A 72,089-nucleotide genomic window follows, 5' to 3' on the forward strand; every position below is an offset into this window, starting at 1 on the left:
ATATTCATTGGCGGAACTACTGACAGAACTTCAGGCAGCAGAAGGTTTGTTTCGTCACAATTCTCATATTCACTATGCTGAAAATGGTTCTACTTCTAAATCGAAAGGAAAGAAGAAGAAGAAACAAGTTGGTCCACCAAAGAAAGTGAATAAATCTCAGAGTACAGGATCTAAAGCTGGAATAAAGAAGCCGAAGGACAAGTGCTTCATCTGTAAGCAGTCAGGGCATTGGAAGGCGGACTGTCCTCGTAGGAATCAAAACAACAAAGGTATATCTCATGCTCTAGTTGTTGAAACATGTTTAGCGGTGTTATCTACCAGCACCTGGTGTGTAGATACGGGAGACGCTGATCATGTCTGCAATTCCTTGCAGGGGTTCCAGGAAACCCGATGACTATCTGAAGGAGAAATTACCGTCTACATGGGCAATGCTACTAAGGTGGCGGCTGTTGCAGTGGGAGACGTCTACTTATCTTTTAATAGAAATAGAAATTTGGTTTTAAGAAATTGTCTTTATGTACCCAGTTTTAGAAAGAATTTAATTTCAGTTTCTAAACTATTTTTGGATGGATATTCAATTTTCTTTAGTAACGATGTAGTTATTAAGAGAAATAAAGTGATTATCTGTTCTGGTGCATTAGTTGGCAATTTGTATACTTTAAATCTAATTTCTCCCACAAAGCAAAACATGGAAATTTATAACTCATCTTCTAACTCTAATAAGAGAAAAGAACCTTCGGAAATGAACCAAGCATATCTTTGGCATCTCAGGCTTGGTCATATTAACTTAAGTAGGATTCAGAGGCTTATAACCGATGGACTTTTGAGTTCATTAGAGTTGGAAAATTTTCCAACTTGTGAATCTTGCTTGGAAGGTAAAATGACCAAAAGGCCTTTCAAGGCCAAGGGGTATAGAGCCAAAGAAGTGTTAGAATTGGTTCATTCTGATTTGTGTGGTCCTATGTCTGCCCATGCAAGAGGTGGTTTTGAATATTTTGTCTCTTTCATAGATGATTATTCAAGATACGGATACATTTACCTAATGCACCGCAAGTCCGAGTGCTTTGATAAGTTCAAAGAATACAAGGCTGATGTAGAGAAACGACTAGGTAAAATTATCAAGACACTACAGTCTGATCGTGGTGGCGAATACCTCTTAGGAGAGTTTAGGAATTACTTATCAGAGGCCGGGATTCAATCCCAACTGTCTGCACCTGGTACACCCCAACAGAATGGTGTGGCAGAACGAAGGAATAGGACTCTTATGGAGATGGTTAGATCGATGATGAGTTACTCAGAATTACCAAATTCGTTTTGGGGATACGCTCTGGAAACAGCAGTGTACATTCTGAACTTAGTACCTTCTAAATCAGTTTCTTCTACTCCCATAGAATTGTGGAATGGGCGAAAGCCCAGTCTAAAACATATTCGGATTTGGGGTAGTCCAGCACATGTACTGAAACCAGATGCTGATAAGTTAGAATCTCATACAGAAGTTCGCGTGTTTGTGGGGTATCCCAAAGGAACGAAAGGTGGTTTATTTTATAGTCCTAAAGACCAGAAGGTCATTGTTAGCACCAATGCCCAGTTTTTAGAAGAAGACTATATAATGGATCACAAGCCCAGTAGCAAAGTTGTTTTAGAAGAACTTAGAGAGGATACGTCTACTTCAGTACCAACAGTACAAGATGAAGTACCACAAGAGACTGCAACACGTGTCACACATCCACAGACAGTGCCTCGTCGTAGTGGGAGGGTTGTAAGGCAGCTTGAAAGATTCATGTTTTTGGGAGAGTCTTCGGACTTAATCCCGGGTAAACATGAACCTGATCCCCGAACATATGACGAAGCACTCCAAGATATAGATGCAGCATCTTGGCAAAAGGCAATGAATTCTGAAATAGAGTCTATGTACTTGAATAAGGTCTGGGAGCTTGTAGAACCACCTGATGGTGTAAAAGCCGTTGGATGCAAGTGGATCTACAAAAGGAAAAGAGGGACAGACGGGAAGGTAGAAACCTTCAAAGCTAGGCTTGTTGCGAAAGGGTACACTCAGAAAGAGGGAATCGACTATGAGGAAACCTTTTCACCGGTAGCCATGCTTAAGTCTATCCGGATACTCTTATCCATTGCTGCTCATATGGATTCACTACAACAAAATCTCTCATAGACATCGGTTTTCCACCGGTGTCTATTTGATTTTCGACCGATGTCTATGAAGCCGATGTTAAAAGTCTGCCATTTTAGACATCGGGTTAAAACCGGTGTAGTATCACTTAACGACACCGGTCTTCGAATCGGTTATTAACCGGTGTAGTATCACTTAACGACACCGTTTCATCAACGGTGTAAAACCGATGTAATATTACTTTATAACACCGGTTTTACATCGGTGGAAAACCGATGTAATATGTATATATTTTAACAGCACAGATTTGATTTTAAAACCGACAATAACAAAAAAAAATACACAAATATTCACAAATTGTACAAATATTCTTCATTCAATAATATCCATAAAATACACAAATATTCACAAATTATATAAATAATCTTCTTACAACAATATCCATAAAATACCCAAACATTCTTTTTACATCAAAAGCGATACATGTGACAACACAAGGGACACCATTGACGCAATACCTGAAGAACAAGTGATACACTGCATGCAAAATAGCCGAATAGCATAAGAGCAGAGCCTTTAAGCCAGGCATCGCCTTTCTCAGGACTTTCGAAATGAAGTTGGATCATAGGTGAAGTAACAAAGGCCCCCAACAAAATGACCTTTCCAAAATGTGAAGATCAGGGAACCAGTGATGCAGAAGATGGCCCCTGCAAGCTTGGCCCTCCCTCTTACAGTCTTCAAGTTGAGCTTTTCCATCCTGAGCAAAAAAAGACCAAATATAGAATGATATTTGAATGAACTAAATTCACTGTAAAATTACTTGGAATTAATATCTGAATCAACCTCAGTACAATTGCCAATAAGAAAGTAAAAGCAGGAATGACATTGCCCAAGGCACTGGCAACAGTTGGAGAAATGAGATGGAGTCCAACGTAGTATACATTTTGCTGAATTGTTATACCCAACATAGCAAGAATGAATATTTTTAGCATGACACCAAATGAGAAGTTGGGTCTTCGATTCCTACAACCATGAGATGAGTTTAAAAACATTCAATTTGTAGTCATATATCTTATTCTCAACAATTCTAATGAGACATGCTCCTTGAACCTTTCGAGCACATAAGCAAGAGGAGCCAAGATGAGCATGGCAATAAGGTGCCTGTACACTACGAAGACAAGTGCACTTAGTCCTTGTCCTAATGCAAGCTTGCCGAGGATGCTGGACCCAGCATACGCGAACTGGGACACAATCATATAGAAGTATGGAGCACATGCTTTCACAGAGGCCATGATCTCCTCACCAAATTGTTTGTGACAATTTTTATTGTCCTTGGTTCTTTATAAAGGAAGAAAATCATATTGATTCTGTCAAACAAACAAGTCTAAGATAGACAAATGCTTTGAAAGCTAGGAATAGAAAAAAGATGAGAGAAAAGTAGGCAAACAAGTGCCAACAAGCTACATCAGACTCCTCTAACTGTTGTATCATTTTCTCCAGCAAACAGACAAATAAATCATCTTGTCGACAAGATGAAGACGACTAGGGAGAAAAGCAGGCAAACAAGTGCACTTTATTCTCGTCGACTAGGGTTTCTGGAATTGAACAAGAAGAAGAAATCAGGCATACCTTTGCTATCAATCTCGTCGACATGGCTCTCCTGACCTTTGATTTTGATGCTGAACCATTTTTTGATGAAGGCCTTAGACCATGATGAGATTATACTATGTATAGCCAGCCGTGGTTATATTTCTTCAAATTTATTAACATATAAAGCAATGGTATTCAAATTGTTCACACATGATATCTTCTATCCAGCCCTGCTAGACACGCAAGTCATATATAAAAAATTCAAAGAAGATAAAAATTCAATCTAGTTATATCTTCTATCTAGCTTCACTTTTAAGAATTTAGTAGCTGATAGTTTCTCATATAAAAAAATGGAGGATGAGCATATCAGCTCCCACATTCATGAACCTCGTTCAACCATGAAGCAGCATGATGTTTCCTTTTCGAGTCATATCCATGCAGTAAGTATGCATGTCGTTTCTGAAAAAGAGAATTTAACACTTCCTGTAACAAACATAGGGAAGCAATTAGATGCTACGCAAGTATCATCAGTGAACTCTATGAATGCTGGTCACAATTCTGACCTAAATGAAGATGACCACTACTGTCGTGGGGGTTTGGAACCTAGAAACATTGCTGATGAAGCTGATGCATTTGATGTAGGTTTCAATAATCCACCTTCACATCCTTTCCAAGGTTACCAATCTACAAGTCATCCCAGGGAGCAGTTAGAGTTCCTGAACTGATTATCTAAATCTGATGATTTCCCCTGGCTCTCAATATTTAATAAATCATGCGTGCTTGCTTGCAGCTCAAGAATCCATTGCTGAAAGAGTTGATAACATGATTGAGGGAGAGATGGTCTCACATTCTGAGAAGTCTTTATTATCTGCAAAACCACCATGCCAAAGTAATGAAACTATCAAAGATGATTTCATGCAGTTTGAAAAAAATAAACAATTGGTTAGTACACCTAGTCAAGCTAATAAATTGGAATCTGCCTCCATTCCACATGGATCAGAGACTATTAAATTTTCTCAGGATATCCATATTTCAACTAATCGGGCTATACATGACCAGCATGAATTTGTCTTCAATCCTGTCCTTCATGTAGGACCTGTTCAACATGATGGTATCGCTGATGAAAAATGCTATAAACAAGGGAGGATGGTTCAGAAGCCTGAGTTTCAAATTGCACCTTCAAAGTCTGTGTCTGATAACCCTGCTATTCATGAGGAAAGGATCTTACAGGAATCCAATATGAGCAAACACACAGACAAGCCCATAAGTATTGTTGATATAAAAGAGAGTTGTTCATTCCTCTAATTAAATATAATATCTGTTGAAGTATATTATAAATACGTAAAATTCATAAGCAAAACGATAGTTTGATCTCTATCTATAGCACAAGTTAGTGATTGATCCATCTAGAATTAAAAAAAACAAGCTACGAAAGTGAATTAGCCTTTCAAAATCTTTCTAACAGCATGACATAGGTCTCTGCAGGTGGTGAACTATCCCAATAATGAAACAATGCAAAAGCGAGCAGCACTAAAAGCTAAGTAAATTCCAGTCAAACTGGTATCTTGCAATCCCAACCGCTTTCAATCTACAAAAATCTATGAACCCTAACTTCGGATAGATCACAGAAGATCCACAGTAACTTATGGCGACAAATGCCCAATACAAAAGGAAGTAAACGTGCTAGGAGCTAAAAATGACCGGTTTCATTAAAATCACGTCTAAAATTGGAATTTGCAACTGGATCCTCACAATGCAATTCAACCACGAGAAAAAACCAAGTCACGAAGCAGCTGAAGAATAAAGAAATAAAGTAGTTACTTGATGTAAGCCCGACCATCTCCGATCCGTAGGGGACCAAGGGCATCGAGGCGGGACACGACGATGCCCTCGCTATCGCCGGAGAGGAGGAGCGCGTTCCCTACCTCCCTGAAGGGCTCGAGGTCGTAGGCGTGGATCGAGGCCTCCGTCCCCAAGGTCTCCGCCACGGCGACGAGGAGCACGGCGATTGGGGCCACCAGATCCATAGCTGGATATCGGAGAAGAGAAAGGAGGTTGGAGAGATCTCGCCAGGAGAGCGAGCGAGCGAGCGGAAACAGGGAGAGATATGAGATGCTTCTTCAGAAAGGGACCCACACGAGGAGACCACGGTGTAGTCGCGCGTGAGGCGGTCGAACGACAAGGCGAGCGCGTTGAACTGGGGGGAGGAGCCACCGGGGACTCGAGGAAGCAACTTCCAGTCTCTCTTGATGGGATTGCCGACCAATAAGCGATCTCCGTCATTGGTGTTCATCAAGCAAACCAGGACACCGGAGGAGGACGTGCGCCAGGTGCTCTTTTCTAAGTAGGGGAAGTCGAAGTTATACCACTGGACGAAGCAAGGGTCGTACAGGTGGCCCAAGAAGGCGCAGTCGTGAAAGCAGAACCTGAAGAACAAGGGCTTGTGTGGCGCCATCATCGCCCACGACAACAGGGGGCTAGAGTGAACCACCTCGTGTCTTGATCCTGATCGGGAGAGGATCTAGGAAGGGGGAAGAGGGAGATAAGGTTGAGAGAGATGGTCGGAGGTTTAGGTTTAGGCTGAGAGAGATGGTCGGATGGTCGGAGGTTTTAGGTTTAGGTTTACGCGAGAGAGATGGTCGCGCGGAGGAAGGGGTGGGATAAAGATTTAGGTTTAGAGGGAATTCACAGTGTGCAGATTTTGGCTTGTGGGGAAAATTAAAATATTTTATTTGAGTTTATTAACATCGGATTTTAAAAACCGATGTTAAAATCGGTGTCTATTAACGAAAAAAAGGGCGCTCATAGACATCGCCTAAAAAACCGATGTCTATGAGCTAAAATTTGCGCTCATAGACACCGGTTTTTAGAAAAACCGGTGTAAAATACTCAAAGACATCGGTTTTAGCCTAAAACCGTTGTTGTTCCACTGATGTCTATAAGAGATTTTGTTGTAGTGATTATGAGATTTGGCAAATGGATGTCAAGACAGCTTTCCATAATGGAAGTCTTGAAGAGAACATCCATATGAAGCAACCAGAAGGGTTTATTGAAAAAGGCAAAGAGCATCTAGTGTGCAAGATCAATCGGTCCATTTATGGACTAAAGTAAGCTTCAAGGTCTTGGAACATCCGGTTTAATGAAGTAATCCAGTCATATGGATTTATTCAGTGTCTGGATGAGTCTTGTGTATACAAGAAGTGTAACGGAAACGTGGTGGTATTTCTTGTACTATACGTAGATGATATTTTGTTAATTGGCAACAGTGTCAAGGTATTATCGGACGTAAGGGTATGGTTGTCAAAACAATTTGATATGAAGGACTTAGGAGATTGTGCACACATTCTTGGGATCAAAGTTATAAGGGATCGCAAGAAAAGAATGTTGTGTCTGTCCCAAGCTTCATACATAGATACAATCCTTGCTCGTTTTAGCATGCAAGATTCCAAGAAAGGTTTCTTGCCTTTTAGGCATGGAGTAGCTCTATCTAAAGATATGTCTCCGAAGACATCAAAGGAGATAGAGGACATGAAAGCAGTTCCTTATGCTTCAGCTGTAGGAAGCCTAATGTATGCAATGCTATGTACGAGACCTGATATCTGTTTTTCCGTGGGCATGGTTAGCAGATATCAGAGTAACCCTGAACAAGGACATTGGATTGCGGTAAAGCATATATTAAAGTACCTGAGAAGGACTAGAGATTATATGCTAGTTTACCAAGCAGACGATTTGCTCCCTGTGGGTTACACGGATTCAGATTTCCAATCAGATAGGGACAATAGTAAGTCTACATCAGGCTATGTGTTTACTTTGGGAGGTGGAGCCATTGCATGGAGGAGTGTTAAGCAGAAATACATTTCGGACTCAACCATGGAAGCTGAGTATGTAGCAGCCTCTGAGGCCGCTAAAGAAGCAGTATGGCTCAGGAACTTTTTAATGGACTTAGATGTGATTCCTGGTTTGCCCAAAATCATCACAATTTATTGTGATAATAGCGGTGCAGTTGCAAACTCGAAGGAACCACGAGCCCATAAGGCAAGTAAACATATAGAGCGCAAGTACCACCTGATACGAGATATCGTGAAGCGAGGAGAAGTTGTCATCGCCAAGATTGCATCAGCAGATAACCTGGCAGATCCTTTCACTAAGGCCCTTCCAGTAAAAGCTTTCGATCGGCATGTGGAGGGAATGGGAATCAGATGTATGGCAGAAAATATGGCAGCTTAGTCATTAGTATAAGTGGGAGATTGTTAGAGTGTATACTGAAAGCCTAAGCTTTTATAAACATTTATTTTGAATAAAGAATCACATTTGGTCAAATCATCTACATTTGTTGTAGTTGTTCAATTAATTTATATTGTAGATAACAAAGTATGTGGTGTCACATACAGAAGATGATGTTATCAGTACCTTATAAATTATAAACAGTAGCTCACGACCAAAATGGAAAAGAATAAGCCATTGGAAGGTCGTAGTGTAATTAGGTATTAGTTTATCTTAACTATATAATTACACTAGTACACTTAGAGTGTATTGAGTAGGACCAATAAAGGTCGGTTCTTTTATACTGACTTTATAAAGAAACAAAGACCTCAGTTATTATGGAAGTGTGAACTCTTAATCCTAATATAATAACAAGCACATATATTTGATATTTATTTATTTAATTTATCAATGGGTGAGATTTAGTTCGATAAATCAATAAGCTCGATAAGTTGGGAAATGATATTACTTATAGTGTGTGTTGTTGATTATAGAAGAAACTGTGTCCTAGTAATCTAGGTTGATAATGTCCCCAAGATGAGCTCATAAATATTGTCATGTTGATAATGTCCCCAAGAGAAGCATAAAGAGACTACCATATCGTGCTGCATCAGAACAGCGTTCAAATCCTGAATAGATGCGTTGGTGTAGAGGACATATCCGTCCTCTCCAGAAGGTAAAAACCAAAAATCAAAGCCGACACTAGTCTTCGCTTCAGCTACTAGAAGCTGGTCTTGCAATCCTCAGTCCAAGTAAACTTCACGTCTTTCATGGTCACGCGTGAAAGTAGCATAGCTATGCGGAGAAACCCTCGACGAAAGGTCTGTAATATCCTGCGAGTCACAAAAGACTGCGGATCTCCTACACTGATTTCGGCTGCTCCCAACGGTAACAATCTCTATCTCCTGTGGAACCACGGTACACTCCTACTGGTGACCGTGTGTCCCAAACATCATAACAAAAGACAATCCAAACCAGCACTACTGATAATCACATATAGATGTTCTCGTCGAATCATCTCTAGATCTATGCAAAGTAGTGTACGTGACTCACCTCGGATCCGTAATAGATCCCAACATCGTCCACAAAGATAATGGACACCTATCCAAACATCCTCGACATACCAGGACCATCGAGTCCCTGAAAACATCTAAGGCACTGTAAGCATATATGGCAAAAACCAATACACATAATGTCCGTATCACAGACATTCCTATTCATAAGATCTCCAATAATAAATCGAAAAATCTGATCATCAATAACATAAATCACCAAAGAATAAATCCTCCAGGGTGAGAGCAACGCTCCATCACAGGAAACACCACATATGTGGGAGCAACGCTCTACCACAAGAAATCCTCAATATGTGGGAGCAACACTCCACCACAAATAATCAAATATGTATCTGCAATAAATATAGGAGCAATGCTCCGCTACCAGCAATCCGTGATATGTGGGAGCAACGCTCCACCACAAAATAATATATAAGTACCCCAAGGCACCTAACTATCCAGCTAGAGGTTGTACAAGATCTCTCTACCACAAATCACTGTGGTTAACCTAGGCTATAACAACCTAGTAAACTAATCAAATCCATCATCAACTCTATCAGCATCCTAGTGGGTCATCCACTGATAGGAGAATTAGTTGATGGGTAAGTCCAACAATGACATAATGCAGACACTCCACATCCTGCATTCAGCATAAGTAAAATCATCATACTGCTACCAATGTATACACCTAGCACACATGCTCACACAACATATGTATGATCAACAAAATCCTCCAATTATTATACACCAAACATACTCACATCTCAGGTATATTCAGTATGATACATCCAACAATACATATCGAACACGTGTGCAAAATCAACATCGGTAAAATCAACAATACACCTCAAACAGCACTCACATAACATATCATATAACCAACATATGCTTCCAATAAAACATACTAAACCCAGGTGCACTCACATATCAAACATAATCAAAAAGATACCTCATATACCACACCAAACACATATGTACATATCACAACTCAGATTAAATCGACAAAATGCCTCCATCCAAAACACCACCGATGTACTTATACTACATCTCGGATTTAATCAACAAGATATCTTCAATAATACCTCCGGATACATACACCCAACTACATATCTATGATCCACAAGGAACCTTCAAACCATATCAAAACATGGATACATATACTACTTGCAAATGGACAGTCTACCACAGGACTCCTACAACCCAAAACAATCATGATATACATGCAACATAGACATGCAAAATCAGCATACCAGCTCAATCAAAGAGACCAACCTTATGTTACCAACACTCATGGGTTACGGTATATCTAAACAAAATTCATGCATATGTATCAAGCATGAATACATCAATCAAAAGCAACCCAAAATAAAGCAGCCTAATCATCCAGTAACAACCTTGCTATAGGTTCAAAGGAACTAGTATTGGACAAGAAAGATATACACACCATGGTATAACATTGCCAGTCAATGTTATACACTACCCAAGACTATATCAAATGGGAAAAATTTTATCATCATAAATCTAAATGTACTCTTCCAGTATACACTAGTAACAATTGTATCCCATAAGTGTTAAGCAATTAGCTCTACACTTCCTTACATCAGCGGGGTCACATCCCAAACACCCTCTAAGTTAACCCACCAGGTATATACAATCCACGGTCAAAATCTTCATAGAATAGGATACATCGATCCTTTATAACTTATCCAAGCCGATAATGATATATGGCTAAATCAGTCATTTCCACGTCAGTACAAAACAAGTACTCAAAGGTGCTCTAGATACATAACTAAGCACAAACAACCTAAAGGTTTAAACCTCTAAAAATAGAGTATGACAATCCTCTACTGATCAACCAACAAAACTAAATCATTCATCTACTAACTAATCAAGAATACCTTAATCCTCCACAAGCAACTAAGGTATATCAAACCACGATCAAATGGTATACTACATTATCAAATAACTAAATCAGTTCATGGGTCAATTCAACACTAATACATCATCTCAAACTAGAGAATGTCAATCCACATAATATCGTATGAATAAATGTGTACGACCCAAAAGAAAAAGCTAGAATTCAATATCATCAAGACACCCTCAATTTTTTTATTTTTTTTTTTATCCTCAAAAATATCAGCCCACTAATATCAGATGAATAAGTCTCTACTCTCCATGAGGGTAAGTTAGCATTCAAAACATCAAATCATTATTTATCCACATAGTTCAATATCAGATGAAACAAATATCAATTTTATCATCCTGTTAACTAACCACAATTAACCAGATTTATTAAAATCAAAAATCTCATAGGCACATAAACTCTCTAGCTTCCAATTTATAATCTGATCACCAACTATAAACATCAACCTGTGAACACTATACATGATACTCACTATATCACCATCAATGACAACCCAAATAAAAGATCATCAAAATAGTTATCCACTAAAAGATCATCAACAACCACATAACATTTACTCTCTTAAATCATTAGAAATCAACACATCAAAATATCTGATCTCACAATATCCCTCAACCTCAAACCATTCTCAACAATGATCAAACATGGTAACTCCCCTATAAACAATTTCCATCGTACCTGATACCCTAATATCCAAAAGATATCAGTATAAAAATTCTACTGGCTAAGTCAACAGGAATAAGTAGTATCATCCACTACTCAGCTAACAATAGCAGAGGCTGGTACGTGCCTCCATCTCCTACTAGTAGTAACAGAAGCTAAAACTACTGATGGTATGATGTGAAAAATCACCAGAGACTATAATCCTTGATCTCTATTAAGGTCAATCATGCTCAATGGCTAACCCATCACATGTAATATGGGCTATAGCAATCAGACAGGTACTAAATAAAGAATGTTAATACCTGTCATAAACTATAAAATTAAACATCATACCTATATGCCGTCTGGAGATGTTCCGTCGCTGTCCAGTCCCCAAATTGACCTAAAAATTTCCGATCGAGAACAACAACGGAAATCCATATAAATCCGAAACGGAAATCCAAACCCAATCGAAATGGAAAAATCCATGTCACTCAAACAACTACCCAGTTTGACTCGCAAACTTGGGCTAATCCAAAAATCCAGAATACCCAAAAACAGGTATCCGATAAATCACCAGAACACCGAAAGCAGGTATCATAACCCGCTCTGATACCAAATAAATTGGTATCAGATAAATCCCGAAAATCCAACACACGGAAATCAAATAAATATCGCCAAACTTTGGCGCGCTGATACCCAATAAACTGATATCAGATTATTCAAAGTATCCATAATACGAAAACAAAGATCGTATAAATCCAGAACACATAGCAAGTATCGTAAACTTGGCTCTGATACCACTAAATTGTCACGCCCCAGAGGAGTCTCTGTCCGAAGAAATTTCGGCAGCATCTCCCCTGTACGGCGGACAATATGAAACTTTCTACATATCACATATACTTCAGCCACAGGCGGCTGGAATGATAACAAAAATAAAAGACAAACACCACGCAGTTTATAAAGATATTCAGCCTCTGGCTGTCACAACCACGCAGTTAATAATAGTAATCAATCATAGTAGGACTCTGACTCGAAATCCACCCTACTCCACTACACTCGTAAAGCTCAAATCCAACGAACTCACCTCTTCTGCCGTCCATGCAGGAGAATAAAAACCAAACCATCCAAAGACCATCAAACGGTAACAATCCGTACAATATCCATAAATAAAATCCAAAACAAAACTAAAACATAGTCTGATGGAAGAAAAACCAAAATAAAGCAAATAACAACCTAGTAGAGAACTAGCTCTACGTGCAGATGGGGGGCCAGCGACTGGAACTGCTCCGGACAGCCTCAACCTGAAAATATCAACAATGGAGGCGGGGTGAGTCCAACACTCAGCAGGTACAACTGATATGCATAATAAAACAAATAACAGACAACACTAATCATGCGTACAGTCTCCTGAATATGAGGAGGATAAATGCAACTGAAATGAAATCAGAAGATAACTGTACTGACCGGATCAAAGTATAAAGGTAACAGGTCGTCAGACCGAGTGAGTCATAATCCTGTATGCACGTCAATCAATGCATCCAAACAAATGCAGCATATAAGTGCAGCAATCACAAGCAAATAAAAATGCAATAAATGCATATGTCAACCCCATACTCTGAAATCAATGCTCCTGTGCAATGACAGAGTAAACGGAATGCTGTCGGAGTACTCCTGTCCTGTGACCCCAAATCATAAATGGGGGAGCTCAATGCTCTCATCTCCCGGTACACGATGACGGGGAGGATATCTCTGCCGGCTACCACGCTGAGTCTCCTGACCAACGGAGCCAATCTGCCGGCTACCACGCTGCTACCCTAAATGCCAACGGAGCCAAACAGAGCGGAACTGACGGCTACCACGCTGAGTCACCTGACCAACGGAGCCAAACAGCAGAACCGCCACACACCAGCCAGATATACAAATCCATGGGTGATGTGTGCAGTACATGTAACTGGCGATGAGCTCAACCAAAGTAGAGCCGACAATCGCACAGCATGCAATCATGATGCATGATACTAAACATGGCAATCTCATGAATAACATGGCATGATCCATATAAATAGATACAAAGTGTGTACCACAAGAAGACGTATCAAATAGAAGGTACACAAATCGAAGAGGGTATCAAATAAACCCTAGATCCAGAATATAACCGAGCATGTGGTTAGGTCACTACCTAAGGCATATGTGATCAGGTAGATAATATGCAGTGCAGAATAAATAAACAAACAACATGTACTAATCATGTAGTGACCAACCGAAATAAACAGGTAACACAATTACTGTTATATGTTAAACATATTATCATGCATATCAAAAGACATAAGTCAAAGTACCCGCCTCCAATAGGAAAATAAGATCAGTCCGGTCCAACTCGGACGTCGAGATGCTCGTCTCGTGTCAAAACCCTGAGTCACGAATAGAAATATATTTTATTTAGCTACAATCATATAAATAACTAAATAAAATCTCTTACACTAAATTAGGGCAAAACCCTAATCCATAAACCTCGACCAACTAGGGTTAGTTTCCTTAACCCTAATCATTTCTTATCGCCCCAATAACCCTATCCTTTTCATAGCTAGAATTAAATCTAGTTCGTATTCAAAATTACCTCCTCCACTTACCTAATTCTGAAGCCTCAACCGGTAACGTTGCTGCCGGAACAGAGGTAGTTGCTGGAATCCAAGCAATAACCTGCGATTCACTGTCTATATCAAAATAGAGCTTAAGAAATCATCACACTAATGATAACATAATTCTATATCAATCTGTGCACCTCACCTTCAATCACAGCCAAGGCAATTTACTGCCGGAGAGGATTAGCACCTGGAAATCAGACACTCCACAGCACAAAATCCTGGTAGAACAAACCCTCAGTGCTGGAATCAAAGGAATCAAGAAGAAGATCAAGACTAGGGCTCGGCAGAACCTGGTGGCCGGTGAAGTGGTTCGGCTGTGGTGACGGTGCAAGGCGACTAGAGCAGACGGCACGAAGGGAAAAGAGAACTCGACAATGTGGCTCGGCCTCGAGGGCAGAGGAAGGGTGGCCGGCACTCTCCGTGCGACGGCGGCTCTCGGCTCTCGGCAATGGCAGAAGTGGAAACTCCTCAAATCAGGGAGCTAGGGCGCAGAGGAGGGCTCGCGATCCAAGCTAGGGCAGAGGCAATAGGTCGTCTGCCGGCGTTCAGGAGAAGCGAGGAAGAGAGGAATCGACACTAGGGCTTCGGCTGGCAACGCCGCCACCAGCGGTGGCGACTCGAGGAGATGGGTGTCGCGGGCTGAGGCTAGGGCACCGACGACTAGTACTGGTCCTGGTGGCCGGCGCTCGGCATCGCTGGCGGCAGTAGCGTCGGCAGTGCAGCTCGACGCTAGGGCACAGGAGCAAGAAAAGTGGATCGGCTCCGAGTGAGAAGAGAGGAAGAAAAGGGAAACCGCTCGGGGTCGGGGAAATAGGGCACGCACGGCTCGCGGGGGAAAGAATAAGAGAAGTAGAAAAGAAAAAGAAAAAAAGAAAAGGAAATAAAACTTTTCCTCATTAAAACAGGGTAGCCTAAACAGGCTTTCCCCGGGTCCCGTTTTATCCCCGTTAACTTGTCCATACGAGCTCTGAAAAATTCCCGGAAAATTTCCAAAAATCCCGGAAAATTCCTTTATTAATATTCGCCTATTTCCGGTATTTTACAGATTAAAAATTAAAATATCTCTTTTAAAAGGATTTACAAAAGATTAAAGAAAGAGATAAGATCTCTTTCCTTATTTATAGATTGGAAAGATATTTTATTTTTCTTCTTTATAAATTATTCACATGTAGAATAATTAAAATTATAGAAATTTCTTTTTATCAACCATGAAGGGATTTTAAAAAGAAATTTTATTTTTTAAAATTTCTGAAGGCAAATAAGGAATTTTTAATCGTCGATTAAAATTGACTTGTTTGCTCTCCATGAGGTGCCGTCCACATACAATTAATTAGGAAATTTTATTTAATTTTTCTTAATTAATTGTTGTCAAGGAAAGTTAAGGAAATTTTATTGAAATTAAATTTCCTTATTTACCAAAGCTAAGGAATATAAAAGAGGGGGTTGAGGTGCCTTCATGAGACACAACTTCTATTATTCTCTCCCTCTTTTCCTTGGTGTTGTGGCCGACCATCCTCTCTCCCTCTCTTCCTCTTTGTGGTGGCCGAAACCCTTCTTTGTTTGGAGCTCTTGTGGTGGCCGGATACTACTTGGAGAAGAAAAAGAAGAAGGAGGAGAGAAAGCTTGCATCCCTTGGAGCTTGGTTGGAGTTTTTTCTTCATCCTTGGTGAAGCTTTTGATTTGGCTGAACCTAGCAAGGAGGAGAAGAAGGTACTTTGGTGGTTTCTCATCTTGGAAGATCATTGCCCACACAACGTCCGAGGTTAGAAGAGGAATACGGTAGAAGATCAAGAGGTTTTTCTAAAAGGTATAACTAGTATTTTTCCTTTCCGCATCATACTAGTTATTTTTGGAAATAATACCAAATACAAGAGGCATGCAATTCTAGTATTTCAAATTTATTTTCGATGTTGTGCTCTTTGTTATTTTTTCTTTTCCTTGTGATTTGATTGTTCCTTTCGGTTAACCTAAAGTTATTTTAGGAAATTAAATATTAGCTTTCCTTAAAAGGTTTTGTCTAGTCGGTGGTGGTTGCTCCCATATCCAAGAAGGTCATGTGCCTCGCCACGTCAGTACTGGGAACCAATTATGGAAATTAATATTTAATGGAATTAATGACTTAGGTGATTTGGATCGAACGTGTTAAGTTCTGCAGGAGATCCAAGTCAAAACCTAAAAGAACAAATAGATTAAACTTTGGATCAAATGTGTTAAGTTCCGCAGGCGATCCAAGTTTAATTTAAAAGAACACATGGTAGCTAGGAAAAGGTTCAGACCTTTGTACAAAATTTTTGTATAGTGGAACCATTAGGTTTTCAGAGTAGCAACCAACATAGAACACTACTCTTAATCATTCCTACTCAAGTATTAACATTCAGGGACAATGTTAATGCAACGAGACTAGCATGTAGGTCAACTCGATGACTTGATCTTACAAGTCATGGATATAGAGATATCAAGTTGACAAATGGGTATGCATTGGAGAATGTATGCTGAATAACCTGCCATGAGAAAGTATCATGGATCGTTATATGAGTGTCATATACTTTCTCATGTGACTATTAGTATGACTATTAGTCCTTAGACCTGAAGTCACCATGGTTCCCTACATAAGGAGTTGCATACTTTGGCTTCGTCAAACGTCACCCGTAACTGGGTGGACTATAAAGACGATTACTGAGTATGTAACAAATTATACGGAGAGATGTGAGTGATGTAGATGGGATCTATCCCTCCTATATGACAGGAGTGACATCATTATTCTTGATAGAGTGAGATGACTAAGTGCATGACCATGCACAAATGAGTCAATATGAGATATTGAGCTCATTTGATTAGAGTGAGTCTACTTGGAGTTCAAGATATAGATTGATTAGAGGATGATGCGGTCTATGCCTCAAATTGATTAATCTAGATGTCAAGGATAGAAGGACATTGTCACATATTGTGAGAGTCACAATTAGTAGTCACAAAGGTGATGTTGGATCTCAATATTCTTGTAACTTGGGTAGTAATGATGTGTTGCTAGATACCGCTCATTACTTATGTTTCTAAATGAGTTTAGGAACATTGCCAACGTTACAAGAACCTATAGGGTCACACACAATGGGCAATTAGATGGAGATTAGGTTCATATGATGGACCAAGAGGATTAGGTTCATGTGATGAACCAAATTGGATTAAGAGTAATCCAAATTAGACTAATTAAGTTGGACTCAATTTGATTCATATTTCCAATAAGTCTAATTAGATTATGATTCATTGAATCAATTTAATTCAATGAATATAGATTCATTAAATTAAATTGGTTCGAATCAAATGGTTAGATTTAATCAACCATGGGAGATAAGAGGTCAAGTTTGACTTGATTTGAGAAGGGAAGATGAAGGGTCAAGTTTGACTTGACCAAATGGCACCTCATTGTGACATGGAATGGGGCTGACCAATGATGGTGTTCCACATCATCAAGGCTTCTTTACTTGGTCAAGATTGACTTGACTAAGTGCCACCTCATGAGGGAGACCAAGAGTCATGACTCTTGGTATCCCATGGAGGTTTAAAACCCTCTAAATGTGGCCGGCCACATAATGGTGCTTGAATAGCATTGTGTGCTCATTTAATCTATCTTCTTCCTTCCTCTCTTCTTCTCTTCTCTCCCTCTCTTCCTTGGCCGAGACTCATTGGGGTGCTAGCACACTCTAAGGTTTCCTCTCCATCTCTTGTTCGTGTGGATACTTCTAGAGGTGTGTACACTTGAACACACTTGAGATCCGACGGACCTTGGACAAGCGGGATTTGCGAAGGGCTTCGCTTCAAAGGCATACTTCCCTTTTTCATGTAGCTCTAGGATAAAACATGTACATGATTTATTTTATATGTCTTTGCACGGATCCGTGACAAGACTTCGGTGTTTCCGCAACGCAAAAAGCGATTTTTGCGGCCCGAAAGTCCTAACATGTTCATCTACTCATGCTGACACCGTGGACCCTTTTGATTGTCCACATGCCTTCACCCAAGATTTGGCTAACGAGCTATTTAGCTTTAGTATCCTGTAGGAGGATGAGGCAGTAGCCCCTAACCCTTGTTGAGAGGATAATCCGTAGGATTGTTTGAAGTACTAGTGGGGCCAGTCAAAGAGTTAGGCCTTGAAGGAGGAGTGCCAGAAGCCCTTGGTGACACTGAACGAATGGACTAAGGACGTTCAAGTAAATTGCCCCGACCAGCTCAAGTTCCTATGCGACTGCAGAGCGCGCGGGTGTAGGACCGGATGACCCCGTAACCAACTTTTTCTCAGGACTCTCTAAGGTGATAGAAAGAGCGCCTAAAGCCTACTACGATGCCGGCCAAGCAAGTAAAGTCTCTGGCACTCCCTATGGCCTTAGAAGACTTAAGTATAGGGTCGGTCGGCTCCTGCTTAGGGTCGCTTTAGTGGTTGGTGATATGGGCTGCTCGGCGCTCCGGGACAGCGGTTGGCTCAGGGATCACTTCCCTCCTCCATGTTGCCTAGGCTTCCTCGACGTTAATGTACTCCGTAGCCCGTTCGAGCAAATGATCGAAATCTCTCGGGGGCAGAAGAATTCACCCTCTAAAAGTCCTTGGGAGAATGAACTTACAAGGATTTCTGGAATGGCTGATGGGACTTCCATAGCCACTTGGTTAAACCTCTTAATATAGGCCCGCAATGATTCCTTATGCCCTTGCTTAACTGTGAACAAATTGACATTTATCTTCTGATGGCGGTGGCTGCTTGCGAAGTGTTGTAGGAATGTCGTTTGGAAGTCTTTGAAACTACAAATGGATCTGATCGGTAGTCGCCTGAACCACCTTTGTGCCGATCCGAAGAGCGTAGTGAGAAAGACTTAGCATTTGACTCCGTCGGTGTATTGATGGAGCGTGGCCACGCCAAATTTGATAAGATGGTCCTCAGGGTCGGTCGCCCCCGTGTATTCTCCGATCATCAATGGCGCATAATGTCACGACAACTAGTCGTCCAAGATCTCCTGAGAGAACTGCCTATTTATCCGCTCGGGAGAACCGACAAACCTAGGCGGTTTACCCTCTCACTCGTCTTGAATGAGAGCATCTTCCGATGAGGACCCTTGTGCCCTATGCGCTCGGCTTCATTCCTCTAATAGGGTGCGAAACAACACTCGATGATACGAGATCAGTGCATTTAGTGCATCTTCATATGTGTCGATCAACTTGTTGTTTGGCTTGCGAGCGACGGGGTTTTCCGCTGGGCATCTGTGATTAGTTGGCTCGCTCGTTCTCGACGCCGCAGAGTCGTTTGCTTGGCAATCGGCTACTGCCTACTGTTGCTCCAACAACTTTACGGTTTATGCTTGTATCAGCATCTCCAAGTCCTCTTGCGATAGCGTTACCATGGTGAGTCGTCCAGTGTCTTCCATCTTCGCGCTTCGGCTACATGTAGATTACCACAGACGACGTCAATTATGATCTTGTCCAATGAAAAGACAAGCCAAAAAGTGTCTCTGACACCTTTCTTAAAGCAAGCATGCATATCTCTGATGTGACAAGCTATAAGCTTTCAAAGTACCATTTGCCTACGGAACATGCTTCCTTGTTAGTGGCACAAACCCCTAAAAGAATATGACAAGATACGTAGCTAGGTTCCATTGCAGGCTAAGCGGCATTCGCTCGGCTAGGACGCTCCCGCTCGACCCTCTTCCTTGTCAGAGGGTTGCCTCTGCCTGAACGGGCATGTCTCCCGCTCGGCGTGACGGCGGCCGGGAAATACACTGCTTGCGTGTCTCTTAACTTGGTGTTGACCGCTCGGTCATACCTGGTTTGCTCGGTCATGTTATCCACCCAGCCACTCCTGATCCGCTCGACCATGGATAGTCTGTGCAGTCCTCCCGACCACTCCTGATCCGCTCGGCCATGACTGGTCCGTGTGGTCTGCTCGGCCATACTCGGTTCACCTGGCTGTCTTGGCACCTTACTTGACTTTGCTTGACTGTGACCTCCACGTTAATTAATCTTTCTTACTTTGACCTATCTTTAATGGGACCCCTCGTCATTACCGGATCAGTAGCATATGACTCATCTTATGGTGTTAAAGGTATCCAGGGTCTGGTTGAAGATTACTTGTGTTTTGAAACCTTTTGTCTAACACTTGCCATGATATCCATCCATTTCATTCCTAGATGGTTGACTCGTTGACTTTCTTGTGTGGGTAATAAACATAAACCTGTTGTGAACTCTTAACATCTGCAAAGCTCTTTCCGTAAAGCCACACAATAGTATTTATCAGGGGTAAGGATATTTGAAAAGTGAAATGCTATCGTTGGTAGCAAAACCCTTTGGATGCTGATGGCTGACCAATAGAGGTGCACCTCTCTATGCTATTATTTAGATCTTCGTGCATTATTGTATACGCCAGAGTGCATACTTGATTGATCATTTTCCTATTTCGTCATTATTTAATGTGAAAGAGTTTAATGTTATTGGCAACCATGAGGCTTATGTGTCAATACAACTATTATTTTCATGATTTACTCTGCTAAACTGTTCAATGAAATACTTTGGTTTTTTGATCAATAAGTAGGGAGACCTTGCAAGAAAATAGACAATAATGTTCTCTGATTTACTAAGGCCTGAATGGTGCTGTTTGCCATGAGAATGCACTAAACAAAAGCTTGTTTCTACAAAGGCAAGAACCTTGGAATTACCAATTTCAAAATACATTCTTGATTTTCAGTACTATGCTCAACCATTCCTCGTATATTTGAGATTCATTTAGAAGATGCATGTCAAATCTTGAAGGGAAGTGAGGTTTAAGATTTTAGTATGGTGCTTCTTGTAAGAAGAAGAATAGGGAGTGAGTAAGAAATAAAATTTATTGTTTATTGATATTTATCCTAAGGATAATACAATATATAATGTTCAAAAAGTACTTGGTCAATTAACCAATTAATAAATGACAGAATTATTCTAAGAATAATTTTGAGAATTATTCTAAAAATAATTCTAAGAATTATTCTAAGAATAATTCTGAGAATTATTCTAATAACTATAAAAGAATTATTAGAATAATCCAAATACTAATTTGATTTGATTTGATGATTTGATCTGGTCAATTCTGGTAATTTTCTTTTATCTCTTTTACCCCCCGACAAACTTAACGGGAGATCTTTGACGTTAAATTTGCTTGTTAATTTGTTGAAATATTGTCTGGATAATGGCTTAGTAAAGACATCAGCGATTTGATCTTCAGCATAAATATAAGAGACGGATAACTACTGAGTTGTCACACGTTCACGAACAAAATGAAAATCAATTTCCATATGTTTTATACGAGCATGAAAGATTGGATTTGCTGTGAGATATGTTGCTCCAATATTATCGCATCAAATTTTTGGTGCAATATTTGATGCAAGATGAAGTTCAGAGAGAAGTGATTGAAGCCAAATAATTTCTGACGTTGTATTTGCTATAGCTTTATATTCTGCCTCTATGCTTGAACGAGATATTGTAGGTTGCTTCTTCGAATTCCATGAGATAAGATTTCGTCCAAGAAATATTCCATATCCACTAGTAGAGCTTCTATCTTCAAGAGAACTTGCCCAATCCGCATCACTATATGCATGTATATCTCGAGACGATTGACGATATAAAAGAAGACCATGTAGAATAGTACCTTTGAGATAGCGAAGTATTCTTTTTTACATTATCCCAATTTTATTTAGTTGGAGCATGCATGAATTGGCAAGCACGATTTACCGCAAAAGTAATATTAGGGTGTGTGATAGTGACATATTGTAAGGCTCCAACAATACTTCGATAAATCTGTGGATCAGACAAAACAGGAGAGGATGAAGTTTGAGAGTTGTTTATAGCAATTGGTGTAGAGACCAGATGTGCTCCATCCATTTTGGCTCTTTGAAGAAGTCCAGTAATGTATTTTCTTTGAGAGAGAAGATAGTCATCCTCATGTGGAATAAGCTCAATACCAAGAAAAAAACGAGCAATACACAAATCTTGAGTAGGAAATTCTTGTTTGAGAAGACTTAATAAAGTTGTGATACCCTTATGATCATTGCCGGTTATCAGAATGTAGTCCACATAAATAAGAAAAAAATAGCATAGATCCATCATTATATTTGTGAAATAGAGACGAGTCAGTCTTTGATCCAGAAAATCCTTGAGTTTATAACCAATTAGATAGTCGATGAAACCATGCACGAGGAGTTTGTTGAAGACCATATAAGGATTTCTTAAATTGGCAAACATGAGATGGGAAATTGTGGATGAATGAACCTAGGTGGTTGCTCCATAAATACAGTTTCCTCAAGATGACCATGGAGAAACACATTTGAAATGTCCAATTATCGTATAGACCAATTACAACTAACAGTTATTGCTAATAATAGTCTGACAGATGTAGTTTTGATGACTGGGCTAAAAGTATCATTAAAGTCAATACCTGGTTGTTGACTAAATCCTTTAGCTACAAGTCAACTTTGTGTCGTTCAAGAGAACCATCAGCTCGATGCTTAAGATGGAATACCCATTTAGAGCCCACAACATTCATTGAGGGAGTGCGCGGAACTTAACTCCATATTCCATTTCGAAGAAGTGCATCAAATTCTGTAGCCATTGCACTACGCGAGTTTGGATCCTTGCTTGCTTGTGTAAAACAAGTTGGTTCAATAGATTTTGAAAACACCACTAGAGCTCGTGGAATGGGATATCGAGTTGCATTTGGTGGGCAACGCTCATAAATGTCACTTATGAGAAGCATGCGACGAGGAGCATTATCATCTGAATCACTTGTTGATGGAGACAAGGAAGTAGGCTGACATGGTGAAGTAGATGACAGACTTGCATTATCCGAGGATCCAGAACTAGAGAGCATATTATCTTTGACTGACGAGGCTTCCAAGATTGGCGCAGCAACTTGAGGTGATTTTGATGATATAGGAGAGTTATTAGAGAGTTCTAGAGCAGGACCTAGGATGTCATCACTTCTGACAATATTAGGTGACATCAATAAGGTGTCACTTGTATCTGGAGGAGAGATCGAAGAAGCTACTGAAAAAGGGAATAGAGACTCATCAAGAGTAACACGTCGTGAAATATAAATCCGTCCTGTTGGTATATGCAAGCAACAATAACCATGGTGCAAATTGCTATAATCAAGAAAAACACATTGTAGTGAACGAGATTCAAGTTTGTGTTTAGAATAGGGGCGTAACCATGGATACCATGTGCAACCAAAAATTTGAAGGAAAGTGTAATCAGGGATTTGATTATAAAGTTTTTCAAAAGGACACTTATGATTGAGCAATGGAGTAGGAAGTCGATTTATGAGATATACTACAGGGCTAACAGCTTCATCCCAAAATTTACGCGGAACCGATGCATGATGAAAAAGAGCTAAGGTAGTTTCAACTATATGTCTATATTTTCTCTTAGTAGAGCCATTTTGTTCCGGAGTGTAAGGACAAGAAACTCGATGAACAATTCCACAAGAGGCAAGATGACGATGGAGAGCTTGAAATTCATCTCCCCAATCAGGATGAAAAGAGAGTATTTTACGATTAAAATATCGTTCAACTTGAATTTGAAAATTACAGAATATATCAAATAAATCATATTTCCTTCTCATAGGATAGAGCCAAGTATATTTACTAAAATGATCAATGAAGGTAACATAATATTGGAAACCTTGATTAGACAAAATAGGTACAGGGTCCCAAACATCAGAATGAACTATTTTAAGTGGAAAATTGGAAACATGATCAGATGAAGAGAAAGTTAGTTTATGACTTTTAGATTCCATGCAGGCCTTACGTGAATGAGATGGAGAGGAGGTAATGGAAGTAGGTAAACCATACTTATTGATGATTGACTGAACAATACGAAGGGAAGGATGACCAAGTCGAGCATGCCAAGCTGGTTTATTTATGCGTTCACCAAGAAAGCTTTGATTGAAGAACTCTGAAGATAGTAAAGGTCATTTTTGATGCTCCCATAAAACACAATAGCATTTGTTCCTCTATCCTTTATAAGATAATGATTATGATGAAACTCAAAAATAACATTGTTATCAAGATAAAATTGACGTGTAGAAAGTAAATTTTTAGTGATAGATGGAACATGAAAGATATTGCGCATGTGAAAAGTTCGATTAGATAAATGAACATATGTGTTTCCAAGATTAGAAATTTACAAACCTAAACCATCGCCTACTTGAACCATATCTGAGTCATAATATGACATTATGCCTGTAAGGATATTATAATCTGAAGTGACATGATGAGTTGCTCCAGTGTCAATATACCAATCAGTAGATGAAAACTCTGGGGTTTTACCATAAGTAGGCACAGATGAGAGGACTTTAGGATATACTTGTGAAATAGATGGTTATCTTGAGGCTGTAAGACCACCAATGAAATTTGAGTCAAATGGGCTAGGACATTGAATATCAAAATATCCAATTCCGAGATAAATTTTACATTTTACCCGAGACCAATCAAGTCTTTTAGGGCATATATTTCCAGTATGACCAACGATGTGACAAATCTGACATCGGTTTGAACTTTACTTTTAGCCTCTTTGATGTCATTGAGTATTTGACATCTAAATTAAAAATAACTTGTCGGCTGCAGCTGTTGGACGACGTCACAAGAAAGAGCTTCTACTTTGTGGTCGACGACTGTGGAGAAAAACTATAGTGACAAAATCGTTAAGGATTTTTTTTTTGGAAGAGAAAGAAAATAGAGATTAAGGAAGAGGAAAGAGAAACAAAGGGGTTGGCAGCAGAAGAAAAGAGAGAAAAAAAAAAAATTAAAATATGTAGGAAAGAAAAAAATGCTTGAGAAGGAAAAAAAATTTTAAAAAGGTTCGCAGTCTATTGGATCTCCGCCTCAAGAAGCTGAGGGAAGATAAAAAGAGGTGACTCTGATACCATGTAAGAAGAAGAATAGGGAGAGAACAAGAAATAATATGAGAGAAATAAAATCTATTGTTCATTAATATTTGCCCTAAAGATAATACAATATATAATGTTCAAAATGTACTTGGTCAATTAATCAATTAATAAATAACAGAATTATTCTAATAACTATAACAGAATTATTAGAATAATCTAAATACTAATTTAATTTGATTTGATAATTTAATTCGGTCAATTCTAATAATTTTTTTTTATCTCTTTTATTTATTTATTTCTTTTCTTCATGGTGAAATTTATACAAGCACCTCCAACAGTCAGTCTTTGACATTTATCGAAGACATTTATCATAGAACGCAGGGAAACAATAGAATTTCTGTCAAGATTCTTGGTTAGATACAAGCACTTTCTCATCCTCGGTTAACTGAGCATGCCGTCTCCAACATCTCGACAGACAATACTGGTTTATTTTATAAAGCACGATATTTAGTCAACATATTCAATTTTTAAAATTGTGATAAACCAGACACTTAATGTTCCAACAACTAGTATTTTGTCTGTGCTATGCATTTATTCACCTTTTTCTACTTATTTGGTCCTCATCTTGTTTCTAGAGAATCTGCATCCGTGGTGAATACTCCAATTAACTATTAGTTTGGAGTTTCATCTCACTTATATGGGTTAACGAGTCTGAATACTCGAGAACAACGTGGCAGCGAATGACAGAAACAAAATTTGGGAGATATTGGTTTAATGGGGGAGTCCAGGCCTCCTACAATGGGGCAGGGAAAGAGGAATTATCAGAATTAATTTTTAAATAAAAAAATAATAATTTTAATATTAAATTTATAGATTTTATATGTTACTTATAAAAAATATAGATAAATATATTAAATTTATTTATTAAAATAAAATTATAAATTTTAATAAAAATATTATAATTTTTTTCTAAATATATAATTTAATTTTTAATAAATATTTAAATTTATAATTTATATTTATTAAATTCATTTAGACTCAATAAAAGTTTGAATAAGATCGTGAGCGATGAATATATTCGTTAAATAAAACTCGAGCTCAGCTCAATTATAAATGAATCAAATTCAAACATTCAAGATCTTGACTCGATTATGTTTAATTACATCCCTATATGTCACTTTTGTCTTCACATTGCAAGAACAAATTGTGCTTTATTAGAGCTTCGTAGCCAAGTAAATTTTTGTTTATTTATTATTATTATTATTATTGATATTTATTATTATTATTATTATTGATATTTATTATTATTATTATTATTATTATTATTATTATATCTTTAAGATTTATATAATAATTTTAATTAAAATTAATACATTATTTAAATTAATTAAAATTGAAAAACATAGTTAAATAATAAATCCAGAAGTCTTCGTGGTACCAACGGATATTTACATATAAAATTTAGTAAAGCTACACTTATCTAATAGTTTTTAAGCACAATTGAAATTGAGTGGGTATGTTATAGGTAAATATGATATTTCAAAATATTGAAATAAACAATAACTAAAAAAAGTCCTTTCATTATTATTATTATTATTATTATTATATTAATTAGGTAATCGCAATCAGAGACGACGATGCGCTTTAGTAAATATACTTATTTACAAGCAAAGCTATCCATTAATGCATATACACCGAGCACCACATCGCCGCACACTACTGGCTACTGCAATAATAGGCAGAGACAATAGTTTATTAGTCACATCATTTGTTGGCGAGGGGTACACCGGACATGGTCGCTGGGCAGGATATGGCACACCGGCTCTGCACTACCCGGCTTCACTTGCAGCACCTGGAGCATCACGTGCTGTGGATTCCACGACGTCGTGTCCAGGTGACAAACTACGATCGCCTCCACTCGGCTCCCGTATCCTTTCGAACCCCTCCACCACGTACCGCTGTATTTCCGCAGCTGCCGTGACGTTCGCAACTGTGGACGTATCAGTAAAAAAGATAAAAGGGAATCATCAAAATTGATCGAATAAAATCATCAAATTACATTAAAATAATATTATGTTTATTTTAATAATTTTATTATAATTATTAGAATAATTCTCAAAATAATTTTATAATTTATTAATTAGTTAATTGACAGAACACCTTTTTAATCATTATATATTATACTATGTTTAAAACAATCATTAATAGAAAATAATAAGTTTTATTATTATTCTCGTATTCTTTTTTTTTTTCTTATTTTTCTTCTTTCATGGTATGAAAGTCATCTTTCTTTTTTATTTCTTCCCTCAACTTTTTGAAACTGAGATCTAATAAAAGATAAGCTCTTCTGTGCACTTAAGCGTGCACTACAGCCGCTTCTTGCTATATAAGGCAGTTTTTTTTAATCTCTCGTTTCGTGCTTTTTCGAATTTGCTCTTTGCTCTTCGAATTTGCTCCATGCTTTTCAAAATTACTCTACTGTTTAATTAGCCTTTCTTCTTCTTTCATACTTTTCCTTTTCTTTTGTCTCTTGCACGTCTGCGCAATGAGAAGTCTGCCTTATATTTTGCCTTTTGTCTTTGATTATCTGCTATTATTTTTATAATGTCAAAATTTTCTTCTCCATCATCCACCACAGAAATAAATTTTACGACACAACTCTCTTCCTTACCCCTAAATGTCATGTCTTATTTACCCATCAAACTCAACAATGATAATTATATGCTTTGGAAGATGCAATTTATTTCGCTACTTCGTGTTCATGATTTACTCGGAATTGTTGATGATACCTCTCTTAAACCACAAGAAGATGATTCAAACTTCATTATATGGAGTAAGAAGAATCAACTAATTTTGACATGGCTGATTTCAACGATTAGTGAGCCTGTACTTTCTACAATTGTAGGGTTTGCTAGTTCTCATCAAATATGGGAAGCTCTTGCTCGAACCTTTGCTTCACACTCTCAAGCACGTGTTCTTCAACTTCGCATGCAATTACAATAGGTGCAATGAGGAGACAAATCTATCTATGAATAGATGCAATCAATCAAGACCATTGTCAATAATTTGGCTGCGATTGACCATCCAATTTCATATTCAAATTTATTAATACATGTTCTTGCAAGATTGAGACCTCAATATGACAGCTTTATTCCTAGCATAACTACTCGCTTGGATCAAGTGTCCCTTGATACCCTTCATTGGTTGCTCTCTTCGCATGAGATACTTCTACAATTACAATCTCAAAGGGTCCCAGATTCTCTTGCTCTTTCGGCACACAAGATTAATAATACTACCCATCAAGGAAATCAAGGTGGGCGAGGACGTGGACGAGGCCGAGGACAAGGTCGAGGACGAGGTCAAGGACAAGGCCGAGGACGAGGATGTTGTCAGATTTGTTTCAAGAATTGTCACTTTGCTCATCAATGTTATAAGAGATATGATTTAAATTTTACTAGAGGTTTTGCATCCACAACTCAAGCATCAACCTCAACTCCATCGTATCACTCAGGAGCATTTTCCCTTGCAAGCAATCCTTATATACCTATGACAAATTCTTCAATCTCAGGATGGTATCCAGATTCTAGAGCAACTCATCACGTTACATCAGATTATGACATTCTTGCAGAGGCCTCCTCCTCTCATGGTCTTAACACTGTACAAGTAGGCAACAGTTCAGGTTTGCTAATTGCTCACCTTGGAAACACATTTTTTCATTCATCAGGTCGACTCTTTTCTATGCGTAATACACTTCATGTTCCTTCCATCCACTACAACAAAAACATTAAAAGACAACGGTTAAAAACCATTGTCGTAGGCCCTTTAAAATCATTGTAATTGACAGTGTTGTTAAAAGTGGGGGTTACGACAACGGTTTTAAACCGTTGTCTTTGAATGAAAAGACAACAGTTTTACAACGGTTTTAAACTGTTGTCTTTGAATGAAAAGACAACGGTTTAAAACCGTTGTTGTTTAGAGCATTTTTTATTAACACTGCTAGTTTACAACCGTTTTTGGGGCTATGACAATGGTTTTTAACCGTTGTCTTTGAGGGTGATAGACAACAACAACGGTTTTAGATCATTGTCTTTTAAATTATTATCTTTTAATACCAATATATCATATTTCAATATAAATATATAATAAAGAATCATAATCACAAAAGAAAGAATATTTCTCATATCAATGTCATTCAAAATGTTACTTATACAAGAATTATATTACAATCACAAAAGAAAAAACATGTCTAATATTCAAATAAAATTTATCCCAATACAAATAAACAAATAAACTTTATTTACAACTTATGAACAATTGTCAAAAGATTAGAAACTTGTGATGGTGGTTCATGCCATGTAGGATTGTAAATAATTATTGTCAACTCAAGCCCCATCAAAATCTTCAACTTGTAGAATTTCATTGGACTCCTCTTTCTCACTTGCTGATTCTTCCATGTCAACCTTTTCCAATATTCTGGATTTTTGTGAAGCAAAGTATGTGAGCAAAGCACCAAAAAAAAAATAGAAGAGAACATATAACATGAAAAGAAGAGAGGTTTCAAGAAGAGAATAATTTGATTCATCATCTAATATGATATCGCCTTACAATATATATGATTAAAAAACATGGAATTGGTGGTGATTATGGCCATGGGTACATTCAACAAATTAACTCATTTTATCCCCTATTGCACTAAATGAAGTATATAAAATAAATAGATCATGAAAGATCCCAGATATTGGAAATTCCCTTGGGTAAGTGAGAAGGAACATTATCCTGTTAAGGTACTTGTTTTCTCGTCTTATAACTCTTATTCTCATAAATTATTGCTAATTTAATAAGCTGATTAGTAGAAAGAAAACCCCAGTATCTAGGTTAAATTAAGTTTAAATTCTGATTAAGACACTATAAACCACACAAACAAGCAAATATATAAACAAAATTGCAATTTCAGTTCATTATAGCCCATTTTACGGAATGCGAATGTGTCTATGCTAAGCAAATAAGATTACCTTTTTTGGTAAGTAGTCATTTTTTTAACGGCAACAAATTAAATAAAATAGTATGAATTGTTGTAAGCAGAAATTACCTGTTGGTGATAAGTTGTGGCTGATTCGAGAAATTTTCCATAAGCATGAATCACACAGTCACTATAGGGACTAAAAGCAACTCGCACCTTTTCAACATGTGGTTTGGTAATAGTAGCAAATTGTTTTACATATGGTTGAGAAAATCTCTTGGCAGCCTGATACAAGGTATGGAAATTTGCATAGCACGGTGTATCAACAAACAAAAAAAATAGAACATGTAATGACAAATTGGTACAGAGGCATGTCTATATATGCATCCTGGTTGAAATAATACCATGAGTACCAGGAAATAAGGATCTGAAATTTCTTGTACTTTGGCTATGTGGCTGGACATGGCACTCTTAGATGTGTGATAAACTTCCACTGCTTTACTTGACACAGTTTGCACATAAGGTTCAGTGCTTGACACAAGAAACATCCATTTCTTCAGAAATTCAAGGAAACGAAATAATTTAGAAACATAATAAATTCTGCCTAAAATATCAACTACCTTAAAAGAAAGTCGATAAAGTAGTAAACTGATATATAATCCAAACCAAACCCAAATGCAAATTAAACCAAATTTATATAACTTGCTTATGGATTGCCAATCAAGCAATACTGAAATATATGAATAATTAACATAATTCAGATACTGAAAATAGTCATTGGTTGGCCACTTACAGCTTTGGAAGATTCAAAATGTGGTTCCATAAATTGTTGTGCTTGAATCGATTTCTCTGATACCTTGAGAAACATTTTCACAAAATTGATAAGTACAATGCAAGATTAAACTAAAATTGTAAGATAATATGTGACATGCATTCATGGTGATAAAGCAAGAACTAACAAACAAATTCAATAGAAAAAAAAAATAGTACAGGTGAAGAATTAGCACCTTTTGAAGTAAGACATCTAGTACAGGTTGTCCATGCTCCTTCCAGTGAGTTGTTGCAAGTTCCTGAAAGGCACATATCAAAGACATATTGGAGTCTCTTAACATGTATATGGTATCTCTCTAACACTCCATCTAAATTTCTAAGACAATCACCTTATAGTAATTGGCGTGAGTAGCAAGCCAAGGAGGAAACCATGCTCCATGAGCCTAAAAACAAGAAACACAAAATTTTGACTCCAGCTCAATTATAACATTTTGTTATTATATAGAATAAATTGACTAAAAAGAAGTTACAAATGTTAAATAACTGAATGCCAAACCCATGCCTTATGTGAGACATGGCAGTGTACCACAGAATGCATACTTGCACAAGTAGTACATCAATGATATGCCACAAAACCAACAACAAAAAAAATATGTCCAGTTTTTGACACAAGAACCCAAATCAAATTTCATCTGAATAGACTCAAAGCTGACCATTTTTCCATTTAAGTGAATTATCATGCAAAGGTAAATTGGAGAGACAAAAAATAAACAATATAGGATAATATTAAGCCCCAGATGAAGTCTTGTCAAGAATTCACATTATTATGAAAGAGGTTTTGCACATATGTTCGCAGGATATCAATCAATCTTCAAACTCAATGAGCTTGTACAAGATCCACTCTTGACATCATATCTAGCAGCAGTTTAACAGATTTCAAGCATAAATCATATTATCCAGCCCCGACTGAACTTTTCAATTAGTCATGCAGGAAGACATCTCCCTCAAGCAAAATATTCTTAACAATATAAGTCATTGTGTCAAATATTCCAATAGAAAGAAAGATGAGATCATGTGCAAATTGCAGGTTAAGAAGCTTGTTGATTGAACTCATCATGTAGCCAGACAAGTAAGCAAAACAAATGTTGAGAATTAACTCAGCTACGATTTACTAAGACTTCTTACCTGTGATAATTCCTTTGACTTAGCTGTTGCTTCCAATTGTACTCTTAGAAGCTCCTCCTAAAGAAGGTTCCATGATTTATATAAATATAAGCCTGTGTAACAATGTATTTTCAAGAATAGTTGTTTATAGCACAAACCTCTACCACCTGAGGAGCATGCTCAGTTTTTTGAATTCTACGGTATTGCTCATCGTTTGTCTTTTGAAGCTACAAGGGCCAACGGTGAAAAGTTATAGCCGTGTGATTGGAAATAATACAGCATTACTATATCTGTTGATATGTACAGGAAGCATATAAAGAATCTTTCAGAATATGTAGCAGACAAGAAAAGGACCTTTCACAGTCAATTAAAAATAGAATATGAGAAAGTTGCATTATTTCTATGCCTATTTTCTAAAAACGATGCACAAGTTCATGGTTGTGCCAACCCCACTTAGTGGGAAAAGGGCTTGGTTGTTGTTGAATGTACAAGTTCATGGCTGTAAGAATATGAGCATAGGGTGCTGCAAAGCCAATAGTCGTTGTGAATTCATGGTGGGCACGGTGTATCTTCTCATACCCCCATTTGCAGTGCATTAGTCGGTGAATCCAGTAGTTGCCATAGTCCTCCACCACGAAGTAAACCAAGAGTTGCAAAGCCACTTCCCACAGTGAGGGAAGGGGAAGCCCAGTCCTTATCCCCACAAACTACAAATAACTCTTTTAGTAAAGATAGAACAAAAATCTTCAAGAAAGTGGGTTGAAAGAAAAACAATGATGCTTTTATCTGACTATGTAATTAAAAAGTAGATCAACATAAAATATTACAAATTGAATAATGCAAAAAAAAATGAGGTACTTGTTATTGAACTAATAAAGAGGTTTTTTCTCCCCAGAAAATAGATCAAACTGCAGTGCAACCCTAAGGAATCAAGAAGGGACCTTGATGGTGGGGGTAGGAGGAGAGTTGAAGCGGGCCGACGATGAGGAGGAACACCCGCATGACGTCCTTATAGCACTGGAAGAAGGAGGTTGGCGGGAGGCGGATCTTGGGCTGGATCTTGAAAGAGGAGACGGAGGCAGGGAAGCCGAGTTCGATGAGGGTGAGCGGGAGCGGCGCAAGGGAGAAAATGATGAAGAGGAAGATGATGTTGTGGTAAAATAGGAGGTAGTCAGGCATCCGTGCGGTGTAGCGGAACCAGATGTCCTCGGCGAAGGTCAGACTCCGCCCCAGCGTTGCCTCCACCTCCCTAGGGTCGCGTACGACAACATCGCGGCAGCGCAATAAGCGATCAGAACCAGAGCGACGATACCGTCAGCAATGGGGATATGGATCTGAATGGCCGGAAAAGGCTGACGTGTCTAGTGCTCCACCGCTGGTGGCACCGCGATGGCCGTAGTGGAGGAGCAGAGAAAGGCGAAGAGAGAGGGAGGGGACAAATGCGATCGCTCTTCTCGGCTGTTGCTGCTCCTACGCGGCTCCAGTGAGAGAGAGATTGTGAGAAAAGAGGAATGAAAATGCTTAGGGATAGAGAAGGTAAGGGGGGAATGCGGCGGCAAAAAAATTTCAGGGAGAGGGAAAGAAAAAAAGCGGTGGTAAAAAATGGTGAAAGGGAAAAACGGCGAAGGGGAAAAAATGGTGAAGGAAAAAAAACACCGGTATTCAACATCACTTAATAGACAACGATTTTCAAAAACTGTTGTCGTAACTCCAAAAAATCGCACATAGACAACAGTTTTCAAAAACTGTTGTCGTAGCCTTTAAAAATCGTTGTCGTAGCCCCAAAAAAACATAAATAGACAACAGTTTTTAAAAACCGTTGTCATAGGCCAAAAAAACTGTTAAAAGACAACGGTTTTTGTTAAAACCGTTGTTAAAAGTCAAAACAACAACGATTTGGCATAAAATCGTTGTCGTTTCAGTGTTGTTGAATGAGAATTTTGTTGTAGTGATCACTAAAAATTTACTCTCAGTCCGTCAATTTGCTCTTGATAATAATGTCCTGCTCCAGTTTTCCTTTAGAAATAATTCACTCTGATGTTTGGGGTCCTACTCCTATTTTATCAAATCAAGGTTTCCTTTATTATGTGGTTTTTATTGATGACTTTAGCAAGTTTACTTGGGTATTTCTCATGAAACGAAAGTTTGATCTTTTCGATATCTTTTGTCAATTTCAAAGACACGTAGAACGTTTCTTTGCCCGTAAAATACTCTCTCTCCACTCTGATTGGGGTGGAGAATATCAAGCACTTCATTGTCGTCTAGGCTCTTTGGGCATTCTCCATCGAGTCTCATGTCCTCATACTCCTGAACAAAATGGCTCTGTAGAAAGGAAACATCGTCATATAATCGAAATTGCCTTAGCTCTTCTCAATTATGCATCAGTTCCACTTAAATTTTGGGATGACGCAGTTCAAACTGCAGTTTATCTTATTCATCGTTTACCTACTCCATTACTTCACCATAAAAGTCCCATGGAAAAACTCCATAATCAATCTCCTAACTATACCTTCTTACGTATCTTCGGTTGTGCATGTTATCCATGGCTACGACCCTACTCTAAGCATAAACTAAATCCCCGCCCCAACAATGTGTTTTCCTTGGTTATAGTAATTTGCACCATGGGTACCGTTGTCTACATATATCGACAGGACGCATATATATTTCTCAACATATTATTTTTGATGAATCTCTATTTCCTTTTGTAGCCTCCAGAACAACTTTATCTTCAAACGGTGATACCTTCTTGACACCACCTAATATGCCATCTGAATTACCACAGGTTGCTTATCCAATTAAACCCATGGGAGGTGCAAGAGGAGATGACATCCAAGGTACTGCCCCAGAAGTTTCCACAAATTCTCCTAGGTCATCAGAATCAACCCAAATGGCTACTCCATTGAGAGCAATGCATAATGATAAAAGGAATGATGTTATGAAACCTATTCTATGTCCAACCTTAGAAGCATCGACGATCGAAGATAATATGCTCTCTAGTTCTGGATCCTCAAATAATACAAATCCATCATCTAAAACACTATATCAGCCTACTTCCTCGTCACCATCAACAAGTGATTCAGATGATAATGCTCCTCGTTGCATGCTTCCCTTAAGTGACATCTATGCATGTTGCCCACCAATGACAACTCGACATCCCCTTCCATGAGCTCTAGTCGTTTCTTCAAAATCTATTGAACCAACTTGTTTTACACAGGCGAACAAAGATCCAAATTGGCGTAGTGCAATGGCTACAGAATTTGATGCACTTCTCCGCAATGGAACATGGAGCCTAGTTCCGTTCCCTCCCTCCATGAATGTTGTAGGCTCTAAGTGGGTATTCCGTCTTAAGCATCGAGCTGATGGTTCTCTTGAACGATACAAAGCTCGACTTGTAGCTAAAGGATTTAGTCAACAACCAAGTATTGATTTCAATGACACCTTTAGCCCAGTCATCAAAATTACATCCGTCAGACTATTATTATCGATAGCTGTTAGTTCTAATTGGCCTGTACGACAATTAGACATTTCAAATGCATTTCTTCACGGTCATCTTGAGGAAACTGTATTTATGGAGCAACCATCTGGGTTCATTCATCCACAATTTTCATCTCATGTTTGTCAACTCAAGAAATCCTTATATGGTCTTCAACAAGCTCCTCGTGCATGGTTTCATCGATTATCTAGTTGGTTACAAGCTCAAGGATTTTCTGGATCAAAGACTGACTCATCTCTATTCCACAAATATAATGATGGATATATGATATTTTTTTCTTATTTATGTGGATGATATCCTAATAATCGGCAATGATTACAAGGGTATCACAACTTTATTAAGTCTTCTCAATCAAGAGTTTCCTACTCGAGATTTGGGTATTGCTCATTTTTTTCTCGGTATTGAACTTATTCCACATGAGGAAGGCTATCTTCTCTCTCAAAGCAAATATATTACTGGGCTTCTTCAAAGAGCTAAAATGGATGGAGCACGTCCGGTCTCTACATCAATTGCTATAAGCAACTCTACAACTACATCCTCTCTTACTCTGTCTGATCCGTAAATTTATCGAACAATTATTGGAGCCTTACAATATGTCACTATCACACGCCCTAATATTACCTTTGCAATAAATCGTGCTTGTCAATTCATGCATGCTCCAACTGAAAAAAATTGGGATAATGTAAAAAAGAATACTTCGTTATCTCAAAGGTACTATTTTACATGGTCTTCTTTTATATCGCTAATCGTTTCGGGATTTACATGCCTATAGTGATGCAGATTGGGTAAGTTCTCCTGAAGATAGACGCTCTATGAGTAGATATGCAATATTTCTTGGACAAAACCTTATCTCATGGAATTCGAAAAAGCAACCTACTGTCTCTCGTTCAAGCACTGAGGCAGAATATAAAGCTATAGCAAATACAACGTCTGAAATTATTTGGCTTCAATCACTTCTATCTGAACTTCATCTTGCATCAAATGTTACACCCAAAATTTGGTGTGATAATATTGGAGCAACATATTTCACAGCAAATCCGATCTTTCATGCTCGTACAAAACATGTGGAAATTGATTTTCATTTTGTTCGAGAGTGTGTGACAACTCAACAATTATCAATTTCTTATGTTTCTACGGAGGATCAAATTACTGATATCTTTACTAAGTCATTATCCAAACACTGTTTCAACAAGTTGGCAAGCAAACTCAACATTAGAGATCTCCCGTTGAATTTGTCGGGGGGTAAAAGAGATAAAAGAGAATCACTGAGATTGACCGGATCAGATCATCAAATTAAATCAAAATAATATTAGGATTATTCTAATAATTCTGTTATAATTATTAGAATAATTCTCAGAATAATTCTTAGAATTATTCTATAATTTATTAATTAGTTAATTGACCGAGCACCTTTTTAACCATTATATATTGTACTATGTTTAAGGCAATCATTAATAGAAAATAATAAGTTCTATTATTGTTCTCGTATTCTTTTCTTCTTCCTATTCTTCTTCTTTCAGCCAGAGCTGAGACGGGGAAGTCAACCATGGACTCGATGGAGGTGGCGCAGTGCTTCGTCTCCCTTGCATTCGCCGTGTGCTCGCACCGTTCCAGGGTCGCACTCATATCCCGGGCTTCCTTCGAGTTAGGGTCGACGGAGAGAAGCGTGAGGACGTCAGGGAGCTTGTTGGAGGAGAAGGGGAGGGTGTCGGCCACGCGGCGAGGGAGGAGGTCAGCGTGTTTGGGAATGGATCGCTTGAATTGCAAGTCGAAGGTGGCTCCTGGAAATAGGTCCTTCTCAAGGAAGAATAGAGACCGAGAGGACATTTTGCGGAGTTGCGCTGCATTGGCAGCGTTGTAGTAAATGGAGGCGATTCCCACTACAAAAAATAAGGCTTTTTGGGATGAATTTTGGGATGAATTTTAAAAAAAAAATCGTTGCAAAATTTTTTGGGATGAATTCAGGGACGAAAATTTTTTCGTCCCAAAATGTTTGATGGCAACTTTTGGAACGAATTATGGTTTGTTACAAATTTGGCAACGAATTTGGGGACGAAATTGGTGACGAATAAAATTTTCGTCCCCAAATTTGTCGTAAAAAAGCATACAAATTTGCAACGAATAATTTTTTTGTTACAAACTTAGCAACGAATTTGGGGACGAATTCACATAATTTTTTTGCCAAATTTGTCTCTATTTTTGCAACAAATTTGGGGATGAATTTGGTGATAAATTATTTTTTGTTGCTAAGTTTGTCCCTAATATTGCAACGAATTCGGTGACAAATTTTTTTTTGCTTCCAATTTTGTCCCTAATTTTGCAACGAATAATAAATTTCTTGCAAAATTGGCAACGAATTTGGCAACAAAATTTGCCAACGATTTAAATTTTCGTTGCCAAATCCGTTGATAATTTTCATAAGCATTTGCGACGAATTTGGTAACGAAAATACTAATTCAATTAATAAATAAATTTTTGTCCCGGAATCTGAGATGAATTTTGGGACGAATTTTGTGAATTCGTTCCAGATTTTGGGACAAATCCACAGATTCATCCCAGATTCTGGGACGAAATCTGGGGCGAAAATAAATTTGTCGTAAAATTATCGAGGTACAGTAATTACGATAGAATGGGGACAAATCATTTTCGTCGCCAAATTCGTCCCTATATTAAAATTTTTTTCCAAATTTAATTTATTTCTGCAATTCAATCCATAGATACATAAACACCAAATTCAAATAACAGATAATATACATTCAACACATCCTAATTTCACATACAGTATTAATAATTGAACTCAACTCATAATTCAACAAATATAAAGATCTCAACAAATTTTACAAGATCTATCTTGTTCAAGCTTCTAGAAAATATTATACAAGTTCAACAACCCAATGTTATATAAGTCCATCATCCATCCAAGAAGGTAAATAAACTAAGAATACATCAAATCATCTTCGTCTACCACAAAAGCTTTGCTCCCCTCAAATCTCCTTTGCCTACATAACAACAAACAAATAAACCAGATCATGTGTAACAAGAAAGATTGTAAATAGGATACGATATGCCCATGTAACAAGAAAGATTGGAAACAAGACATAACTGTGAAATTCCTTAAATATTCAAATAAATGTCCTATTTACCAACGATATGAACCATCCATGTCATAGCAACGGTAAATAAAATTATAAGAAGTATCTTGAAGCTAAGTACAAGTATTGTAAATATGATACAACCTAATATAATTGGCACATCAAATTGTTATGATAATACCTATTTCACCATATCAATCAATAGCTACAAATATTCTATGTCCATGTGACATGGAGAGCATGAAAGGTATTCTTAAAATTTCCTAACATATGAAAATAGCTCAAATGAAGAAAACACAAACTAGTTAAGCTTAATTCGATGATACTAGTCTTTTAGTACTCATGGTTACTTGGTTGCTAGGTAAACTGTAATCATAATTTGGAATTTGAACTAATAATGCAGTAATAACAAATTTCAATAAATTAAAAGCAATTAGAAAAAAAAATAAATAAATAAAATTAAAAGTTTAACATGTTACTTAATACTTACTTTTTTCTCCGACCTTTAGTTCGCCTCACTAACCTTGTTAAAAACAAATTGACAATATTAATTAAAATAAAAATTAGAAAAGTTAACAAGCCATTGATTAATGTGTAAAACAGTAAACATGAGACAAATAATCATCATACATAATTAAAACCATCAAAAACCATCACCACCATCATCGTTATCATCGTAAGCATCATCATCATCGTCATTGGGAGGATTCTGACTTTGAGCGGAGCTTAATTGAAGGTGATGCATGATTAATTCTTATTGTCGGCGCATATCTCTAATATCTTTCTCCAAATTAGCTCGTTCTAGGTCTCTTTGTGCCCTTTCTTGGTCTCTTTGCGATATTATTTCCTTCAAATTGCTAACCTCATCAGTCAAGGTATTTATTTGGGTCTTAAGTGCTAATGTGGAGGAAGATGTTCCAACTAATCTTTGGGTTCTGCTCAAGGAACCCATCCCCAATATCCTTCCCCCTTTTGGTCCTCCACTAGCCTCTAACCATAAACTCAAATTATTACCAATAGACTCCTCAGACCCCTGACTATCGATACTAGCTTGTGAGCATGTTTGGGCTAGCTCAAGTTGATCATATTTTTCCTGTTTTGTAAAACACATACGATATTGATTAGATATAATAGAAACACATATAATATTAAGACAGTGATGGTACGTAACTAATTAAATTTAAACCATATATTAAGATAAAATAAATATTAATTCCAACCTTGACTGCTTTTGCTCTCGCCCCACTCCATGTGTTATCTTTTTTTAAAAAAGTGCGGGTGAAAGTATCAATGAAAGAAGGCTCCTTCCCTATCTCCTTGGTCTAAAAAAACATTATTTCAAATAATGAAATAATTTGATATATATTAAAAATTTGTGAAAGAGTGAAAAAATTACCATTCTCTATCTATGCTCATCTATGTTAATGGAGCCTCCCGCATATATAGCACTTGAGTCACTAGAATTGTGAGATTGATTCATTCTATTCAGGTCACTCCTTTGCTTACTCTCCTCCGTTGCCCAAAATATAGTGATCCTCTCCCAATTTTCTTCGGTGATGAAGTTTGGCTTTTTTCCCCCGATTCTTTGCGTGACTTAATACATGTCTAATGTGATCGCCACATTTCTTTTTAAATATTCTTCGTACCTCCATTTCATCATTCGAGTCCCAAGTATTTAAGCGCTGAAATGGAAATTTGTTTTATTATATATTAACTGTAAAATTGAAGTAAACTCAAGAAAATATTCTTTGAACTCGCTCCACCAAAGTTGTTTTGTCGCCGGTGGAGTGCTTGAATATGTCATAGAATCCCCTCCCCAATGGTTGTTCACGATTCTATTTATTTCTCGAACAACTTGTACCAGATTTTCAAATCTGCATTAAATTACAAAATAACGATGTTAAATAATTAAGATAGGACTAAAAAATAAAATATTTTATAGTACTTACGAATCACCGATGGGGACTAAAGGAGCTCTATCATTCCTAAACTCAGCAAATGAGTTTCTTGCTGAGTCAGGAGGATCTTAGTGGACAGGTAACTGCTCTGGGTATGGTTCTTGCGGCAGCGAATATGAAACTAGTGCAGAAGGTACATGAGATGGGCCCGGCTGATGAAGGGGTGGCATAGGTACACTGGCAGGGGAATATGATATCGGTGGAGAAGACACATGGGATGGTCCTGCCTGATTAGGGGGTGGCATAGGTTCACTGGCAGGTGATGGATTTGTCTGGTCCTGTGGCCGCCGTCTACGTCCACCATGTTGAAATATATGCTGGAAATTCCAATAATTTGATAAAGTTAATTACAGATCTGATACATAACAAAGGATAATTAAAAATTTACCATTTTTATGTAAAGATTCTGGAAAAGGAAGGAGGGGAAATTTATGAAATGTCACCTCTGATGACCTATAGGAACAAATACAATGTGTTAACAGATAAAGTAAATCAAATTATAAAAGAGACAGTATATACAATAAATTATGAGAAATTTCTTTAAATAAGCTAACAAAACTTACCCATCATCAAAAATCAAAGTCATCATTGTAATTATCCTCCTCCTCCTCCTCCTCCTCCTCCTCCTCCTTCTCCTCCTCCTCCTCCTCCTCCTCCTTATCATCATCATCAATTTCACTTCTATCCACGTTTATTTCTACACCGTTGGGATCTCGTAAAGTTGGAATAATATATTTCTCAGTCTGAAAGGTGTTTGCAACTTCCTCTTGTTGATATGCAATGTTTTCCCAACGTGCCTCAATTTTTTTTCGTGCTTTGGTTTTACAAACAACCCACCAATCAATCTTATCGCGTTTCAAACTCGGATATGAAGAATAGAATACTTGAATAGCTTGTTGTGCCAACACAAATTGTTCATATCTCTTATAAAATCTCTTATGATTTATTTCAACTAAATTATAACGTGGATACACTTTCATCCCTCTAACAGGGTCAAACCAGCGACATATAAATAATATAACTTGCATTTGTGGCCCTAGGTATTCTACTTCTATAATTTCATCCAACAAACCATAAAAATCATTGCTTGCACCTCCTTCATTGGATGACAATATGCACACCCCACTATTCATGGTATTCTTTCCCATTCCATAGTCTTGAGTATGAAAATTATATCCATTTATGAAATATGCTGGCCAAGTGCGTACGCATGAATTTGGACCCCATAACAGATGGATTAGCCATTCTTGCTCAAGGTGAGCTTGATTAGCTTGAACCTAAGGTCAAAACACCAATTGTTAAAAGTATGCATATGTATCAACAAAATATAGATTGTTACTTACATATGATTTGAACCATGCAGCAAATTCTTCTTCACAAAATCGATCGAACTCTTGTGTCGATAATTCAGAATATAAGTTTTTAAATATCCTACTCAAAAAAATATATTGTTACACAAACAATTGACAAAATAAAAAAATAAAAATAAAAATATATACTTACTCGTAATATGACGATACTTCTGGACAATTTAGTAAAATATATATTTGGGTTGCCCGCCATTCTTTACCATTTAAGTATCTTTGCTTACATGGTCCACTTGGTCGACCAAGGTAGTTAAAAATTGAAAATGAGGTAACATTTGGTCAATAGGACCCTCATCATTTCTGCCCGCTCTTTGCCTCTTGCATTGAACATGAGGTTCAAAATAATATGATGAAAAAGTGGTGACTTCCTCCACAATGTATGCATTAACAATAGAGGCTTCAACTCGTGCTTTATTTTTCACTTTTTTCTTCAAATGATATAAGAATATGTTGGAGATATATAAAATTATATTAAATATAAATATATGATCCAAGAGTAGAAGTAATTTTATTTTATTTTATTGCATTCAAACAGTCAAATTATACAAAAAAGACACTCTACCTTTCAAATGGATATATCCACCGAAAATGGACGGGTCCTCCAACTTTGGCCTCATATGGCAAGTGAACCAAAAGATGCTCCATGGAGTTAAAAAAAGAGGGTGGAAATATCCTTTCCAAATTACACAAAAATGATTGGAATATCTCTCTCTAACTTCTCCATGTGTGAACGTCTCAAAACTGTTGAGCAAATATCATGTAGGAAAATACTTAACTCCGTAATCGCTCCCCATACAAATTGTGGTAAGAGTTCCTTAAAAGCAATAGGAATCAGTCTTTGCATTATGATATGACAATCATGACTTTTCATACAAATTAACTTCCATTCTTTCATATCGACACATCTTCCAAGATTAGAGACATACCCATCTGGAAATTTCAAAGATTTCAACCATTCACATAGGACACGTTGTTGATCCTTATTTAATGTATAAACTGCCTTTGGCTTTGGTCCCCTACTATTTTCATCGACATCAAGAGTGGGTCTTTTACATATGAGTCGCATATCTTTTCTTGCATTGAGATTGTCTTTTGTTTTTCCGGTGATATCCATCACAGTATTTATCAGATTATCAAAAACATTCTTCTCAATATGCATTACATCGAGATTATGATGTATCAAATGACTAAACCAATACGGCAAATCTCAAAATATACTTCGTTTAGTCCATTTATGTGTACTCCCATATTCATATGTTGTACCATATGGTTGTTCAATAACAGATGGAAAGTGAAGCACTCTGTACTAAATATCTAAACCTGTCAATCTCAATAGCGGAAGTGTTCTTTCAATCCTATTTTTAGTGAATTCATCTTTATTCTTTCTGAAATTATGATTTGTTGGTAAGAATTGCCTATGACAATCAAAATAACTTGGTTTCTTTCCGTGTTTCAATCTGAATGACTTTGATCTCTCCATACATATGGGGCATCCCAAGATCCCAGCAGTACTCCAACCTGATAGCATACCGTAAGATGGAAAGTCATTTATGGTCCAAAGAAGAGCAGCCTTCAATATAAACATATGGTTAGAATGAACATCGTATGTAGGAACACCTTCATCCCATAGTTGTTTAAGTTCTACTATTAGGGGTTGCATATAAATATCTATTAACTTCTTTGGATTTTGCGGACCTGGTACAACCAATGTTAAAAATATATAAGGTGTTTTCATGCACATCCCAGGTGGAAGATTATACGGTGTTAAGATAACTGGCCAACAAGAATAATTTCTTCCCAATTTACCAAACGGAGCAAATCCATCAGCACAGAGACATAATCTAATGTTTCTAGTCTCCTTTGCAAAATCTGGATATGTTCTATCAAAATTTTTCCACACATCTGCAACTGATGGATGACACATTAAACCCTCTTCTGTTCGATGAGTTGCATGCCACTTCATGTGTTCCGCAGTTGCCTTTGATGCATACAATCTTTGTAACCTAGGAGTTAAAGGTAAATAAAACAACTGGCTGTGTGATTTACGTCGTTGTTGACTCCTTCTGGTTGTCTTATACCTATCTTGATTACAGAATTTACAAACCTCTACATCTGCATCATCTCCCCAATATAACATACAGCCATCTCTGCAAACATCAATTCTTTCAACCGGAAGACCTAAATCTTTTACTAGTTTTTTCATACTATAAAAATCATGAGGCAAATTGTGATCACGTGGCAATGTATCATCAAACGCTTGAACAATATCATTAAAACAATCTTCTGACATATTATGATCTGTCTTTATATTTAATAGTCTGGAGGTGAGAGATAATTTAGTTTGACTGTCACAACCGGAATATAATGGTTCATTTGCGACACTCAATACTTCTTGAAATTTATAATATATTTCATCCAGACCTGGTACATCAGGCCCCTCCAACGGTAATGTATTAGTGGCAAACATTTGTTCACTTGTTGGAGGAAAACTAGAACTTGCACCAAGCGTCTCGAGAATATAATTCTAACAGCTTGCATCAATTACCATCCTCTGATATGGATTGAATTGTTTATAATAACTCTGATCCCCACTAATATAGGCTTGGAAATTTCGTCCATAATCCTCATCAGATATGAATGGTTCGCCATGACTTGTCCAATTACATACTTCAATGACGAACGGGTGTAGGGGAAAACGCAGACCAGCTACAAACTGGTCTCGGAAGAAACAAGTAGTGTCGGTCGGCGGATCATGAGGCCGATTGGACGGAGAAGCAAATATTAATTCATAGTCAGGGGGAAGTTCGAAGGTGCGGACAAAGCTCACCACATCACCTGCATCAAACTGGCTCTCCATAGCAGTATACCAGAGGTCGGGAACAGGGTCAGACGGTTGCGACGAACTCGTCGTCGCCGGAATATTGGAGAAAGCGAGAATATAGGGATGTCAACGAAAAAGACAACGGGAAACACTAAAAGCTCAAAAAGGCGAGAGAAACAGAGGCAAAGACAAGAAGGAGCAATGGCCTTACACGGAGGATGGAAGGAAAGTGTGTGTCAACGGAGCCCTGAACACAAATCGTCGATGGAGCGATGAACACTGAATAGCCGGAGCACCAAAATGCGAAGACTACAAAATGAAGCAGAAACGACACGACGACTTTATAAAAAAGAGGTTCGGACGAGCGGAGCCATCCGATCTAGGTCGCAGGCCCCGAGACGCAAATTGCACCATCGAATTCAAACCGCCAGAGGTCACATCAAGCCTGTCACCTCGAGCGTGTGATGACAGCGGCAGTGCCACGTGGCTGTCAATCATAGGAGGACATTTAATGAACGCCATTATGAGGGTGTGGCCGCGTGCTCGATCCTAATGGACGGGATTTGTGAGCATTCCGAGGAAATCTGTGGCAGGTCATCGTTGACCATCTTCAGATAGGCAGACCAATCAGTAAAAATTCTGCCAAGTGATAGCGGGCACACTTCCGGTCGGCGTTATGAGGTAGTGTTAGGGTCGTTCGGCATCCTTGACCGGTCGGCCCTGTGTCGGCAGACTAGTCCAGTCAGTCGGACTTACAGCCTCCTTCGACTAGACTTGAGGAGGAGGCACGTGATCCGGTGGTAAGAATGGGGGCCCGCCCGGATAATGGTCAACGGCCCTGTGGCGGTCGCAGTTAAAGTCAACCTACCTGATCGATCGGCTCGGGCAGCGCCCGAGCCGGCGCTTTGACAGCTTGGCCGTTATGCCGAGCTCCCGATGCTCACAAGCTAAGCAGGACTCCTTTTGTTCAGAGGACCGCGCCAGTCACCCCCGGTCGAGCGGATGACCCGCTCGGCTCAACCGTGATGCCCATCGAACAACCGGATGACTGACGGGCCGAGCGTCCCTTCCGCTCGGCCTGATACCGACAAAAATAACATCTGGCTATATCTTCCTCGAGACAAGCGCCACCGACAGACGACATGGTCGGTGGCTAGACCAGACAGAGAATCGTACGGTGGAAGCTTCCACTGTCACGTCAAGGATATGCTCGGACAATTGAGGTACGGTGTCAGACGTACTTTTCTAACACGACCATATCTAGGTATGCTTTGAGGAGCGTGCACACCTCGGAAAGCGTGCACGCGCTCCCTGGGAGCCCTATATAAGGACCCCCAACCTTCGACGGAGGTATGCATTCTCATCTACTGTAGCTACAGTCTTCATTCTCGTTACTCTGCCTCGATCTCTTCTCGCCGGAGCTGACTTGAGCGTCGGAGGGCCGTCGCCAGGAACCCCTTCCCTGCTCGATTTTGTACTTGCAGGTTCTCACCGGAGGCTCACGTCAGTCGGAGGTTCACACGCCGTCAGCGAGAGCGCCACGTCCCCGACGTCTATCGACTCAGCACCCGAACAAGATCAGCTATAATAATATTCATTATTTTGTCGACAGTGCTTGCTACTTACAATAATTACTACAGTATGTGAACACTAATTTTTGCATCAGTTTGTGCGTACAAATAGGAGTGAATCTGAAAGCCGAAGGCGGAGAAAAATTTTAGGTTGTCTGTCATCTACAGGTTGATTACACTACCCTTAATACCGACTTCATTGAGTAGGGAATTTTCCCTTTCATCCCTAATTAACTAGGGAACATAAATTCCGTCTTAAAAAATAGAGACGGAATATTATAACCATCGTTATATACATTAACAGTGTTAGTTGACATTAGTGACATAATATTAATATTCCGTCGCTAAATAGAGATGAATTTTTAATAGTTGGTTACAAAATATTACGATTATAGATATTATGGTGTCAAGATTAGCAACGACCTATTAAACATTCCGTTGCTAGTTAGCACGCAATGGCCTATTAAACATCCCGTCACTAGTTAGAGACAGAAATTAAATTTCTATCACTAGTTAGCGACGGAAATAAATATCCGTCGCTAGGTAGTGATGGAATATTTAATAGGCTATCGCAATATATCATGATCCTAGGCAATCTTGTGCAGCGTTTAGCGATAGATTCTAAAATTTAGTCGCTAATTAGCAACGAAATATTAAAATTCTATCGCAATATATCATAAACCTAGACAATTTCAATACCAAGAGTAGCAATGGAATTTAATATTCCGTCGCTAAACACTGCAAATTTTGACATCCAAAATATATTTACATTCATCCCTGTTTACATTGCATATCAATATAAATCATCACATATGATAATTTTCAAACAATATAATACATTCATAATTAAACAAACACAACACAAAATAACATCTAAAAGTAAATATCCAAACACAAGCACAAAATCCAAGCATAAAAATACAACTAAATAATCCTACATCTCCAACAACAATAATTCAAGCACAAAATTAAAACTAAATATCCAAGCAAAAACTAAAGACAAATATTCAAGCATCTCCAACGACATCTAAATGTATAGGACTACAATATCTGAATTTTAAAAACATAATACAATACCTCCTACCAAAGAAAATCTAATCCAAAACTAGCGAGTAATAATCAATCCTACAAAAATTTTAATATGATAGATTATTAATAAAACAAAGAACAAACTGTAAATATCTCAGGATAGTTTTGATGTGGTCAACCAAGTTCAATTAGCTCCTATTGTGTTAATCCTTGTGTTTAAGTGTACAAGAGCTTAGGAACACAAAAAGTCGAGCAGAAGACGTAGCTAGCGAGAAGGACGACACAGGAAGGGAGTCGATGGGCTCGGTGCATCTAAAGGAAAAGATGCTACGGAAGAGTACATCGACGGACGAGAAGGATGCGCGCGGCGGTCCGAGGGACGAGAAGCCGGGGAGGAAGACTGCTCGAGGAGAAGGTTAGAAAATGAGTTCGGGTGAGCCCTATTCTGGATGGCTGAAATTACCCATGCAGGCAGAACAACGGAAGAGCCAATGGAGAAGTGTGGAGCTCGATAGCAGCTGTTAAAGGCGCCTTTAATGGTATTGAAGGCACCCTCGCACCTTTCTGGTGGAAGGCGCCTTCAAGGTTTGAAGGCGCCTTCGCACCTTTATAGAAGGCACCTTCAACCCCTTGAAGTCACCTTAGACTAGACAAACAATAGTCGCTAGCCAACGATAAGACTTTATCTTCGGTGATAAGCTTTGACATGTTGGTGGTGCCTTCCAACATATTGAAGGCACCTTCTAGCCTCGGATAAGATTTTTCATAGGATATAAAAAAACCCCTGGACATAGGAAAGTAATAACAACAATAACTACAACTCTTGTACTCTTTCCTAGTCTATTTCTTGAGCTGTCAACGTCTATAAGAGACTTTTCTACCTGTAATGAAGGAGATCAACTAGTGTTTTTTAACGCCTTGGATTAATAACCATCTAGAATGTAACTAAGTTAATTTTTTAGCCTCTTCTATTTTTAGTTGTTCAATTTCTTTTGTTATAATTGTGCTACTAATCCAAGTTGGAAGATCGGGAAAGGTTAATTTTTATTTTGCAAGCAATTCAACCCCCTCTTGCCGACCCCACTACGACAACAATTGGTATCAGAGCCAGAATGCCTCAGAAGGACTAATCGCTGACTGAAGCATAGAGACGATGGCCAGACCGAGCATCTACCCACCGAAGTTCGAGAGAGAATTCGTGACATAGAAGAAACGCATAGAGGTATTTTTTAAAATAGATTTTGAGATTCTTTTAATTATAAAATATGATTTTATAGCTCCTAAAAATCCACAAGGAAATGAAAAAGAAGAATACCAATGGACTAAGAATGAGCAAGCAGACTTCGTAGCGAACAAATGAGCCAAATTCCACCTGCTCAACGTACTTCCATCCCAGGAAGTCAATCGAATCGGAGATTACGAATCAACAAAGGAACACTGGGAGAAGTTCCTGGAGCTACATGAAGGAACTTTCGAAGCAAAGCTCGCGAGATGGGACCTGCTCCGGAACCAACTGACGAACCTCCCAATGGAAAAAAGTGAAACAGTCACACATCTACACTTGAGGATCAAAGAACTCATCACTAGATGCATGAATCTTAGAGAAAAGGTAGCGAATTAAGATGTACTAAGGTGCGCTTTAAATTCATTTCCTACGACACTCGAGTGGACCTCTATAATCGACTCATTTTATATATCTAAAGACCTCAAAGTTCATTAGAAAATCTATTTTCCACCTTTAAACTTCACGAATCTAGATGTGCAGAGTTAAAAAAGAAGGCTAACCAGAACATTGTCTTGAAGGCAAGAATAGATGATCCAGACTCAAAAGCATCAATCAAAGAAGATAAAGTAGCATTATTGGTAAGAAAATTTAATAATTTTATTAAAACCAATAAATTTAAGTTGCATACGAAAAAGCACTGTTGAAGTAAAAGGAAGGTCCGATGCTATAACTGCAACAAAGAAGGACACATCAGGGATGACTGCCCTAAACTAAAGAAGAAGGAGAAAGACAAGGGCAACAGATCGAAGCCAAGAACTTGAAAGTCACATGGGATGAATCGTCGTCCTTCGAGTCCGAGGTCGAAGCCTAGCCGGACTAGCCTTAATGACAGACCATCGAAAAGAAGATGAAAGCAACTCAGAGATGAGCATCGATGAAGGGGGAGGATCATCAGATGAAAGCTGCGATCAAGGGGGAGCATCAGAACACAAGGTAAGTGAGGTACGTGCACTATCTCCCAAGTAATCTTTTGAATTTATCAAAATAATTTCTAAAAACATGTGCAAGTTAGAAAAAGAAAATATAGACTTGAAAAGACAATTAGTCAATGCATGTCCACTAGACTTGTTTGACAATTTGAAATTTGAAAACAAAAAATTAGAAACACAAATAGAGAAATTGAAAGATAACCATGCATGCTCTAATTACGATAAAAAATTAAGATTTAGAAATTATGGTAAAATCAACTAGTACATTAAAAATCACCAGGAACAAATTAGAAAATTTTCTAAAAATTATGCACCTCCCAAATATTTGGTAAATCCAATAGGACATAATTTATTTTGGGTTCCTATATTTTATTTAGATAATTAAATAAATTTTACATGTTAGAAATTTAATTTACCTAATTTATTCTTGTCAATAAAATCAATCATTTTTGTTAAGTATCCCTAGAGAAATATTTCAAATTTTCTAAAGAGTTTGTTTTATTTTTTTAAAGTTTTTTTTGATGTGATTAAAGGGGAGAGAAATAGGTACAAGTTTAGGGGAGTTAGGATTTAGAATTTTTATTTATTTGTTTGCGAGCAATTTATTTATTTTACTTATTTTACAAGCAATTTGTTATCACTTTTATTTTATTATAATTTTTACCCTAACTTGAACCTAGGTTGATGCATATCAAAAAAGGAGAGATTGTAAATACCCAGAGTAGTTTTGATATGGTTAACCAAATTCAGTTAGGTCCTGTTGTATTTAATCCTTGTGTCTAAGTGTGCAGGAGCTTAGGAACATAAGAAGTCGAGCTGAAGATGCAGCTACTGAGAAGGATAGCACAGGAAGGGAGTCGACGGGCTCGGTGCACCCGAAGGATGAGATTGTGCGGAAGAGTACACCGACGGACGAGAAGGATGCGTGCGGCGGTCCGAGGGATGAGAAGCCAGGGAGGAAGCCTGCTCAAGGAGAATGTCGAAAAATAGGTTCGGGTGAGCTCTATTCTGGATGACTGAAGTCACCCAAGCAACCGGAGTAGCGGAAGAGCCAATGGAGAAGTGTGGAGCTCGGTAGTAGCTGCTGAAAGCACCTTCAATGGTATTGATGGTGTTCTCATGCCTTTTTGGTGGAAGGTGCCTTCAACCCTTGAAGACGCCTCTGCGCCTTTATGGAAGGTACCTTCAACCCCTTGAAGGCGCCTTAGACTAGGCAAACAATATTCGTTAGTCGAAGATAAGACTTTATCTTCGGTGATAAGCTTTGCCACACTGGAGGCGCCTTCCACCCTATTGAAGGCACCTTCCAGACTTAGATAAGATTTTTTAGGGGCTATAAAAATACCCCTGGACCTAGGAAAGTAACAACAATAGTAACTACAACTCTTGTACTCTTTCCTAGTCTATTTCTTGAGTTATCAACGTCTGTAAGAGTCTTCTCCACCTGCAATGAAGGAGATCTATTAGTTCTTTTCAATGCCTTGAATTAACAACCATCTAAGTTGTAACCAAGTTAATTTCTTAGCCTCTTCTATTTTTTGTTGTTCAATTTTTTTAGTTATAATTGTGCTACTAATCCGAGTTGAAAGATCGAAAATGATTAATTTTTATTTTACAGGCAATTCACCCCCCTCTTGCCGGCCCCTCTGTGGCAACACAAACCTTGTAGTAGATTGTTAATGCAATAATGAATCTTCTCTACGGATAAATCTAAACCTGTCACCAATTTATTTTGTATTGTAGAAGCTATTAGGCATTATGTTATCAGCAGAAAGTAACTCAAATATCAATTGACATATGTCATCGTAACATCTTTCTAAAAAATGATGCTCTGCCTTGATGTTCAATAACCTTGTAGTAGCTGATAATTGAGAATGACCAAATGGAATCTCTTCCCATACTTCTCTTTCACTAGCATTTAACATGTTATACATTTGCTGAACTTCAAGTGTTGGTATTTCATCTATATTTGAATGATCAACAGCATTCATTGTATCATAAACTATCGATTGCATTGTATTCTCATTAGATGATGATTCCCCTAAAGGAGTTGTGCTAGATGAAGAAGCAACTGAAGTTCCAATACAGTGAGACAAATAAGGCTCTCTATGATAGTACTAATTGTAGTAATTTGGAACAAATCATTTTTTACATAGATGTACTTTCACGGTATTCTCATCATGGAAAGCTTTATTTCTACATTTGGAATGATTACACGGACAACGTAACGTGACACCATCCATATATTCTAGATGACTCTTTGCAAAGTTCATAAACTCTTTAACTTCAGCAAAATATTCATCTTGGATAAATCTGTTTTCTAATCTACTGTACATCCAATCTTTGTTCATGTACATTATATCCTAAAAAACATAAGATTGATTACTTAGTATGTATGCAATTAATATAATAGAAGTACTACACACATAATTCAATGTATTCACAAACCATACCATGAATACAAAAAATTAAGTATATAATTAAGAAGTTGTCCTTTCAAACTAATGATACTAGGTTAAAATTCTACAACTTACTAAACTAGATTAAAATTAACCAAAATAGAATTATACAAACCAGAAGCAACATATTCTTGGTTGTGAGCTCAAAGGCGGCCAAGAGGGTCGGTCAATCCAATGACAATGCTGGCTAGCTCGCTGCAGCATTGGCCAGCTCGCGACAGTGAGTCCTGAGTCGGGCCAAGCTTGCTCCCACAATCTCAAGGCCGGCGAGAGTCACTAGCATGAGCTCAAGGCCATCCAGAGTCACTGGCACAAGCTCAAGGCCGGCCAAGCTCCCTGCCGCAACCTTGTGGCCAACCAAGCTCCTCTTCATTGCAAAGTCGGGGCCGACGGAGGTTGGGGCCAGCGGATGTCATCATCGTGAGCTCGGGGCCAGCAAAGTCATTGCCATGAGGTCACAATCTCCAAGATCATAGCCATTAGGGTTTAACTAGTAAAACGGAGGAGAGGGAAAGAGAATATCGTACTGATAGGTGGGAAGGTCACCAGAGGAGAGGACGCCGGAGGAGACAGACGCTGGAGATGGGAAGGTTACTGGAAGAGAAGTCGGAGACGGTTGACGGAGGTCATGGATGCGGTGGAGAGGCAGAGAAGACACGAGCTTTGCTCTAAATCCCGATATTAGCAACGGAACTAATAGTTCCATTGCTAATATTGAGATTTAGGGCACAACTCGCGTCTTCTCGGCCTTTTCTCGTGTCTAATAAGTGACGGGATATTAGTTCCGTCTCTAATTAGCGACGAGAAAAATTATTTCTATCTCTATTATTAAAATATATTATTATGATTTTGGAGTTATAGAATTTTTTTTCTATCTCTAATTAGAGACGGAACAAATATTCCGTCTCTAATTAGAAACGGAATTTAATTTTTCGTCTCTATTTGGAGACAGGTAACTTATTTCCATCACTAACTATTATTAATTTAGTCATTATGTTATTATATATGATTAAAATAGAGATGAAAATATAATTTCATCTCTAAATAAAAAAGAAATTATAATTCCGTCATTTTTTTTTTTTGTAAAGTGCATGCGAACAATAATTACTACCGTTTCTACATACAATAATTACGAACCTCTGAGTAATAATCGCTATTGTAGTTGTGAATAGTTAGTACTACGATATCTTTGAATAATGATGACTACAATTTCTCTGAACAACACTTGTGATATTATCCTTTATTAGGCTAAGATTGAATAAGCTTCGTGATTTATTCACTTACATAATATATATATGAGATCCGTCTTAAAAGGGCTCAAGTTTACCCTATGCCATGCTCCCCAACGCTTGCATTTCAACATCCGTTGACATTTCAGATTTTAATGACAACTTCACAGATTTACTATAACAAATTTTATTTTTCACAACATACAATTAACGCTTTACCTTTTACTAATAGAATAATTGTTACAATACCTATGAATAATGACAACTTCAAAAATTAATCTACTTATATTGGAAACAAATTACTAAGCAAGGCATGATGTGTATGTTTCTGATGTATTTTTAGCATTGTTTTGCATGTATTTTATAGCATTGTTTAGCATGCATTTTATAGTATTTCATAAGCATAATTCGCATTCATACATCTTCTTTTATATTTATTTTACTCTTTTACTATTTCTAGTTTGGAGATGTGCTCTTTGCACGTTATCATTGATAAGATGTGAAAATGGAGTAAAATTGGAACATAAAGGCATTGGAACGAGGATTTAATGAAAAGAACAAGCTTTGGCTGTGTCTCAAGACACAAGCGTGTTCCTACTGCAAAAGTTGAATTAAGAATGGAGTGGAAACAAAGCTTCTAGTGCTCAACACTCCTCAGTCAAGTCTCACAGGCACGGTTGTACCTCACTCGGAGTCTCCAGTAGCTTTCATACTTCTATCGAGCCGGACATGTCAAGATCGTGCCTTAGAGGCATAGTCGTGTTCGGCCCAGACTCATCACATAATTGAACACGACCTAGCCGTGCCACCATCCTTTGGCCAGAGACCCTGTTTTGTATCTATTAAGCATGAATGTGTCTGGCTCTAATGCAACAACGAAGTCGAACACACAAGGGCCATGCCTCTCAAGCACGGTCGTGCAGCGTGGAATATTTCCTGATGATTGGGATCAGGACCAATGCTAGAAATCAGAGGGGGTCTTGATGCACTAATGGAAATGGTGGGAAGTGAAACGGAGGACATAGAACCCACAACTGGCCTAATAGCAACATCTGGGGTGACCAAACTGGAGGACCTCTTACAGGGGGTTCTTCTAGCCTTCACGGCAATAGGAGTAGGAGAGGAAATCTAAGAAGGCAGAGGAGATAGCGGCACAGCCATAGTTATCTCAGGAACAGGAGTAACTGGAAGAATGGACAGAATTAATAAACTTGGTCACATCATGTTAAGAGCAATGTTGGAATGGATATGAGGATAAGGCATAATTTCCTTACCCCTCTCACGAGACATTTCAACGGGAACTATGGGAATTTACTTCGATTTTTAGATAACGATCGGAGCCAAGCTATTCTTTGAAACAAGTGAAACCTCCTGTTGGACAATGAAGGGGCTCTCTTCCTCGAATGATTCAGGCTCCTCAGCAGGGACCTCTTGAGGAGGGAGTAGACTGAGAGACGAAGGGGTCAGATTGAGATGATGATTCTCTAACAACCTTTCCCCTAACCTAGCCAAAATTGACTTTGTCAACCTGAATTCTTATACATCAGAGCGGGGAAAATAGCATCAACTGAAAAGGACAAAACCCATATGTTTTTTAGTAGAAACAAGCCAAAGATAGCAAATGAATACAACAAAAAGTAGGCAATTCACCAAAAGGAGCCTCCAATTCTGTGTCTATAGAGCTTATCCCAAAGATAAAAAGTAAATCTTCAATGGTTAGTGCAGGCAAGTAAAATTTAGCTCCTTTCAACTTTGACGTGGACTCATAAAATGTCAAGTCAGTAGTACCGTCTGAGGAATTTGGAAGAGTAGGAAGAGTTCTTTGCCAAGTGATGGAATATGCAGGAGGAGAAGGTAGACGCAAGAAGAACAATTTCTGCCTCCATTCCGCCTGTGCTGGAATTTTGTTAAATAGGATAGCCTTGGGATGACTCTGAAATTTAAAAAGGCTATCTTCTACTTGACTAAGGATAAAAAATCGATGGAACAAACAAGGGGAAGGAGGAAAGTCAAGTAGTTGGGAAACAACGATAAAACCAGATAATATGGAGAAGGATTGAGGGATAAGTTGATTTAAGGGCACGTTGAAATATTGACTTACGGCAACGAAAAAAGGATGAAGAGGGAGGCGAAAATCGGAAATCGCTTGTTCCCAAAATATAGCAACGCTCCCCGGAGGAGGGAGATGAGGGCGGTCCGCCGGAGTAGGAAGGACTAAATAGGAAGGGAACCCAAAATTCAAACCCATTGCATAGACTTCCGAATCAATGGCACTGGAAGAGCAGTTAACAAACCAATCAGGCGGGGAAGAAGAAGAAGGGGCCATTGTGAGCAAAAAATCAAGGGAGGAAACTGTAACGCCCAAAAATTCTCAAATTTTTTTTAGAAATATTCTACGATTTTTCTGGAATTTTAGGATATTTTTTTTACAGAATTTTAGAGTAGCGGAAGTAGCAAAAATAAATAGAAAACCAAAATAGCCTATGCGGGAATTGAACCCGAGACCTATGGGACCTACGACTTATAGATAACTTTAGTAACCAAGTGAACCCAGCAGGGCCGTGCTGAAAGGAAAGGGAAACAATTTTATTTAAGTTAGAGTTGGGTGAATTAATTCCTAAATATAAATAGGGATTTAAGTGAGGGTTATTTTTAGTTTCCACCGAGAACTTCCTCTCCCTCAAACCCTCACCGCCGCCCACTTCCCCTCCTCTTCCTCTCTCGGCGCACCAAGCCAAGGGTTCTAGGAGCACTTTCCGGCGACGACTTCGACACGAGGACGTTTCCCTCCGCGAGAGGAACGCATAGACGCGAGAAGATCGTCGAAAGGATCGTCTCCTCCGGAAATCTAGCGATTAGAATCGTAAGAAAATCCGAACAGGAGGTAAGAAACCCCTCACCTGCAGTATAAGTAGCTCTCGCGTGAATTTCATGTATTAGTTTAGTAATATGTAGACTACCGACACAAAGGATGCGAATTAGCGCATACCAAGTGTTCGATTTAAATAGTTTAGCACAGAAAAATGCAACTTAGGCATTTTAGTGGCTTAAATAAATGCAATAGAAGAATTTCATAGCTTATTGAGTCTTGCTCTAGCTTTTACAGGACCAGATGTCCAATGGGTGGGCTCCCACAGTCGCCTCTAGGTTTAGATAACCTAGTTCTGGGTTTAGACAACCTAGTAAAAGCAAGACAAGAATTTATTAGCTTATGTTCAGTATTTTACTTTCTCAGTGGCACTGTACTGTATTAGATATCCATTGGGTTGGACTCCCATAGTCGTCCCTAGGTTCAGCTAACCTAGTAACCCTACTAAATTCGGGACTTGCAAACCCGGGTCTAGTTAGGGATGCGCGCACAGCAAAGTACAGTTGTCGGGCCCAAACAGTAGCTTGATTACTATTTTAATCTATTATGAATATAGTTTTCAAACATCACAAAATAGTTATGTGAACTCAGTACAGCTTCAGCATCAGATCAGTATTAGCTTAGCTCAGTTTTATATCGGTGTAGCTTTCTGTTGATACAACATGATAAGTTTATAATTAGCTTTATTGCCATGATCAGTTTTGCTTCTATGTGTTGTATGCCATGCCATGCTTAGAATATTCAAAATGTATTTCAAATAGCATGTCTTAAAAACATAATTCGCATCGTATACATGTTTTTGTGAGGTAGATGGTTTCTTACTAAGCGAAAGCTTACAGATACTTTTTCCTTATACTGCAGATAAAGGTAAAGGAAAGATGGACTAGCGGAGGCTAGAGGTCAATGCAACGATGAGGATGTGTGTGGATGGAACTTGGGACAAAGATCTTAGAGAATTTCAGCGAGTTTTATTTTGAACATTAGAATTTGTTTTAGCATTTTATTATTCCGCACCTTAGTATGTTAAATGCCATGAACTAGTGAATCATGCACTCTACCATGCACAGAACCTTAGTTATGTGATGTTAGAATGTTTTCCAAACATTTTAGAACTTGTATGTGTGATTGAGGCACGAAACAGTGCTGAAATCATACTTCTGGTACGAAATCAGAAACCCCAATCGATCGGCTGATCGATTGGAGGCTTCTCAATCGATCAGCTGATCGATTGAGAAGTTCGTACCACGAACAGTAGGCCTCTGGATCGATTAGCCGATCGACCCAGCAAATTCTGTCACGAACAGAAGGCTTTGGGATCGATCACTCGATCGATTGGCCAGTCTGGATCGATCAGCCGATCGATCCAGAATATTGCCCGAGCACAGTAGCGTGCTGGATCGATCACTGGATCGATCCAACCTAAGCCCCACATACAGTAGCCACCTGGATCGATCAATAGATCGATCCGGCCATTCCAATCGATCCGTGGATCGATTGGGAGGCCTGATATCAGCAAGAAACTCTTAGTTATGTTTCTTGACCATTGGGGGATGTAATATATGTCATGAATAGTTTAGATTACACCCCTTAGCACATGTAGAACCAAGAAACGATAATAGTTTAGAAAATTTTTAATTAGTACAGCTTCCGCACTTAGATTTAATGATGGTCATGGAATAGTTAGCACAGCATAATGTAACGATCGGCCTCACAGCCTAGTTAGTAGGAGGCGGGTCGTTACAGAGTGGTATCAGAGCAGTTTCCATACTTCCTACACACACATCAGCATTGAACCTGCGGCTTCCAAGTAAGAACACCTCTCACCTTATTTATGTTTCCTGTTTTCATGTTAAAAGTAAATGAAACTTGTTTATTTATGATAGTACCTAACATGATAACCATAGATATGAAGTTATGATTGTATTAGTTATGTATGTCCTCTATGTCTCTAGAATGGCACGAGGACGCCCAGCTAGAAGGGCACCAGCTACTGAGCCCCAGCATGAGGCAGGCAGTTCATTGCCTCCCCCAGACCTTACAACATTAGTGGCTCAGTTACAGCAGCAGCTAGCTGAACAGCAACAGGAGATAGCCACCTTAAAGGCTAATCAGCAGAATACTCCCACAGTCACCCCGGAACCAAACTTAGCAACGCCAATAGTGTTAGAGGTTCCACCAGTCCAGCCTACAACACCAGTAGCCCCAGCAGCAGAGGCAAAGAGAGAAGCTTATCTGATCCAATGGCAGAGAGTCAAGCCCGAGAATTTCTCAGGCACCAGCGAACCATAGGATGCTCAAGCCTGGTTCAAAACACTGGAGAGCACGATGGAGCTTCTGGACTGGCCAGAGCATGAGAAGGTGAAGTGTGCCTCCTTCTGTCTGACGGGAGATGCACGCATGTGGTGGGAGAGAATTAGAGCGAAGCGCCTAGTAAATCAGATGACATGGGCTGACTTCGAGAAAGAATTCTTCGAGGAGTTCTTTCACATGCGGGTTACAAACCGCCACTACGACGAGTTCACTGAGTTTCGTCAGGGCAACCTATCAGTTGAGGAAGCCGTGAAGAAATTCAATAGATTGGCTCGTCTATGCCCTGAAGTAGTCAGCACAGAAAAAGAACAAGTCCGGTTGATGCTCAAGATGCTGAGGCCGGAAATAGCAATGAACGTGGTTGGCGGCGTTCACAGGCCGCAAACCACCGAAGAACTAGTCAGCAGTGCTCTGACCACCGAGCACTACCAGAATGATATCAAGCAGCAGAAGCAAGTCCTCTCAGAGCCCAAAGGGCAAGGAGGCTCAGGTACTCAGAAACAACCGGGCCACAGCTCTAACTAGAAAGGGAACCCCAGCAACAAGCGCAAACCAGGGAGTTACCCAAAGGGAGGACCAGCCAGCAAACAGCCTAGTTATCCCAAATGTGCTACTTGTGGAAAATTTCACCCAGGAGTTTGTCGCAAGGGCACACGAGGATTCTTTGAATGTGGACAAGAATGGCACATGGCCAAGCAGTGTCCGAACAAGGCCAGCTTTCCTCCACCACAGCCGATCCAGTACGAAGCCAAGCCAGCACAGTTGCATCAGATGCAGGCCGCTTTAGATAGTCCCCACATCAGCCAGGGCAGACTAGAAGCCCCTCCAGCTACGACCAATGCGAGGATCTATTCACTGACCAGAGAGGACGTAGCAAATGCCTCAACAGTTGTTACAGGTCAGATTAGTATTTTACAGCAAAGTACAACTGTCTTATTCGATACTGGGGCAACCCATTCTTATATATCCAGGGCATTTGCAAAGAAATTAACGATACCTCCAGAGGTACTCAGTAGTCAGTTTTTGACGACGTTACCTTCAAGAGAAATTATGGCATCCACGCACTGGCTCAGAGCAGTGCCAGTCATTATAGCAGACAGAGAACTCTTTTGTGATCTGATAGTGCTAAATATGACTGACTACGATGTCATCCTTGGAATGGACTTCTTGATAAGATACGGTGCCTCCATCGAGTGCCGTAAGCAGAAAGTCGTATTCCAACCTGAAGCAGAAGCACAGTTTGAGTTCATCGGAGAACCAAAGAGAAAGCCCAAGAAATTTCTCTCAGCTATGAAGGCACAGAGATTAATGGATTCAGGATGTACGGGATTTTTAGCACACGTAGTCAGTACCAGTCAGGACGAGGATCGATAGCTAGCAGAGGTCCGAGTCGTATGTGACTACCCAACAGTCTTCCCTGAAGAGTTACCAGGCTTAGCACCGGACAGGGAGATTGAATTTGAGATAGAACTCATTCCCGGTACAAATCCTATCTCCAAAGCGCCTTACCGCATGGCTCCAGCAGAACTGAAGGAACTTCATGAGCAACTACAGGAGCTGCTTGACAAGGGCTTCATACGTCCTAGTCGCTCACCATGGGGAGCGCCTGTATTGTTCGTGAAGAAGAAATATGGGAGCATGCGCCTGTGTATAGATTACCGGGCACTGAACCAAGTCACGATTAAGAACAGGTATCCTCTTCCCAGAATAGATGACCTGTTCGATCAGTTAAAGGGAGCAGCAGTGTTCTCTAAGATAGACCTCAGATCAGGATATCATCAGGTGAAAGTTAAAGAAGGGGATATACCCAAGACAACATTCAGGACCAGATACGGACATTATGAGTTCGTAGTCATGCCCTTATGTGTGACAAATGCCCCAGCTACTTTCATGGACCTCATGAACAGGGTATTCAGAGAATACTTAGATAAGTTCGTTATCGTATTCATTGATGACATTCTTATCTATTCAGGAACTCAGGAAGAACACGCAGAGCACCTGAAAATAGTACTGCAGACCCTTCAGCAGAACCAGTTGTACGCCAAGTTCACAAAATGTGAATTTTGGTTGGATCAGGTGTCCTTCCTGGGTCACATCATCTCAAAGGATGGTATTATGGTAGACCCCAGTAAGATAGAAGCTGTGAGTAACTGGAAAAGACCCAAGAACGCTAGCGAGATCAGAAGCTTTCTAGGACTAGCAGGTTATTACAGAAAGTTTGTAGAGGACTTCTCCAGAATAGTCTCCTCACTGACAGCTCTTACCAGGAAGAACAGGAAATTTCAGTGGACAGAGGACTGTGAGAACAGCTTCAGCGAGTTAAAAAGAAGGTTGACCAGTGCACCTATTCTAGCTCTACCCGAGAACACAGACAACTTCGATATTTATAGTGATGCCTCTAAGTTGGTACTAGGAGCAGTGCTGATGCAAGACGGCAAGGTAATCTCCTACGCCTCCAGATAACTCAAGGATTATGAGAAGAACTATCCTACTCATGACCTTGAGCTTGCAGCAGTGGTGTTCGCTCTCAAAATTTGGAGACATTACTTGTATGGAGCTCAGTGCAGAGTGTATACAGATCATCAAAGTCTGAAGTACTTCTTCACTCAGAAGGATCTGAATATGCGACAGCGCAGATGGCTAGAACTGGTTAAAGACTATGATATAGACATCCTCTACCACCCAGGAAAGGCAAATAGGGTAGCAGATGCACTTAGCAGGAAGTCCAGTGCTACCCTATTATCTCTAGCAGCCATGTCACCGCCCCTACAGAAAGAGATCACAGATTTCGGTCTCAAACTCATAGTCGGACAGCTCTCTACTATAACATTAGAGTCTACCTTGCTTGGTGACATCCAGACAGCTCAGGAGCAGGATCCTGAAACTCAGAAAATCAAACAAGGATTAACATGAACAGAAAGTGGAGAATTCAGAGTATCTGATAGTGGGGTATTGTACTTTGGTGACAGATTGTGTGTTCCAGATCAGGAGGAACTATGCAGGAAGATTTTAGATGAGGCTCACAAGACTCCCTATGCGATGCATCCAGGCTCCACCAAAATGTACCAGGACTTGAAGAAGCGTTTTTGGTGGCCTGGGATGAAGAGAGACATCGCTCGATATGTCAGCATCTGCCTAACCTGTCAGAGGGTTAAGGCAGAATATCAGATACCAGGAGGAGTCTTGCAGCCCATTCAGATACCCGAATGGAAGTGGGAAGACATTTCCATGGATTTCATAGTGGGACTACCCAGAACCACGAATGGTTTTGATACCATCTGGGTAATAGTCGACAGGTTGACTAAATTAGCCCACTTCTTAGCTATCAGGATATCCTACTCCATGGAACAGCTAGCACAGTTGTATCTCAAGGAGATCGTTAGACTACATGGAGTCCCACGAACCATTATATCAGACAGAGACAGCAGATTCACATCACACTTCTGGGAGTGTGTACAGTCAGCTTTGGGCACGAAGTTAAAGTTCAGCACAGCTTTCCATCCTCAGACAAATGGACAGACGGAGCGGGTAAATCAGGTACTTGAAGATATGCTCCGAGCATGTGCCCTAGATTTCAAAGGAAGTTGGTGCAAATATCTGAGTTTAGCAGAATTTGCATACAACAACAGCTATCAGGGCACTATCGGTATGACACCTTACGAGGCTCTCTACGGGCGGAGGTGTAGATCTCCAATCTGCTGGTATGAGAGTGGTGAATAGAAAGAACTAGAGCTTCAGACAGATCTAGTAGCAGATACCACAGCAGCTATACAGCAGATCCGCCAGAGGATAGAGACAGCTCAGAGTCACCAGAAAAGTTATGCTGATACACGGCGCAGACCTTTAGAGTTCTCAGTTGGGGATTCAGTGTTCCTCAGAGTAACTCCCATGAAGGGAGCAATGCATTTTGGGAAAAAGGGCAAACTAAGTCCCAAATATGTGGGACCATACCTTATCAGCAGAAGAGTGGGCAAGCTAGCATATGAGCTAGAGCTACCCCAGGAAATGTCAGCTGTCCACAATGTATTTCATGTCTCTATGCTGAAGAAGCACATCCCAGATGCCACCCAGGTCATTGAGCCCCAGTTGGTACAAATCCGCGAAGACCTCAGCTATGACAGTCGGCCTATTCAGATAATAGACAGAGCAGTTAAGAAATTGCGGAACAAGGAAGTACCATTAGTCAAAGTTATTTGACACAGTCACACAGCAGAAGAGGCAACTTGGGAGACAGAAGCCAGTATGAGACAGAAGTACCCAGAGTTATTCTAAGTTCGAGGACGAACTTTTTATAAGGTATGGGGAATTGTAACGCCCGAAAATTCTCAAAAATTTTTTAGAAATATTCTACGATTTTTCTGGAATTTTAGGATATTTTTTTTTACAGAATTTTAGAGTAGCGGAAGTAACAAAAATAAATAGAAAACGAAAATAGCCTACGCGGGAATTGAACCCGAGACCTATGGGTCCTACGACTTATAGATAGCTTTAGTAACCAAGTGAACCCAGCAGGGCCGTGCTGAAAGGAAAGGGAAATAATTTTATTTAAGTTAGAGTTGGGTGAATTAATTCCTAAATATAAATAGGGATTTAAGTGAGGGTTATTTTTAGTTTCCACCGAGAACTTCCTCTCCCTCAATCCCTCACCGCCGCCCACTTCCCCTCCTCTTCCTCTCTCGGCGCACCAAGCCAAGGGTTCTAGGAGCACTTTCCGGCGACGACTTCGACACGAGGACGTTTCCCTCCGCGAGAGGAACGCATAGACGCGAGAAGATCGTCGAAAGGATCGTCTCCTCCGGAAATCTAGCGATTAGAATCGTAAGAAAATCCGAACAAGAGGTAAGAAACCCCTCACCTGCAGTATAAGTAGCTCTCGCGTGAATTTCATGTATTAGTTTAGTAATATGTAGACTACCGACACAAAGGATGCGAATTAGTGCATACCAAGTGTTCGATTTAAATAGTTTAGCACAGAAAAATGCAACTTAGGCATTTTAATGGCTTAGATAAATGCAATAGAAGCATTTCATAGCTTATTGAGTCTTGCTCCAGCTTTTACAAGACCAGATGTCCAATGGGTGGGCTCCCACAGTCGCCTCTAGGTTTAGATAACCTAGTTCTGGGTTTAGACAACCTAGTAAAAGCAAGACAAGAATTTATTAGCTTATGTTCAGTATTTTACTTTCTCAGTGGCACTGTACTGGATTAGATATCCATTGGGTTAGACTCCCATAGTCGTCCCTAGGTTCAGCTAACCTAGTAACCCTACTATATTCGGGACTTACAAACCCGGGTCTAGTTAGGGATGCGCGCACAGCAAAGTACAGTTACCGGGCCCAAACAGCAGCTTGATTACTATTTTAATCTATTATGAATATAGTTTTCAAACATCACAAAATAGTTATGTGAACTCAGTACAGCTTTAGCATCAGATCAGTATTAGCTTAGCTCAGTTTTATATCGGTGTAGCTTTCTGTTGATACAACATGATAAGTTTATAATTAGCTTTATTACCATGATCAGTTTTGCTTCTATGTGTTGTATGTCATGCCATGCTTAGCATATTCAGAATGTATTTCAAATAGCATGTCTTAAAAACATAATTCGCATCGTATACATGTTTTTGTGAGGTAGATGGTTTCTTACTAAGCGAAAGCTTACAAATACTTTTTCCTTATACTGCAGATAAAGGTAAAGGAAAGATGGACTAGCGGAGGCTGGAGGTCAATGCAACAATGAGGATGTGTGTGGATGGAACTTGGGACAAAGATCTTAGAGAATTTCAGCGAGTTTTATTTTGAACATTAGAATTTGTTTTAGCCTTTTATTATTCCACACATTAGTATGTTAAATGCCATGAACTAGTGAATCATGCACTCTACCATGCACAGAACCTTAGTTATGTGATGTTAGAATGTTTTCTAAACATTTTAGAACTTGTATGTGTGATTGAGGCACGAAACAGTGCTGAAATCAGACTTCTGGTACGAAATCAGAAACCCCAATCGATCGGCTGATCGATTGGAGGCTTCTCAATCGATCAGCTGATCGATTGAGAAGTTCATACCGCGAATAGTAGGCCTCTGGATCGATCAGCCGATCGATCCAGCAAATTCTGTCGCGAACAGAAGGCTTTGGGATCGATCACTCGATCGATTGGCCAGTCTGGATCGATCAGCCGATCGATCCAGAATATTGCCCGAGCACAGTAGCGTGCTGGATCGATCACTGGATCGATCCAACCTAAGCCCCACATACAGTAGCCACCTAGATCGATCAATGGATCGATCCGGCCATTCCAATCGATCCGTGGATCGATTGGGAGGCCTGATATCAGCAAGAAACTCTTAGTTAAGTTCCTTGACCATTGGGGGATGTAATATATGTCATGAATAGTTTAGATTACACCCCTTAGCACATGTAGAACCAAGAAATGATAATAGTTTAGCAAAATTTTAATTAGTACTGCTTCTGCACTTAGATTTAATGATGGTCATGGAATAGTTAGCACAGCATAATGTAACGATCAGCCTCACAGCCTAGTTAGTAGGAGGCGGGTCGTTACAGAAACAAAATCTTAATGGAACAGAGAAGGAAAAAACACAATGAAGGAGGAAGACGAAAGGATGAACCCCTTTTTGTGTTTGTCTCTAAAACCCTTGACGCTACTACGGAGGGGAAGGTAAATATTAGAGCAAAAAATGGGTAAATAAACAGCAAGCCAATAAGTGACTGAGAAAATATTGGGTATTCAAGAAAGGATACACTTACCTGGATAATCATGATGAATACATTCCCCAAGTACAAAGTTCAAACTTGTTAGATCCCGAGGCAAGTTATGATTAATCTTTAAATCCCGTCAAGATTATGGCCCTAGGATGTATGACATGAAAAATGAAGCGGGTGAATTCTTTCTCCCGATCATCCGAGGACGAGCAGAAAAGGTAGGTGTCTCATTCACTTGGGTCGCCCGGGTTAACAGGTTCGTCCTGTCATTATACGTTGAACGAAAAGTAAATAACTCAAATAGCTCCGCTCGTCCTTCGTACATAAAGAATGCCCAAAAAGGAATATAACTTATTCCTCACAACATGTCCGAAAAGGAGAAAAACACATATACATAGGCTAAAGTCATATAGTCGTGAAGGATGAGATTAAGCTATCAAGGTAGGTCAGCCGGGAGGTTAATTTACACATATACGAGCACGCAACCACTCAATTAGTTTTCTGTGGAGACATACACAAAGAGGATAAAAAGGCTTTCGAAAATTTTGGCCGATTGGGCCATGTCGAGTTCAAAATAATCATCATAAAAAACTCATCAATTGAGAGAAAGTTGGTGAAACATTAAGGCTACCACATAGTAGGGGCTGCAGTAGTTGTGGAAAGAAATCAAGGGGACGATTCTTCACTATCCTCCTTGTGTCAGGAAAGTTAAGGGGAGGATCAGTCACCAATAACTTCAGTTCTTTCAGTTGCTCCACTCCTTCCTTTGTCACGAATTTGATAGAATTTATGAAGAAGTTGGTGATCGGAGTGATGAAATCAGAGGATTAAAGATAGGCCTTTTTGCGCTCCTCAAAACGAGTGTCTTCATTGGCCTTGTAGTTTGCTAGTTCCTCTTGAATAGCCTTAAGAGCAGTCTCTTTGATATTCAGAGCAGATAATTGACTGACCAATTCCGTAGCGTGTGCATCCTTTACTGATTGCAACTAGGAAGATAGGCGAGCAATCTCCGATGTCTACTCTTCTAATTTGGAGGATAAATCAATACCCCGAGCATTTGCTGATTGAAGCTGGGATTGAAGACTTTCCATGTCAGTCTTGTATTGTTGTGATTGCTCGGTCTCCGTCTTGAGCAACTGGATAGTTCTTTCCAATTGGGAGGACAAACCCTTTAGCTTCTCGTCCACCTGATCGAGAGATAACTCAGAAATCTATTTTTTCAAAGCTTCATTCTCTTGGATTAGGGTGTGCATCAGATGGAACATATTCAAATTATATATCCAGCACTATACAACAAAGAGCATTAAGGAGATATGTAATGAAAATGAGATTGTGAAGGGAAATAAAAGCACCTTCGTCTCCTCCAAGGAAAAATTATCAGCCACTTCAGAACGTCCGAGGCTTTCAATTATTTGGTGTACCTCCTCCCTAGCTGTAGTAAAAGACTCCACCCCAAGAGTATGGGTTGAGTATCAGTAATAGAGGAAGTAGAAGACAAAGAAGTTTGAAGCAAAGGAAGACAGTAGATAATATAGGGCACGTTGTGAGGGGGCAAATTCATATGTTCAGGAAAGTTCATTAAAAAATGAGGCGGAGAGTTGCCACTAGGGATAGGAGGGGTGGTAGACGTAGAAGGAACAAGGGAAGGATAGAGAGCCGAGAGAGGAAGATCAGGAGAAGAAGGAGCAACATATGAAAGAGGAAAGTCTTCAGAAGCGGATTTCTGCTTCGGAGATAGAGCAAGGGTCAGTTTACGTTTTTTCTTAGCGGGGGTTGCTTTAGGGGATTGCTCCGAAGCCGGCAAAGAGATAGGCTCATCAACAGAAGGAGGATTGATGGAAGCTCCTTCCAAGGCCACATCTTGAGAACCAGAAACACCTTCTGTGCCAGTAGGGGTCGTCGACGAAGAAGGCTGGCCCAAGGTAGCGAGAAGTTCTCACTCCTTAGCAGCGATCAATTCCTCTGATAAGCACAATTGATCATCGATTGTAGTAGTATACAAAGAGTCCACTACAGAAAACAAAAAGTGTCTTAGTTAGTTAAAAAGAGATTGGGATAGATGAATAAGGGCTTACCAAGGGAACCATGAAGCTCTATCTTGACAGGACTTAACCCGAAGAGATAGAGGAGGTCATCACGAATCCACTTATGAATGAATAAGCGAAAGCACGATAGCTTCTGAGAGCAAGTAACAAAAGAAGGGTGTCTATGCAATTCCTTTACGTCAGGAAGAGCAGGTAGAGAAGATTTCCAAGAAGAAGACCAAGGGATAGGTCCTGGAAATTCCACAAAAAAAATAGGATTTCCACCCCTTAATGGAAGAGGGCATCTCCTTAAAAAAGGTCATTTTAGGCCTTGATTGGAATAGGAAGACACCAAGATCTGATTTCTTGGGATATAAAAATAGAAAAAAATTTGGAAGGGTCGGAGGGATGTCGTGAATACGAAAAAGCATGTACAAACTACAGAGATAACGAAAAGAATTGGGGGTGAATTGTTGTAAGGAAATGTCAAAATACTAGCTAACTTCTATAAAAACAAAAGTGGGAATAGGAAAGCGCAAGCCTGCCACCAGTTGATCTTTGAAGAAGGTGACACAATTCTTAGGAGGAAGATGGGGGCGGGCGTTAGCATCAGGAATGACAATGCGATAGGTCTTGGGAATATCATACAAAGAACGAAGAGTAGACCTATCCGATTTGCGAAAGACAGAACGAGTTTGAGCATACCAAGCCGAAAAGGATTCTTCAGCCATAGAGCAATGCAAGAATGTAAGAAAAATACCTTACTGAGGTTCAAAGAAGAAGGAACAACACGGAGAGGCAGGAAAAGGGAGGGAGGCCAGTTGAGAGTACGAAAAACTCAGATAGCAGTATCAGAAAAAAGCGTAGGAAAGAAGACGAAGAGTCGAAGGGTTTAGGGTTTTTTGAAAGAATTAAGGGATAAGAACTGCCGTAAGATGTAAAAAGTACTCATCAAAGAAGTCGTGTATGTTGCAAAGAAAAGGCACGACAGGACGTTACTGCAGGAACGCGCGGCTTATTACAACAAGAAAGAGAAATTTGCCGACACGTGTCAGAAAACTACGATTAAGCATTTATAATGGACATAGCCAGCCAAATCATACTCGTATCGGCGTTGTCGTATCGCGCACTACTAATATTCTCTTACCGTTGAAGGACCAATCAATGAGCAGAAGATGTCAAAAAGATGTCTAATTTTCTAGGTGTAATAAATAAAGGGGATAATTATTAAGTTATAATATGAAAAAGAACTAGAATACTTGGGTAATTCTTAAGCCCACCCGGTTTCATAGACCGGACAGATATCAAAAGTTCATTTAGTCGCATACAAGAAATCACCGCTTCCCCCATTCTGGGTATAACCAAACACATTACATTGCATGCCCATCTCAAACATCAAGCTTTAACATTATCAACAGTAGTTTTACAAACATAGTTATGGGGTTGTCATAAGTATATCAACCCCACTCGAACTGTTCATAATCAAGTAGGGGGAGTGGGAATATTTTGCCCGGTACTGACCGTCTATAGACGTCAGAGTAAAGGATGATGAAGAGGAGAATGACAACTTGGTTGCATAGGAGAAAATTGTCCCATTCTCCAGACGATTTGGGCAGCTTACCCCCTCAAACAAGTGACTGAAGGGTCCACCCTCAGTCTAAGTTGATCCAACTCGGCTTGCAGAATATCCACCTTAGCTTGCAGCCGATCTAACTCTTATTGTTGTTGCGATATTAGCAGATTGTTTACATGGATCTTCCTAGTTAGCGTAGCTATCTCTGAAGCATGATGAGCCTTCAAATCATTTAACTCTTTAGTCTTGCGTTCTAGATCCCGATGAACTTTGTCCCTCGAAGAAGTCTCGGAATGAACTTGAGACGGGGATGCCGACGGTAGCATCTCCGATTCCCTGTGCGGAGAATGATACCGGTCTAGAGCCTGCACCTCCTCAGCCAAAGTTTTTCTTCTCTCTCCCAGTAATTGATCCCAAAAGGAAGGATCTGAGGCCATGAGTTTCTATAAGCCTATGGAAGAAAATAGAGCCAAGAGGAATGAAGATGGGTGTGGAAGGAAGCAAGAGCACAACTCTATTTAACATGCCAAAAGGAGTCACGGGATCACTGTAAAAGAAATCATGGGATCGTTGTAAAAGATGTCACAAGATCATTGTAAGGGTCACTGCAGAGCTACCACAAAAGGTAGCAAAAGGTCAGAAATAGACTTAGGTCTAGTCAGTCGGCTACACCTCATTCTACTAGACTTGAAAGGGAGGCTAGTGATATGGGTTATGATAAGGGGACCCCCTTTTGTCTCTCAAGAGAAGGAAAGAAGGATAACGAAGATGAGGAAGGCTGGAAAGGGCGAGAGGAGGGACCGCCCAGAAAAGGTTAGACCCGGCAAAGGGGAGTCGCTACATGCATAACAGACAGAGATAGGTTAGGTACGACAGACTGACCGAGCAGGTAAGACCGACAGAGCATGTAGGACCGGCCGAAAAGACTGACCAAGTAGGTTCGGTTGGTCGGATATAAAGGATCGATTCGATGTAAAGAAAGTTTAACCATGGGTGGGCCGGGACATAGCAGTGTCGCTCAAGTTTATGAGTTCGGTGAGCAAAGACCAGTCGAGTATAAGAAACCGATCGAAAGTAGAAGCACTTAGCATTAAGCCATCCTGGAGGCCTATATACACCCGACTGATTAGTCTCGGTCGATAAGGTAGGGCCAGCCGAATAGACCGGTCGAGCGTAGAGGTGTTTAACAACATACGATCGATCGAAGGAAGAGTTAAAGGGCAAAGGCGTCTTCATACGTCTGACCGATCAATCTCGGGCGGCCAGGTGTGATCGCCCAGGTTCACTGGATAGGTCAGGTGTGAGAAGTAAATTGGGCATAAAGGTCTTCAACCTTAAATGGCTTCTGACATATTTATAATGAAGTCTTGGTCGGGTATAAGTAGTCGATCGAGTATAGAACTAAAACTAGTATGGACAGAATGTATTCCACATTTGCGCCAGATAAGCTTATGTGACTAACCAGGCATATATAACAGGTGAATCATAATAGGTGAACCATAACAATATACAATCATATGACAACTTAATCAATTTGGCGGTAAAAATCTTCTAGAATTCTCCGCATGTATGCTAAACGACAAGGAAGGTACATCTGGGGTAAGAAAAAGATTCCTTAAACTATTATTATTGCAATTTTGGCTTACGTCATTGTTAGGACCGAAAAGTAGCTAGAGGGGGGTGAATAGCTTCGCGTGTGCTCGTCGTGCTTCGTTGCTTGTTTCTTCAAAGTGATGCGCAGCGGAATACAAAGAAACAAACTACAACAATGCTAACAATAGGATTTTACTTGGTATCCACCTCACAAGAGGTGACTAGTCCAAGGATCCACGCACACACACACACCTCCACTAATAAACACTCCTTTTCGGTAACTACCGAAGGCGGAGAAGCCCTACAAGACTCTCAATACAAGTAGAAGAAAGGGTAGTAAAGAATAAGCAAAAGCTTACAAGAGATGCAGTAAAAACCCTAGCTTCTTCTTCTTCTCGTTGTAACTCGCCTCTTGACTTGGATGAACCTCCAAGAACCTTCAAGAACTGGCGGTGAGGAGCTTAGAGAGTGCTGGGGAGGAGCTGTGATGATTCTGGAATGAATCGGTGAAGTTCTACTGAAGGAATCGCACGCCAACAGCTATAAACGACGTCAACCGTCGAATCCCAATCGATTGGATTGCTCCCAATCGATTGGGGAGGCTTTGGATCGATCCACGGATCGATCCAGAGCGCCTCTGTGCTCTGAAAAAATGTCTGGATTGATCCACGGATCGATCCAACGCTTATCGCGCGAAGCAGTAGCGTCCCAATCGATCCACTGATCGATTGAGACCTCTGGATCGATCCACTGATCGATCCGGAGGCTTTCTGTTCGCTGGGAAAAGCCTGGATCGATCCACTGATCGATCCGGAGGCCTGGATCGATCCACTGATCGATCCGGAGGCCTGGATCGATCCACTGATCGATCCAGAGGCTTTCTGTTTGCTGGGAAAAGCCTGGATCGATCCACTGATTGATCCGGAGGCCTGGATCGATCCACTGATCGATCCAGAGGCTTTCTGTTCACTGGATCGATCCACCGATCGATCCGGAGGCCTGGATCGATCCACTGATCGATCCAGAGGCTTTCTGTTCGCTGGGAAAAGCCTGGATCGATCCACTGATCGATCCACTGATCAATCCACTGATTGATTCAGCTCTTGGTTTTTACCCAAAACCAAGTCCCAAGGCTCCCAAACCAACATCCGGTCAACCATGACTTGTTGGTACATAAAACCTAGCATCCGGACACCCTTGACCAGCTAGGACTCTCTCACCAAGTGTCCGGTCAATCTCTTTAACCCACTTGGACTTTTTTCTTCTTGCCAAGTATCCGGTCAATCCCTTTGACCTACTTGGTCTTTTCTTCCTTGTGCCAAGTATCCGATCAATCCCTTGGACCTACTTGGACTTTTCACCAAATGTCTGGTCAACCTTGACCCATCTGGATTTCCCTTGCCTGACTTCACTCACCAGGACTTTCATACTGACTAGCTTCACTCACTAGGACTTTCTCTTCTGCCTGGCTTCACTCACCAAGACTTTCATACTGCCTAGCTTCACTCACTAGGACTTTCCAACTGCCTGGCTTCACTCACCAGGACTTTCACCTAGCTTCACTCACTAGGACTTTCCTCGTCAAGTATCTAGTCAACTTTGACCTACTTGACTCTTCTTCATCCACACTGATCAGTCCCTGATCAGACTCTTCCCACATAGACAACTGCACCTACATTGTCCATGTGTCTACCTGTATTGTCAAATATCGAAACCATGACCAAA

At 39.5% G+C, this 72,089-nt stretch overlaps 3 protein-coding genes, 2 long non-coding RNA genes and 1 pseudogene across 5 annotated transcripts; all 6 read right to left on the minus strand.

Moving 5' to 3' along the window:
* Positions 1 to 2,588: 2,588 nt before the first annotated feature.
* On the minus strand, positions 2,589 to 3,143 carry LOC121968221 (WAT1-related protein At2g40900-like). Its single transcript, XM_042518684.1, has 2 exons — positions 2,972 to 3,143; positions 2,589 to 2,885 (listed from the first exon to the last, which is right to left on the minus strand). Exons 1-2 carry the CDS (start codon positions 3,118 to 3,120, stop codon positions 2,726 to 2,728), a joined length of 309 nt encoding a protein of 102 aa, XP_042374618.1. The 5' UTR covers positions 3,121 to 3,143; the 3' UTR covers positions 2,589 to 2,725.
* Positions 3,144 to 4,309: 1,166 nt separating this feature from the next.
* Positions 4,310 to 5,582, minus strand: LOC121968222. The gene is made up of 3 exons (XR_006108007.1): positions 5,540 to 5,582; positions 4,566 to 4,586; positions 4,310 to 4,402 (listed from the first exon to the last, which is right to left on the minus strand). It is a non-coding gene; the product is annotated as an uncharacterized LOC121968222 (long non-coding RNA).
* Positions 5,583 to 13,949: 8,367 nt separating this feature from the next.
* Positions 13,950 to 14,679, minus strand: LOC121968223. The gene is made up of 4 exons (XR_006108008.1): positions 14,535 to 14,679; positions 14,387 to 14,462; positions 14,230 to 14,299; positions 13,950 to 14,010 (listed from the first exon to the last, which is right to left on the minus strand). It is a non-coding gene; the product is annotated as an uncharacterized LOC121968223 (long non-coding RNA).
* A 14,214-nt stretch (positions 14,680 to 28,893) lies between these two features.
* Positions 28,894 to 32,247, minus strand: LOC122054821. Its single transcript, XM_042616250.1, has 8 exons — positions 32,236 to 32,247; positions 32,058 to 32,114; positions 31,262 to 31,315; positions 31,109 to 31,171; positions 30,895 to 30,957; positions 30,506 to 30,655; positions 30,231 to 30,386; positions 28,894 to 28,911 (listed from the first exon to the last, which is right to left on the minus strand). The coding sequence occupies exons 1-8, from the start codon at positions 32,245 to 32,247 to the stop codon at positions 28,894 to 28,896; spliced, it is 573 nt and encodes a 190-aa protein (XP_042472184.1).
* A 362-nt stretch (positions 32,248 to 32,609) lies between these two features.
* LOC122054822 lies at positions 32,610 to 33,307 on the minus strand (annotated as a pseudogene).
* An 859-nt stretch (positions 33,308 to 34,166) lies between these two features.
* LOC122054823 (BURP domain-containing protein 6-like) lies at positions 34,167 to 37,356 on the minus strand. The gene is made up of 2 exons (XM_042616253.1): positions 37,075 to 37,356; positions 34,167 to 34,358 (listed from the first exon to the last, which is right to left on the minus strand). Exons 1-2 carry the CDS (start codon positions 37,354 to 37,356, stop codon positions 34,167 to 34,169), a joined length of 474 nt encoding a protein of 157 aa, XP_042472187.1.
* Between the last annotated feature and the right edge of the window lie 34,733 nt (positions 37,357 to 72,089).

This window comes from Zingiber officinale, chromosome 3B (assembly GCF_018446385.1).
Source record: "Zingiber officinale cultivar Zhangliang chromosome 3B, Zo_v1.1, whole genome shotgun sequence".
NCBI classification, from domain to species: domain Eukaryota; kingdom Viridiplantae; phylum Streptophyta; class Magnoliopsida; order Zingiberales; family Zingiberaceae; genus Zingiber; species Zingiber officinale.

Excerpts from the sequence above, each read along its gene's own strand:
- LOC121968221 (XM_042518684.1), bottom strand. The coding sequence starts at position 3,120 with ATGCTAAAAATATTCATTCTTGCTATGTTGGGTATAACAATTCAGCAA. Across the intron at positions 2,886-2,971 it reads TTATTGGCAATTGTACTGAG|GATGGAAAAGCTCAACTTGA; the intron begins GTTGATTCAGAT and ends TTTTTTGCTCAG.
- LOC122054821 (XM_042616250.1), bottom strand. Across the intron at positions 31,172-31,261 it reads CTCACGCCAATTACTATAAG|GAACTTGCAACAACTCACTG; the intron begins GTGATTGTCTTA and ends TGTGCCTTTCAG. Across the intron at positions 30,656-30,894 it reads ATTTTGAATCTTCCAAAGCT|AAATGGATGTTTCTTGTGTC; the intron begins GTAAGTGGCCAA and ends GAATTTCTGAAG.
- LOC122054823 (XM_042616253.1), bottom strand. The coding sequence starts at position 37,356 with ATGTCCTCTCGGTCTCTATTCTTCCTTGAGAAGGACCTATTTCCAGGA. Across the intron at positions 34,359-37,074 it reads CCACCTCCATCGAGTCCATG|AGCCATTTTGTTCAGGAGTA; the intron begins GTTGACTTCCCC and ends TCCTTTCTACAG.